At 30.1% G+C, this 72,089-nt stretch overlaps 1 protein-coding gene across 1 annotated transcript; it reads right to left on the bottom strand.

The window, feature by feature from the left end:
* Positions 1-15,614: 15,614 nt before the first annotated feature.
* Positions 15,615-63,181, bottom strand: LOC121128173 (glutamate-gated chloride channel). Its single transcript, XM_040723739.2, has 9 exons — positions 63,077-63,181; positions 50,277-50,360; positions 29,001-29,089; positions 28,872-28,936; positions 27,900-28,239; positions 26,257-26,397; positions 20,883-21,235; positions 20,655-20,822; positions 15,615-16,070 (listed from the first exon to the last, which is right to left on the bottom strand). Exons 1-9 carry the CDS (start codon positions 63,166-63,168, stop codon positions 15,804-15,806), a joined length of 1,599 nt encoding a protein of 532 aa, XP_040579673.1. The 5' UTR covers positions 63,169-63,181; the 3' UTR covers positions 15,615-15,803.
* Positions 63,182-72,089: the final 8,908 nt, after the last annotated feature.

Below are 72,089 nucleotides of genomic sequence, written 5' to 3'. Positions count from 1 at the left end.
TTATAACTAATTTAGCCATAAATTATAATTATCATGACGAAAATTCAAACACAAGTACAATGAAATAAAACTAATATAGAACAATAAAACTGATTAGCAGAGTCAAAAGAAATAATGTTGAAAAAAAAACTTATCATTTTTGTCTGCATTATTCGTATGACTGATTTTTAAGTAATGAAAACTTTTGACCATCATTTTTTTGAAGAAAAATAATTAATCAAACAATATCAGATCTACCAATTAAATACTTATTTTACAATCAGCATAAAAATTACTTACACACATATTTTTTGTATGTCGTGCAAATGTTAAAAAATTAAAAGGAGATTAATAATTTAGAGTATTTTTGACGAGCATAATGCATTACTTGAATATTCCTTCAATGGTTGCAGATCAATACGATTACATTAATGGGGTAATAATTGACTTTTGTATAGAGAATAAGTAATCAAAAAATATTATGTAGCATATAAGATAATCCAAAGGTCTAGAGTTCCATCATATGTAAATAAGTAATAAATCCATAATTTTAATAGAATTATTAACATCAAATAATAATTGTCAGTAATTAAAATAACTGATGTTTATTAGTGATACACTTGTAAAATATACTTACATATTTGTATTAAGAAATTTCCAAGGACAGCTTCAACAAGCAAGAAGGTATAAACATATGTATTTCTCTAAACATTTGTTTACGCCACTGCAATCACCGTTAAATTTTCATTAAATTTGGGTGTCAGTTCATTCCATATGGCTACCATTTATGGAAACTACAGCTCTCAGATGCTCCAACCCAGCACCCAGTTGTTGTGGCTTTTGTAAGTCAGCTCCACAGTTGATTGATTGAATTGAAACGTACGTACAAGAATTGGGGAATTTCAAAAAGAAACTTCCCCCATGTCAACCTCTTGGTCATTGCGGACTCCATGAGAAGCTACCACTTTAGTATAGGGTACGGCATCCTCTTCAGGTCCTCATTTTCCACACTACACATGGTTTCTCGAGACATATCATCCTCATGAGCCATCTTTCTTATGGAGCGCTTCTTTTTGCGGTTGATCTTCGACCTCGTTTCTTAGGTGAACCTAAGTTTCTTCATGGACCTCGGGCGACCGCTCCTAGGCTTGTTATCGACACTTCTGGTTTTTTTTGTACTGCTTGATCGTGTAGTGAACAGAAGAATTGAACACATTGAAGTATTTTAACAATGGCAATGGCCAATGACCATACACCTTTTCCCTTCCAAATGAAGCGAAATGCTGGCACGCTTCGGGTTCAACTACATGATGTTGTAGTTAGTAGTTGTAGTTAGAGACTTAAGAACAAGGTTTAGAAAAAAAAAAAGATCAACAACAAGCAACGATGGAGGTCGCATCAATCATATACTACAAACACACTTAAAAAATTATACGTTCTTAAGAAATAGGAAAAATATTAAGTTTAAGTTCCTGTTCCTGTTAAATATGCCATATTTTCTAAATTTGACATTAGTTTCACTTTTTGAAATTTATTGTGCAAATGTATTTTGCATTTTGCAAAGAAATATCCATTTCTTAAAATATATAAAACCTTTTATAAAAAGTAAAACAAATAAAGTTGACAATGTCATTTACATAAAATATTTCAAATTTTAATAACCAAATTTGATGTAAATCGTTTGTACTTTTTAGCTGGCCGTTTTAAAGAATGCATTTTCTATTCCGTAGATATTTTATTATTTTTTAAATCCTGAGTCACAGGAAAACTGAAATGAATATGGAACGATATCTTCTTTTGGCGTCCGCTTTTTTTTCCTAATGTGCAAAAGGATTTATATATGAACCCTTTACGTCCTCAATTAGGGTTTAAATGGAATTAAAATGAAAAATACTTAAACATGAATATTAGGGTGTGGATAGTTAATATTTGTAAGAAAATATTTTGTAGATGAAATTGTTAATCAATCTTAAATAATTTATAGTAGAAATGTAATACATACATATATCATATATTTTATAGTTAATTAAGGTCTCTAGAATGACACACTATATGTATATAATGATTTATAATTACAAAATAAAAGTAAATATATAACAGTTGCTGAAAACAAAAATACGTTAATAACTTTAGCCACGAAGTATCTAAGAACACAAAAAATTATAATTATAATTTTGAATGAATATATAAAAAATGAATTTTTCATTTCTTCATTGCACTCTTGTAAAACACAAAAAAAGAGGGCGATCCATATTCATTTCATTGTTCCCTGCCTAAGTAGTGACCGTCTTTTTTTTTTATTCATTCAATTATATTAAAAACCTGATAGCAAATTTCGTGTGTGCTAATAAAAGACGGAGAGTAACTAGCTCGATGTGGATGCGTAACTGTTCAAGCTTACAAGTAAACACTATCTTACTTCTGAAGTTGTAATGGCCTCCGTAATTGGGCTGAGATTATTATTAATTATTGATAATTCTTCATAAATAAATTCATAAATTCTTTTGTTTTAGAAACCCATGGAGTTTGTTCATTAAGGCTGTTTTAATATTCCTTGATTCTTTCGAAGTTATTGAAATAGTTATTAACTTCTTTTAGACAAGTTTTCTACCATGTGACGATAGGTACTAGAGGTCTGAGAATTTGTTAAGAGCAGTTAAACTCAATTTTTTTGGCCGGTATTAAAAAACGGAGGAATATAAAGGCATGTATAACGACATAATCGACAAAATATTTTGTAGTCATCAGGAAGGTATTTCTAAATTTCCTGGCCTCCATTTATCGCAATTTAGGAATAGGACGAAATTTTTTTTGGCATTTCACTAAAAATAATATATTGCATATAGGTAGGCGCCAATCTATTTAATATTCTTTAATCGAGGGAGATGTTATCAAAACAAATTGGCAAAGAATGAAAATAAATTTAAAAAAGGACAAATGTACAACATTTTTCCCCTTTTCCAATCTCAAAACTTTTATTTTTCTCAACATTTCACTCATCGATAGTTATGTCATATGGATTAACATTCAACATTAGTAGCGGGAAAAAGTCTCACTACGACTACTAGCTTGTACAAATATTGATAGTGTAGTCTTTTTTCGTCATTTTTTTTTTTTTTTCGGGTGCAAAAAAAATAACTTTTCTTGAAATATCGGATTCGTAAATAAAAAATAATTTGTAGAAATTAGTCTGGAAATTTGTTTTTACATAAATTTGACATATAAATAATGATGTTTAATGGAAATTTCTGAACATTTTTTTTTCTTCAATTTTTGTCTCTTTTTTTCATTAAACGTCATTTTTTTTTTTTTGAAGAAATGCCACAAAATGATGCATTTTGTACAGAAAACTGATTTTCTAATTGAATAGTGACGTATTTTTAATTTCCAGAACATTTAATCCAATAAATTTTGAAAAATTTACAAAATTGAACCCGGGTTATTTTTTCGAGAACATTATTCTCCCAAATTTTTTTGCTTTCGTAAGTACGGAAAAATATTGCTAGTTTTATGTTTCTCTTTACAATACCAATAAATTCTATTAGCTATTTTTTTTTTTTTTTTTTGCAAAATTAGTACAAAAATGTTTTTGCGAATTCTGTTTTGGAAATTATTTGACAAAACTAAAAAATTGACTTCTCATCTAAACATTTTTGTTATGTTGGTATGTTATTTAAAGTTTATAATACAATATTTAGGTATGTTACAAAGTCTGAAAAGAGTCAAAATATGAATTTGAAAATGGGGTCTGACGTTATGTTTAGAGGACTGGTTCTTAATTTTGTTAGAGGTAATGAACTCCACCAGTTTCATTTGACTATTCACCGAACCCTTAATCTTGATTGATCAAGTGGATCATATCATCACAATTCTCATAATTAATTATTTAGCATCTTCAAAATAGATTCTCTTCATATTCCATAAATAATTACTCATGCTAAATAGTAAATAATAAATGTAATAATAATCAAGATATAATTAATTAAAGATCCATTAGATCCAATATTTAGAGTTGCATTAGAGTCCACCTTTTCAGTGTTCAGGTCACGTCCGAGTCCTAATGCTCTCGGTCTTTCTGGTCCCGAGTCCTCATGCTCCGGGTTTTTCTGGTTTCAAGTACAAGTCCTCATGCTCCGGATCTATGGAAAAATAAATAATGTCCGGATCTGCATTTAGTCTTGTCCAAGGCAAGATATCCTTGCCTGCAAGTTCTTCCTTAATCTGTGGGAACATTACTATACTTCGGGACTCCATTTACTTTGTGATGGCGTAGTGAAAATATAAAAGATTAAAAGAATAATGATAACAGCTTTGGTAAGTAAAATCATATATTCAGGCAGGGAGTACTCTCCCTGATCCAGGTAACAACTGCAAAACGCGAGGCCCTCTTCTATAATAGCATTTTTTCATCTCTGTTGATGAATTGACAAGAGTTGGAGTAATATTGTTTGTGATGAAAATCGTTAGTCTTATGAATATGTTGAAAAAAAGAAACCTTGAATCAACATAGTGACCTTAGTAATTAGAAGAATATTTTTAAGTAAAGCAGCTTAGCTGTCATGACGTTTCATTGATCAGCTACAATCAGCTGTGAAAAGGGAGTAATGTGAGAAGGAAATAAAGCAAAACATAGACTTAAAAATTACTCTGATGTCGTTCTCAATTCTACTTAATCTTTAAGTTTACTCTCCGTCTTTTATGTGCACACACAACTTTTCAATTATGTTTTGAATATAGTTGAATGTATTAGAAAAGGAAGTTCATGACTCAGTCGTAAATAATATTGACAACTGTTCAGGAAACGGAAATTCATTCTTTAGAATGCCAGTTCCAAAAAAACGGACCATCTAAAAAATACACACGATTTACATCACTAGATACTGTATATATAAACAATTCATTAAAACAGGAAGAAATGTGGACCTACGACTCTACTAGCAACCAAGTCCATATTTTGAAGACTTGTGACTTGACTTTTTCCCACAATAAAGGACTCCATACTTGGTATGATTATTTTTCTAACGCTGAAACACCAATTAAATCCTGTAAATCGAATGGACTCACATACAATACATCAAAGTTGCTTTTTGATAAACATTAAGAGTATGTATTTTGATTAGTAAAATAACTTGGTTGGAGCTACATATGGACATATATAGAAGTTTGTTTATTGTATATACTTTTATATGAAATAGACATGGGTACATACTAGACTAGACAGAAGCAGACTTCAAAATATTTTAAAATCCCATATTTTACAAAATATTAGACTTAACTGCATCCCTGAAATGTTTTTTTCTCACAATTGGTTTGTTTCATTAGCCAATATCCTAAGAATACAATATCTAAAAAAAATCAAAAATAAATATTTATAATCAGCTTGTCAAGATATCTGTAGCTGAGGGGATATAAATATTCAGCCTTGAGAATATGTAATATATTAATTAATTCATTTATCGTGAACCATCTGACCGAATTTCCAGTTTGATAACTCAAAAATATTTTTGAGCTATTTTTCCACAGATTTCAATGTGAAGAGTTCAAGAATTCAACTTGAATTGAACTTCTCCCCTCGTCTTTCATAATACAAAATTTATAATTAAATAACATGACTGACAAAAGACACAATATTTAATAAATGTATTTCAAATTATTAACCTTTTATTGGAGTACCAAATTTATAACTAAACTAATAAAAACCACAGCATAATATAATTAAAAAAATCTAAATTAAGAATATACAAAAATCATTGAATGGGTAAAGTATATTTAATTATATTTTAAATTATATAAAAAGAGAAATTTTCAACAAATTCTCAAATTTTAACAAACTCAAGTTATGAGCCAAATACATTAGTATTTCACCATTTTGAGGTTTGAGTCTATTACGTTTTCCAGTTAATATATTTCCTCTCATACTGAAAAAAAACCGCTCTGAGTTGACTGTTGATTGTAAAGAAGGGATCTGTGTAAAGAAAAAAACTAAGTATAGAGATTAGAAAAGAAAAAACGGTCTATGTGTGTGCTCTTTCTTCTCTTTATTTCACCATTTTATAGGTCGCGTGGGTGTTAACAACTTCCTCTAAAAGAAGAGTTCTCGCCTCTCTTTGGTGCAAAATTAATTTTTAAAATGTATATTTAATGTAAATATATATTACTTTCAATATAATTATGATATTTTCACTGTACTAATGCTATTTTAAATGTAGAAGGTTATCTTTTTTATAGTATTAATTCATTTTATCCCTTCGAAATCATATAACATGCAGCTGATATTTACAAAAGTATTTAGTCGAATGTATATCTATAACTAAAAAAGAGGCCTGTGATAGGCTTGATATTGGAATAAAATAACTCCATAAAAAAGTAATATATGAATTTCACATGTCTGATTTTTTTAATATGTATAGATTTGAAATCTTATAAATACTTTTTTCCCATAAAAATACCACAAATACTTAACAAATTGCCTTTTTTGATCGACATCGGAGTTATTTTAGCAAGTGTTGTTATTTATTTTCATCTTTTCCTCCTAATTGTAGCTGATATCCTCCAAAATATTCCTCAAATTGTCAGGTTTACCATGTCGATTTTCGGGTATTTTTTTAAAATGCCAATTATATACAGATTTTCATCACTAATTATATGGCTCAGTAATACTATGTATCTCGCTCCCGCCTTCTCCTCGTAGTCTTACATAAATCACATCTCTATAGTGTTGAAAGAGAATAATTTAGATTATTATTAGCCAATATTATTGGTTTCTAGTATTTTACTTTGTTATTTCCGTCCATTCAAATGGACATATGGAAGTACCTGGTCCAGATTCCAGAAAAGTTTTTACTTGGAACCCAATTTTTTCATTAGTTTCTTTCATAACCAATGTTCATGGATCTGTTTGTGCTGGTGCAATGAGATATAAAATATCCGCCAACTTATCCACACTAGGTGTTTTTTTGGCCTGAATTAGTAGCAGCCAGTTTCTTTAATTTCATTATTATTTCCTTTGTAAATTTGACAATGAATCTGCACGCGGGATTCGTTGTTTTGTAATCTATAAATGTTTCTGATAAATATGTGCAGATTGGAGAAAAGGAAAAATCATATATGCACTTTTTTGGCACTCTTATTATTGATGTCTCAATGTTCATTTCTACTGAAAGATTTTTGTAGAGTTGTCTCCGTTTTGCATGATTTTGAATTTGTTTTTTATCCTGTAGCTTTTTAGAATACTGAGCATTTATGTCATCCTTCAGTTTTTTATTATAGTCATCTTGATATTGTATGGTTTGATAAAGCTAATAATGCTTCCAAACATTTATAGTATTGAAGTTGCAACGATACTTTTATTTTCATCTTCACATAATTTATACATAGCAATTAATCTTCCGTTGGATCAAAAAGGCCGACTCGAGAGATCCAGATTTATTTGAATAAAAAATATTTGAGTTATAAAGTGCTGATTTATCAATTTGATCCTGACTTAGTAATCCTAGCAATATGACCCTTTGAAAAAAAAAATAGAGCATTTTTATGAAAGACAAACATGACAGGCCTTGCTAATGAATAACAAAAGGAAACAATCAGAGGATCAAAATTTGTTCAAATGAATTGAAGCCAATGATGAAATTTATCTTTAATCGCAAAATCCAAAATTGACCTCAGTTTTTCTCTTAGTGATCGGAATTCTGAAATATCTGGGATTATCGTAATTCGGGACTATTGTTGTTAAGAGTCATTTTTTAGCCTTAAGGAAATCACTAAATTAAAAGTACAGCCAATAAATGTATGAAAAAGTGTTTATATTGATTTTGTATCTTGTTCTGAACTTGGTATATTTCCTTTTTTAGGATGAAAATTTTTATTTCTATTCAAATTTTTTATTGATGAAAAAAGACACTCTTCTTTAGACTTTCATTACTGATTCATCATGCATTATTATAAAGAATATCATAACCTACGAGTATATTATAGAAAAAGATTTATTCTTTAATTTAAAAAAAAACTATAAAAAAAATATGGATCTTAAAGAATTTTTGCTCCAATTTTTAAGTGATCCCATTTTATATGGGGGTATAATAATAAAAAAACATTCTACAGATAAATTAATTGCTATATCAATTATGTGAAGATGATAATAAAAGACTCGTTCATTGTGGATAATATTTTGTAACCGCTAATATTAGAAATCTTGATATTTAAAAAGCCATAAAACGTGGTAGTTTTTCTGCTCCGATAGGAAAATAATCCCATTTTAAATAGTGATTGATTAGAAAATCACTTAGGGACAGAGGCAAAAGACTAAAAAAAATAGCCGAGGTTTTGTGATACATATCATACCGACTCAATAAAAATATGAAGGCGACTGGGGTTTTTTTCAATTATGAAAATCGACTCATCATTTGATTGGAGGAGTCGAAAAATTATCAACTCAAAACAAGTGGATAATTCTTTGATTTAAATTTCCACGACATCCAGTTAATTTATTGACTATTGAGGGATAAAATCAGATATTTAGGGATTTTCTGTTCTGTTATGTAAGTAAATATTTATAATGTTCTTATTCTCTTTGATAATCAAGCATAACAATACTTGGATGATGCATGAATAGAAAGGAATTAATATTTCCATAAATAATAATACATATGTATTCAAAAAACGTCACTCTGTATTTAAAGTTTTAAAGAGAATACAAATTGTTCTTTAGAAGTTCATGTTGGTAAATTGAAAAAAAAAGAAGTTTTTTTTCTAAATACATATATATGTATATTTTACCAGAGAAAAACAATATTATAATAATAGTTTTCATAATTTAGTATCTATGTACATGAGTTATGGCTGTTTTTTAAGAAGGATATTCAGCCCTGTAACTCAAGATCTAAATACAATCAACATAGACCCATGATATAACACAAGATTTTAATGGCATATTTAGTTATAAAAGTAAATGATATAAATAATGAACCATGGACATGCGTAATATTATGTCGGTCATTATTTAGGTCCTTTATCAGTCTTGGTCCGGTTAAATAAGAACTAACACAAGACTATCGTCGAGTAGACGGGTTGCAGTAACTTAGAAATACACTCAAAGACATAATTAATTTATTAATCATGTCTTTAGGCATTACCAAAGGTGGAAAAAAGTTATCATACTACAAGTTCAAGTTGAGTCTCAAGTCTTTGTCCACAAGTCCAAGTCCTTAAATATTTTCATCAAGTCCAGTTCAAGTCTTCATAAAATCAAAGAGATTTTTAAGATTGTTTAATATCCAGTGAAAAAATTTAAATGAATTTCACAAATCGAGTCGTGAGTCTTTGATTGTGTGATCAAATCAATTCCAACCTCTGGAGATTAATCACATTAAATAATTATATTTCTAAATATAATCTTCATACCTATCTCAAGATTTTTACTTCAGCTTTAATTATTCCCAATGTATAAATCCTCATTTAAGGATCCTGGATTCACATTCAATTATTAGAGCCTTTTTGACGTAGACAACTCGGAATTCATTCAAGGTTATGAAGTAAAAACGGTATAAATATTGCAGTTTCTTGGAACAAGAAAAATCCGTTTTATATGAAATTTACGTCGAACGAGGACTTTATTAGTTCGTAAAATGGGAGAAATTATTTTTCAAAGTCCACTTTTACTATTTTTCCTTTTTTTAAAAGTATGATTATGGTAATAAAAGCATATCGCGTGTACGACGGATGTTTGACTTCCACCACCTTTTTAATATTAACGTCATAGTAGATGAGTGGTTGCGTGTTTTGTCAAAATCTGTTTTTCTTTCCCAGCAGTCGGTGCAATACATCAGATTGAAAATTCTAGCAAGCCCGATTACAGGATGGTCTAACCTTGTAGTTCAATTAATGTTGATAAATCTATTGTTATTTTCAAAAATCCATAAATATTCAATGAAAATTAAATTTTTTGGATAAAAATTTGAAAAATTTGGTGAAATTTCAAAAATTACATTTTTTGAAAAGAAAATTCAAATATTACATTTGCTAGTTTTTAGAGTAGTTAGAATTTATTCATATTTTAACAAATACAAATCTTACATTACCGAATAGCCAAAATTTGTTCGTAGTTATCTAGTTTTGTCATTTTTAAACAAGATTTAGTACTAATATGTGACAAGATTAAAAGAAAAATATAAGGGTAGCAAAAAATACTTTGTAAATTTTCATGTTAATGGAATAATATAGTGTGAGTGAATACGTTGTTTTCTATAAGTTAGGGGTGACCAGAGTCAGTTGTAACAATTTTTGCTTTTGCAGGGACGTCTTCAGGGCGAGGGATATAGGGGATGCAGCCCCTCCCCCCCAAATTAAGGAATTTTTAATTCTTACTAGAAAATTGAATATTTAAAAAAAAATTCAAAAAATTTAATTTTTTGAGAATAGGTTAGGATTTTTAAATTTTTCTCCAAAAAATTTAATATTGGAAATTTTTTATAAAAAATTGAATTTTTTGAAAATAGCTCTGAATTTTTGAACTTTTTTTTCAAAATTTTAATTTTTTAAGAATACCTATGGATTTTTGAAAATTTATTTCATCTGTTTACAAAAAGGATTGTATTATCAGGAAGGACAAGGTCAGTTGTTGATTCTTGAAAAAACCTTTTTATCCTCATTGCTTTATCACTGATGGATCCATAATCTGAGTGAATTGATTCATTATTATTGTATTTTCATCATCATCGTCTCTATGTGTCTCCTCAGCAATGGATACTACTTTGGTCCCATAGAATGTCTATGGAAAAATAAGTATTTGTTTGAATTATGGAGAACCATGGATGATGAAGTTGTCATTCACTTGATGCCATGGGTTATTCTCACTCAATCCAAAATAATTATTTGTGAATTCATTATTCAGTGACAAATAGGTATTAGTATTTCAACGTGTCCCTCAATTCATCATGTAATGGAATTGTGTCAGAGAATGAGAACTTGGAATTATATTGAATTTGGTGACGACTTGGCTCAACGGCATCATTACCTGGACTCATCTCGGACTCGGAGTGCACTGAGAAAAAATATGTGCTATGGCCATGTACGACTGCGATGGCAAGAATGATGTGATGTATTAATGGGTGCAAAGCGATAGATTTTGTCTTAATGTATTACTATAGAGTTGGATACTGCCAGAGCTGTGCCATTCGAGTTATTTTATCACAGTCTGATGGATCAGGCTCAACTCGGACAAGATAGGATGAGGATAAGGAGGCATGGATACTTTTAATTTAGGATTGTTAAAAAAAAACTTGATCCCGGAAAAGGTTGACTCGACTAAAGATTTATGTGTATTAAGTCTAGCTATCATTGTCGTCTCCACTCTTGGTCTACTTTAACAAAAACTTTAAGATTTATCTTAATAAAAAACACGAGCTTGAGTAATGAAGGTGATGGATTAAATAAAATAGAACTGAAACAATGCAGCAAATTACTGTAATGAAACATGTAGTCGTTATATTTTTTTACATTAAAAATGTAATATTTTAAAGGTAACAGACACCAACTATTTATTTAAGAGTTTATTTCTTGGCGGCTGGATTGTTGTTTGATCCCTATTTTTTTACAATATGCATTTTCATTCTCAGGAGATTCAAAGTTTTGACCATGTAATCAAAAGATTTTTTTTTTCTCTATAACATATATTTGATTTTATAATAAAGGGAAAATATTTTCTATCAAAATCTTCTTTTATAAAAATAACTATTTATAAAATTAAATTTCAAACTATTTCTATCAGTGATTTAGTTATTCACAGAGCTGTAGCTTTGTAATTTGGGAGTTAATTTTGTATTTCAGAGGTTTTAATTCAGACAGAGGAACTGTGAACGAGATATTCGAGGAATTAATAGCACTAATTACATTTAAGGAGTTGAAAGCAAGAACAGATACGTAGAAGGGAAGCCAGTCACATTATTAACCCGTAAATAATAGAAGTTTTTTTTCCTTTTAGGATATTGTTTTGACCAATCATTTAATCAATTTCATTATTCAGGTGATATAAAAAAAAAATCATCAAACCATAGTCATTCCTACCCATTCGATTTTTATAGGTGCTGTACTCTCTTCCACCCAAACTGTAAATCCAAAAAGACTATTGCCACACAATGCCTAGCTGTCATCAATAATTTATTGTTGTCTCTATAAACAGGGTGAAGAAATAAAAATTAGAAAAATTTTAAAGTCCATTTTCACTTTTGCATATATTTTATGGCAAACTTTTGAATCAAAAGTTGGTAATTCAACAATTTTCTACACTTTTTATTCAATATGTCCTTCTCCATTCTGAATGATGGCTTCAATACGGGAAGGAATAGAAGCACAGCTGGGCTTGATGAAATCTGAGGACAAGTTGTTCCACTCCTCCGTGATCACAGCCTTCAGGGGATTGCCATTAGGGCCAGAAGACTTGTTTGTTCTTGCCTTCCAATACGCACCAAACAGCTAAGTGCAGGGGGTTCAAGTCGGGTGAAGACGAAGGTCAGAATTCAGCCATGTTCTCCCTGCAGAAATACTGCACCTTCTTGGACGTGTGTACAGGGGGCCGTCTTGGGTAAACACATAGTTGTCCCTGTGGAACGTGCTCTTCAACCATGGCAAGACATGCTACCTGAGGACCTTGTAGTAGACTTCTTTATCGACTTTCTTGTTGGTCTTGAAGAAGTAGGGAGGCATCTGATTGCTTTCGGGCGGGACGACGCCGAGGACCCTGAACTGAGCTGGATGTTTGGTTTTGAAGGTTCCCTCGAACTGAGTTCTTGATTATGCCAAGAAGCGATCATTTCTCCTCTTAGAACAGTGCCCAATGTTCAGATCTTCTTGTCGAAGATCAACTTGTTTGCAGAGGAGACTGCACGCCCTCTGACGTTTTCCTTGTTTCTTGGATATTTTTAGTTGCTCAAAAATAAAACATAGATCAAATTGTAGCTCTATGTCAGTTCTTTTGAATGGCGTTAAAATTGTCAGACTTTTAGAGCTGAGGCTAGATGGCCTCGAGGACGATTATGATTTTTGTTTCATATATTTATTTCTCTATTTTTATAGCCATCAATACTTCTTCAACAAATAGCATTAGAATACGACTCGACAAATGTTACAACTATCATTGTGGTTAGAGACAGTTACAAATGTTTACAAATATTAAATTTGAGTTTAAAAAAAATAAAAATGACAAAATAAATTTTATAATGAACAAATAACTAGAGCTTTTAAGATGTTGAAATATGAAACTACAATGTATAATGGTAGATTAAAATATAATCAGATTATATTATAGATGGACAATAGAACAAATTGATTTATTCAATTTAAAAAGGAAAAAAAAAACTAGAAAAAAAATAGGTTCAATCTATTTGTTTCGTGAGGAAATTTGAGTTGTATACTCGTATGTACATACAAATGAGGAATGATATGTATACCATTATATTCTTCTTTATCCGCTTCATCAAACTCAAGAAATTTTTAAGTATATTTCCCTGAAAAGATGACTAATTCTACTACAATAGACACACAGCTGTTTTAGCGTGAGTAGGTCCTGGGGCGACCATAAATTTTTCGTTACTTTTTCTTTCAAACGACCTTCTTCTTTTTTTTTTTTTTTTTTTTGAAGAAAAAAGTATTTACGAGCAGTCTTTTTATAATATTTTGTTTAACATTTATCGCATGACGTTTTTTTGGAAACGGTATAACCTTTTTATGGCCTTATTAAATAAGTTTTGGCAATTTTTATTTTAATACCTTTTTGGAAAGAAATATTTCTTTCTATTTTAAAAATGACATTTGTATTTATTCCATATACATATGGCTTGCGTCAACATTAAAATAATCTTATTATATATTTTAAAAAAAAATACAACAAAGATAGGCGAGTTATTTGAAGGAAATGTTCTTGCTAAAACAATTTAACATAGAATGAATCGACTGGTTTTCCTTTCTGAACCATAAAACCGTCTTTTTTCTCTTCAAAAGTCGCATTCTTATTACAACTATAGTAAGTTAACAATAGCTGATGCTTAACCTAAATTCATAAATTCCTCCACTTACTACTACAGGGAGTTTGAGTGCCATAATTTGAGACCACTGTTTTAAGGGGAAAGTTTTTCCAAAGCAGTTTAATTCATCAGTCAATGCAATAAACAATTTTTATTAATGATTGGTTAATTCATTTTTGGAAGATTTTGCTCAAAAGTTATAAATCATGTATTTATCAATTTTTATTTGTTGAAGATATCATTTTCTTTAGCTATGATTATCAATGATAATTTTTGATAATATTTGTCAAGAAAGTATTATTTTTTTTTCCTCAAAAAAAAAATATATATAGGATGGGAATAAAGTAATTTTTTATTTTTCGCTTTAATTCAATGCTTCATAATAAGTGATACAATCATCCAATTTAAACCATATATGCCTTGTTCTGTTTGATAACTTGTTGCCAACGAGAATCCAACTTCATAATGCCCTTATCGTAGAAGCTCTTGTCCTTATTTGCAAAAAACTCGAATAACCAATTTTTACATGCTTCTATTGTGACAAAATTTATAGCAACAAGTGCGCGTTGGCCATAGACAAGAACAATTGCTAGTCACTTGGTGCCTGGTTCGGACTGTAGGTTGGATACATAATAACTTTCCATCCAAGCGCGCGGAGCTTCTGGCTCGTCATCAAAGATATGTGCGGCCTGGTATTGTCTGGATTATATCTTTGTGTTCCTATTCAACATCGCTGGCCTACTCTGCTCAATCGCCAGTTTCAAAGGGTCGAATTGTTCACAGTAGAGGACCAAATTGAGTGAAGAAAAACAGTTGTTGTGTGATACGAACTGACAGAGTATTGGCTTCGTCAGCGTTGCAAATTTTCTTGGTCTCTTTCGACAGGTTTTTCCCTTTCAGGTAGTAAAAATGTAAAATATGGCGAATTTCTTCTTTTGAGACCTCCATACTCGACGCAAGATAATCCACGACTGAACCGAACAAGGACAATATAGTCCAAAAAGCGTTTTTTTGTATACACTCACACCTTTATACTGCTTTATCCGATATGACCAATAATGAAAAATATATACTTTGTTAAAAAAAGAAGGGATATACAAAATTACTTTTTCTGCAATCTAATATTTAAAATTTTACTACTCAGTTGTATGTCGTAGAGTAACTTAAAACAAATCTAGATACAAATATCGAGAAAAGGAGAAATTTTTAATTATTCATTTATGCATATATCAATATTTTTTCAATGTTTCATAAACATATTTGAGTGTATTAAAGGCATTGTATTCAAAGTTGTGGGACAAATTAAGATGCTTAAGAGTCTTAGCTATAGTTTATAACCTTCATTTGAATAAAAAACCTTAATTTGTCCCCGATATGGCCTTTCAACCATAAAATATATCCATTTTTCTTTCTTTTGTTATGAAGATCATTTTGATTACTTTCAGTGCAATTTGTGACGCACTCAATGTGTTAATAGTTTGTTTGATAGAAATGAACGATAATTCGTTGAAGAATACAAATGTTTGGGAAAAAACATTTCTTTGTATGGTTGTAAATTGGCTGACCATTCAGACGGAGATCTCTAATTTGAGAATAGATCAACAAATATATTAAATGTAATTAGATTTTGACATTGTTTATTTATGTTTTGTTTAGAGAACAACAGCCACTAGCACACGAAAAATATTTCTGCATAGACTCTGTATTTGCTACATTAGATAACATATACAATTACAATATACATTTTTAATGATAAGCAACACAAAATTGTAGAATAATTGGATGCAAAACCCATGTTTTGTATTAGCATTAGTTATAGAGATATTTGAAGAAATAAATGGAAATTAATAAAGCGTAGAGCGTAGGAAATATCATTCTAGAGATTCGATCAAGTTTTCTTGCTTGTATATAATTGAATTTACTGCCTGATGAGGAGGAATTGATGATGGGAAGGTTCTGCGAGGCAGATGTTTGCACATGATGAAAGGAGGTGGTGGAAGTACCTTGTTGGTGATGGCTGTGGGAGTGATGATTATGAGAATGGATCCGTTGAAAGGGCTCTTCAGGTCCAGCACACTAATAAATAAATAATTGTTAATAATGAATATGTAATAATGTCTCTAAATATAACAGATAATAATAATAGGAATGATATTAACATAATAATAAGATGAGAGATAGATTAAATAATATCGAGTATGTGTACTCAGTCCATCCAATTCCTGATTTGTATGAGATGCAAATGTCTTGTGTACACATCAAACAATCATTACTATTGTACGAGTATGTAAGTATTGTACACATATCCCTTATTTGCTTCCTTTCCTCGAAATAATAAATGATTTTTTGTTTTTTTGTACATAGATATAATTATTATATGAATCTATTTACAAGACACTTCTATTGTCTATATATTTTTCATTTGATACATTGTAACTTATAGCCAAAGGTTTTTTCTTCTTTTCCTTCTATTTTTTTTTCAATGGCATCAAAATTGTAAACTAAAATGGATGTATACGTAGATTGAAAAAGTCATAGCATGTTTTCAAGTGACATTGTTGTATTGTTGATGTCGGCCGGTTTGGGGGCCTAAACAACCAAGTTGTATAGCAATGAAAACCACCATTGCTTAATACTACAATTTATTTTTAAAAACGACAAATTATGTAGCAGAGCAAAAACTATAATATTTGAGATTTTTTCCCCAAAAAATTATTTAATAAGCCATTGACATTTGTGGCACTACTTCAAGAGTTCTTGTCATTAAAAATTGATATGTCAGAGTCAGAGCACAAAATTAAGGAAATTAAAGCCAAAATTTTATTGGGTGTTCCATCGGAAAAATCATCCCAAGAAAGTCAAGCAATGCATTTTGCTCTGTTAAGTGCCAAAGATCTCATTGCTTCAAAGCCAGCTGATGGTGAAATATTTTGCAGGCACGATTTCAGGGATATTTTTGCGAGATATTCCACTTATTCTCTACAAATTCCAAAATGTGCAGGTAACTCCTTGGACTATGACTTGATGGTATATCTAATAAGTTATCAATCTACAATCATTAACAGTTAATCATCAACAATATGAATGCCTTGAATAAAATTTAATGGGATTGTCAGTACCTATTATTTTATTTTATTCAAATATCTGCGCTTATCATTCACATCAAGTAATATTCAATGTAGATATTAAGTCTTCTTTTATTTATAAAGTATTTTAACTTATACCATAAACTTAAATACAATGCCTGTCTCAAATATGTCTATGAAATATTATTTATGTATGAAGTCAAAAAATAAATTGGGATTTCCACAATTTCTTAAATTTTGTTCAAGATTGTTTTTATGCTGATGCAAAATATATTTTAAGTTATTTGGATTCAATTATTATTCCATGAAATTATATGTAACTTATCCAAAGCTCAACGGTGATTATCTCCAAGATACATAATTAATAAGTAGTAAGTTTAAACGATCAAAACATTGACAATGATAACACCAATTATAGTTGATAATTATTAAAATTATAATAATTTAAAAATTTGACGTAATGAGACGTACAAATTGTAACTTGTACAAAATCCAAAAATAATAATACTTATTCTTAGTCTTCACCTATGAATTTGTTTTTCTTGTCTTCTGAATTACCACTTTAAAATAAATTATATTCTACAATATTTAAATCTAAATATTTTTTTCGTTTCCCTTATTCTTTATTTTAAATAATTGTACAATGTACTTAATATTGATGACCAATATCGAACAATCGGAAAGAAACAATTTATAAAGACAATCATTTGAACTTCAGACAAATAATATACTGAAACAACGTATATTAAAAAAAAAAAGGGTTCTTTGCTAGATCTTTTTTCCAATCTCCGCGTAAAATAATTTTTTAATTAGTAAATAGCCAAGTATTTAGTAGTTACATGCCATGCTATCCTTATTCTTTTGCATTTTGATACTAGTTAGTATAAGATAAACTCTTATCTTTCCCTCAAAAACATAACTAATTCGTTCGTGCCAACATCACATTAAGGGAGTTACTTGTGCTAGTTCACCTTGACAGGTGTCCGGGGTGTCATCATTCATCGTTATGGGTTGTTTGATAATAATGCAATTATAATGTATATGGATAGGCCTTCTTTAGAGCAGGTTTGGGGTAGAATGTCCATATTTTTTGTCTTAGTTCAATGATTTCCTACATATCATACATATGTAGGAAATTATTCATACCTTGGAATTTAGAAGTAGATTTTGTCAGTAGTCTTTGCTTGTAATAGTCTATTCTCTATCACAACACCTTCCCATCAATCCACAATAATCCATTTTGTTATCTCCTTTTCTCTTCCTTTCTTTTTTTCGCAATTCAAAACTATGTAAACATAAGCAAATTGCACAGCCCCTCACTCCCTTCTCCAGGATCACTTATTCTACCCTGCATCAAATTCAGCTCTATATTGAATTCAACAAAAATGGAGAGGAGGGTCATCATCTTTCATATGATTATGCTGGGCCACGTAATATATTTTAGAATACATCATTTATTTTATCCCAATCACAATTGTTCAAACTTTAATACGTAAGTTTCAAAGTATTTGGAAGGAATCGCGGAATACTACTGCTACGGTTCGTTGCAGGGAAAAAATTGGCATTCATATGCAGTCCATTGCTTCACTTGTACTTGCCTCCCTGTCCATTGGGAGGAAATTATCTTGCATCTTGAGCGTTTATATATTATTCATATTTGAGCCAATTATAGGGCTTGTATTAAAATATATGGGATGATTTATCCTTCTTAACTAGAAAATTTAACCTTTGATTTTTTCTTTCAAAAAAATTAAAATAAATTTTAATTTTTCAATTTTTTTTCCCCAATAAATTTAATTTTCTCTGAAAAGCTTTGGATTTTTGAAATTTTTCTCCAAAAAAAATTGATATTTGAAAAAAAATTTCAAAAAATTTAATTTTTTCTTAACATCTGTGGATTTTTGAAGTTTTAGCGTGAATTTTTGAAATTTTTTCAGAATAGCTATGGATTTCTGAATATTTTTTTCAAAATATTTAATTTTGAAATTTTTTCCTAAAAATTGTCCTTTTAAATTTAATTTTGATTTTTTTTTTTTCAATTCCAAAAACCAAGCTCCCCCCCCCTGCAAATATAATCCTGCTGACACCCCTGGAAACTTGCATATTTATATTTTAAAAAATTACAACATCAATATGATTTAGTGTGATTTTCACCCTTGAACGTCTAAATAAAATAAGAAAAACATAAAATTTACTAGGTAAATGTGAACAAAAAAATATTTTAATTATTTCTTTATTTTTGTCTGACTCGGAGAAAATGTCTTGTAATTACAAAAAGAATGGACAAAAATGCACATTTTCTTTGAAAGTCATACTAATTCCTCATTTTATATGAGAATGGTAAAAATAATAGTATGCCATAAAATATTGGCAAAAATGTAGCGACGTAGCTCAATTGACAATGCGCTTGGGCGAAATTATTCTCTTGAACTCATACGTACGTTCACGTCTCAGTCCTTCCTACACACAGAAATATCCATTATGTACTCGTACATGAACTTCAAAGTCAATTCCTACGTTAGATAGAGTAATTGTAATACTATAATGTTTACTTATACTTAAATTAACTTCATCTGACCGATTAAAGGAACATTAGAAAAATAGGGCTCATAATAAAAAATAGCTTCTTAATGTTAAATTATTTTAAAAAATTTTGTTTCAAAAAGTATTTATATATTTTTTTTTCAAGATAATTCAAGTCTTATTAATGGTCTATGAAATGTTGCTCTTCTGTAGGCCACAAAATAAGAAATTTTTCATGTTGCTCGAGATAAAAACATTCAGGATCACACCATTTGAACCATAGGGAAAATTTGAATTCATTAGCATTGTTGTTAATATTTTTGCACATCTTTGACGTTGTTTTACACATTCTTTATGGGTTACTTTCTGTAAGTCTATTACACTAATAAAATTACTACTAGAGCGGAGGAAGAGTTTGAAATTTGTAATAAGGGAGGCCAGTTTATTTTTATTTACATATTTGTTATATAATATAGATATGTTTACAACACAAATTTTGAGGATCAGGGGGTCTGGACATCTTGCAAACTCGACCTATGGTCTTAATCTACTACACAGGTATGCGGGTTATTTGTTTCCCAGGATGACGTGAAATTTTAAGGTGCTTCTAAAAATGTAAGAAGCTCCATTTTTCAACCAACTCCTATTTTTGGACTCTGGAGTTGCAAGGATGATCTGTAATTTTCTTGGAATTTTTAATTCATTATACTTATTGTCTTTCCGTATATGTAACTCTCTACTTCCGTATCTTTGACAAACGGTTGAATAGAGAACTTTTTGAATAATATTATACAAAAAAAAAAAAAAAAAAGATTTAGAGATTTAAGGCTCTTTTGTTGGGGAAGCACAAAATAGGTCTTTTTGTATACATTTCTATTATTCTCATACAGAAAATACATTTAAGAAAGACTTTCTTTCAATATCTATCTGTGAGAAAAATAGCACAACATCAATATTCACATTTAGAATCTTAAATTGCCTAAATAGCCAGAGTACTCTTCAAAAAAACAATAAAATGCAAGGAATACATAAGGACAAAGTAAAGTCTTACCTGAGATATTTGATCTATATTGCAACTATTAATGGAGGATTGATCTGCCTCCTCCAAATGTTCGGGATCAATGGTAAGAACTCCACTCCCAATGGCAGTATTTCCTCCATAACGTCGTTTGCGACAATGGTAGTGATGGTTGGGCAGATGTGAGAAGTAGCTATGGGCCTGAAAGTAGAAGAAGTCATATTTAGTGTTTATAATCGTACTTGACACTAAATGTCGTACCCTGTAAGAGTCACTCCTTTTACTCCCAATGTATCCTGCTAGTACAAATTCAACGACTGACCCATAAATAAATAAAACAGAGATGGCTTGCCACAAATAAATAGCAGGTGTGGGCCTATCTCCGTCCTCTAATTTTGATAATGAACTGGAGGTGGCAGGCATACGAGCAATAAAGTAATTGAGGGTTACTGTTACAAGGAGTACAATCCTTGCATTTAAGCAACGTCTCCAATCCAGCCAAAAAGTGAGAAAGGAAGAAGATACGAGGATCATGTCCGGAACAAATAAATTAGACCAAAAGTAATTAAGATCTCTTCCCATTGCAAATTTCATCTCTAAGCAACTATCATTTCCTATAATTAATCAATCATATATTAATAAAGAGGTACTTATCAATAATTATTATGTATAATAATTAATGAATCTCACATTTCGTATAAAATACCATTTTGAACCACATAAATTAGGAAATTGAATCAAGGTCTAATATATATCTAATAAATTTAATGTTTATGCAATAATCGAGTACAATCTACGTATAATATTACAAGTTAATAAAAAATATTTAAATATTAAATATCTAATTCTAGTACTTCAATATTCGACATTCTAATTATGAATCAGTAATTAAAAGGGTTGACCTTTGGCCACTGTTATTAGAGGGTCTCCTACATTTCAATTAGGAATTGCCCTTGATTGAAATGGGAAAATAAATTTGGAATTTATTACCAAAAAAGAACATTTGTGAAGAAAAGTAAATTAAATTATAATTTTAATATTATCTTTATTCCGACTCAGATTGTAACTTTTTCCTCGTGCATTCTATTCCACATAAAACATTGCCATTTCTGCCATTTTCTGAATTATTTTTTGATTTTTTCTCTCTTTCTTTTCATTTTTTCATCAAACGTCACTTTTCAGTTTTTTAAGAAAAAATATCACAAAACGATGCTTATTATACAAAAAAATGCTGTTTTAACTACATTATTACAGTATTTTCAATTTCCGGAACATTTTATTGCATAATTTTTGCAATATTTGAAAAAATATAGTTATCGAGTGTTATTTTTTTAACAACATTATTCTTGATAACTTTTTTGCTTTTTGCAAGTACACCAAAAAATATGGGTAGGTTTGTGTTTCTTTTACAATTTCAATAAATGCTATAAACTATTTTTTTTTTGTAAAATTAGTCCAAAAAGGTTTTTTGCAAATTTCGATTTGGGAATTTTTTGGAATAAATAAAAAATGGACTTCTCATCTAGATAATTTTATGGACGCATATATATTGGTATGTTATTTGAAGTAGGCAATAATAAGAGTATTGGAGGGGGAGGAGAGTTGCTATGATGAGACTTTGTAGATTACCTTACTTAACCAGATTGATATAGTGTGAAGAAACCAAAAGAATAAGAATTAGAATTATCAGGATCTTTTTAGACAACAACGAAACATTCATACATATTATAATTATTAGTATATAGAAGTATTTTCCGAATATTTTTTTAATTTCCTCAATTAGTTTGACTATTTTCAATGTGATTTCCATCTCCCTTCTTAGCCTGAGCAACGCAAGGTAGCCTTTAATTAGTAATATATATATTCAAATATAATTTTAATATTTCTCCATCACTAATACTATTTTAAATGTAGAACGTTCTCCTTTTTATAGCCGTAATTCATTTTTATCGGCCCAAAATAAAATAACAAGCAGCTGATGTTAACAAAGTTCTTAAGGGAGTAATTCCCTAAGTCTTGCTCCAGCTTTCTCTTTGCAAGATATCTATAAACCATCCCTATTTGTATGATCTATTTTTTTAGCTTTATTAATTGGACTTACATTAGCTTGATGGAAAAAATTACTCCAATTCGAGGAAAACATTATTTGGATATTCTACTAGTTCTTTGAAGACAACAATTTCATTAATAACTTTTCCCTAAAGTTCCATGAAAAAGATATGTAGTATGAGTATATAGCCCTATTAACGGCATAGCTCTGCATGTAGTAAATATATAGCACATACTTGTCCAGTTGGTGCTAAAACCGTGAGGTTTTGTCATGTATAAGGATTATAGCACAATATTATGTCAATTTATCAAATATCCATAAGTATAATACACTTGTTTGAAGTTTAGAAATACACAAACACACATGAACGAGTTATAAGTGTAGAATATGCGTAATCATAGATGTTGAGAGATGTAACTATGTATGTTCCAATGTTACATGGTAGAAGTGGGGGGGGGGCGAGTAGGAAACCAAAAACCATAATTTCAGTTCTTCTTCATTTACTACTAAACTAAATGAATGTATTTACATAAATAATGCTTGGCTGTAACTTTTCTGGGAGGAAAAGTTCAAGTCTTTTTCCTATTGAGGTTAGACTAAAAGTTGTTTCAGGAAGGATAGGAGTGAAAAACCACAGAAAAAATCCTACATGAAAGAAAGACATGAAGATGAATACTAGTCTTAGTTACCCAGTCATGATTGGTTTTTTTAATACAACAAACAAAATGTACATATTTTTTTATGACGTGGATTTGATTAAGGGAGAACGCACTTCAAAGCTCATGTTGTATACTTTTTGTACAACTCGTTCACAAACACTGAACAAAATACATTTAAATATTTAGAATAAAAACTAGCCGTTTTGACAAACGTTTGTTCAAAAATATAATAATTTATTTGGATTAAAATAAACCCTTCTTCCTCCCTTTTTTACCATTAAATTAATTTTTTTACAAAGTGATAATTTTTATTGATCAAGACAAAATTTCCTCGATTGGGAGGGGAGGGGGGGATGTATATATTGTTTTAAAATTTTCCTTTAATTGGTTTGATAGAGTTGCACTGATATAGCATATCGAAACATTATAGTATTCCATTTACTCTGTCTAACCTAGGAATATTTTAGTGAAACCATATACATAAAGTTTTTTCTTTAGGAATTACGTGGGATTGAACGTACACACATTAAGTTCAAGAGAATAACTTCTCCTGAGCGCGTTGTCCATGAGCTACGGCGATTCTTTTATTAAAAAAATTATATGCTTTTTTTTTTTTTTTTTAATTTCTCATTTTGCAATAAGAAATCCTCCCCCCCCCACTTCCCCTCATCCGTGTACTACTGCTCTAAGAATATTAGTATTTCTAAAAATTCTTCAGATATTTGTGTTGCGTCCCCAGAAAAGCAAACAAGAACAAAAATAAAAAAAAGAGAATTTTGCAGTTTATTTTTATATTATCAGTGCCTCAACATTTAATATATAAATTTGTATATTTCAATAAATTTTGGGATGGTTTGATATACTCAGGAATGTTAGAGGTGTTCCCCAACCACTGGGTCTCAACACTATTCATAATAGCTCGCGAAGGAAGTTTGAACTTTTGTTTTTATTTTTAGTCGAAAGATATTTTATTCTTAAAGGGAATTTTGTGCAGATTTTCTAAATATTAATGAAGACTCCTGTAGTTATTTCATAAAATAGAATAAGGTTGGAATCATATTTTGTTGGAAATGATAAATTTATTTATTTATAGTTAAGTATTATATAATGAAACTGGTGGTCCTTGGCGCAAATAAAGGTTGTGAATCCATAATCTCCACCAGAAATTGGTGTCTTTGGGTATCAAAAGACCATATTACCCCGTTGTAGTTTTACAAGAACAGCCATGTTATTATCTATATTAACAAAACAAAGTTTGTGTGGGGATTTGTCCTTTTTAATAAAAAAATGTGTGTAGTTGTTGCTCTTAGCATCATATTTAAAAGAAAAGGAAAGGGGATGGTAATCCGTTTTATTTTGCAAAATATACCTCGGCCTACATTGATTGCAGGAGGAAAACTGGTGCCTAAGGGAGATTAAATCCTATCGCTACTACTATCTTGAGTATCATGGACCCCTTCTAGTATACACCAGTCCATGGGTTATGCAAGTGAACCACTTGTCAACAAGGTGGGGCATTAACCATCGCCACCCCTTCCTTGTGTTTTTATATGTTTTATTGGATATGTGTGGAAATATAGGGCAGCAAAAAAACTAAAGTGGAGAGCTTAGAGAGAACACTGTAATCACCGTGGAATAAAAGATCCCCACAACATCTTGTCTGTTGTGATCCATATAGAAGAGAGTGGATATTATTGATTAGGGACAAAAAATGGTGTATTAAAACATCTCCATGTAAGAAATCCGTTTTAGGCTTGCTAGGGATCATTCCAAAAGATTTTTTGAAATTACTACATTTGATTTTAAAGAATATAACATAAAAGGAGTTTTTGTTTTGGTCTATTTTTAAGAAACTAATAGAATTTATATGAAATACACAACCATGTAGTAAAACACCTGAACCCTTTAATTACGGAGGAGCCACATGAGGATCATAAACCAGCACCAAAGTTCCACATAGCTTTACAGAGCCCTCTAACAATGATACCAGAAATAGTTCATGTCCTTAAGTTGTGTAGAATAACGAGGGTCCATGATGCCCTAGTTGAATCAGTAGTTCACTTGCAGAACTAGTGGGTCGAGGTGTATTACAAAATTAGAAGGGGTCCTTAATACTGAAGGAAGCAGTGGGGTGGGTAATGAGCCGCCTTGGGGACGAGCGGTTCAATTGTATGACCCATGGGCTGGGGTGTATTACATTTAGTATAATAGAATGGATCCTTGATACTCTAGATAGTAGGGGGATAGGTTTTGATCCCCCTTAGGGACCAGCTGTTCACCTGCACAACCTGTTGGCAGATATATATTTTGCAAAATAAAACGGGGTCTCTCATGACAATTTCTTATCATACAATAGTTTGATACACTATAAAAATTTCAATTAAAGTGCAAACGATTGTAAAAATTCTTGCGATAAAATTGTATCATAATCGAATATTTAATGTTCAAATTGCTGGCAATGAATTGTTTAACAATCAAATTACCCATAATCATTTTACCTGATAATGTAGATGAACGTAAAATGACCACTCAATTAGAAATTTTAAAGATTGTTCAGGCATTTTACACATTGGCCGTAACATATTCATAATTAATGTGCATATATCTTAATATTTGAATAAAATATATGCGCTGGTATGTTAAAACGAATTGTGATTGTTTCTATTAGTCATTAATTTTATTTCCACTAATTATTATTATTTTTCTTTCAAGAAAAATTGGTCTTTTAGCCGGTGCCTTATGACTCCAGCCAATGTCGGGTACTACCGCTTGTAATTTATATATTTTTTAAATACATAGCTTAAAACATAATATTCTCCTTCCTAGAACCATAATTGATAGAATACTAGAATTTTCCTTTAAATTTAGAATAAAGCGGAATTGGCCATTTTAGGACTGTCACATCTAAAAATAAAATCTTACTTACCATTCCAACGCATTCTTTCTGAACATTCCGTCGTGAGCATTTTTCTAAGAATGGATGAGGGTAAAAGAGCGTTGCTCGAAAGGATCATGGGGCTTTCGAGACTCCATACGAGGCTTAAATCGTCCTCCCTTGTAGATGTTTCTATGGGAAGAACAATGGAGATTGATATGCCGAATATGTAATTTGGCAAACTTTAAAAAGTTGGGTTGGTTTGTGTTCCTTTTTGTTTGTTAACGGACCCCAAAAAACATTTAAAAAAGATCAAAAAGCATTGATTAACTCTTGCATGACGTAGTTTTTAAATGTGTTCATATATACATCTGTCATTTTGTGTTTATTTATTTATGTTTTGTTCCTTCAAATAATATGAATGGAATAAATAGTGACATAGCTTTGAGCTAATCGGATTTATTTTAAATTTTGAGTCTCTAAAAAAGAAAGAAGTGAATTGTGTACATCTCTCTATCTCAATTCAATATTTGATTCCTTTTTTGTTCAATAAATGATTTTTTTTTAAATATATGTTGATATTGATAGAAAAATTAATTGGAAATAAAAGTTCCAGAAGTTATTGAGTCGTCAAGCTGAAAATTGTGCATGGCTTTTGATTTTTTTTTAAATTTAAACCACAAGAATTATATAAATATTTGTTGCTCAAAAAGGAACATAATAGTTTTTGATTTAATTATATTAAAAATGTACTCTAAGCTATACAATTCTTATTGTACAATATACATCTTTTTAAACTTATGTAGTAATTTATCAGTAGTTTTCGCCTTCCCACATAAAGCTTTTATATGTAGGGATGTGAAAATATTCGAAATCCTTATGAGGAGGGATTTAAAAAAAATAGTCTAGATATTTGTACTCTTTTTAATTATTTCTTCCTATTTTGAAAATTCAAAAAGTATTAGCCAGTACGGAGCACTATAGTTTTTATAGTGATTTCTGTCAGCAGACATGTAGTTTATCAATGTTGATAAAATGTATTTTTCTTTTTGATTTGTACTTACGAGGGGTTATACAATTTTCTCAATCCTAATTATATGTCTAACCAGGAGCTGGGTCTAAGGCAAAAATAAATGTGTGGGCAAGTTTTTTTTTTTTTTTTTTTTTTTTTTTTGTATTTCAGAAATTTTGAACACTCTTTTTTTCTTTAAAGTGCAGGACTTATACAAAAGCAGTTTTAAAATATACTGGGTAATTTTTTTTATTGTTCGAGGTGACATTTATATGATTAATGTCATTTGTTTTAAATTTGAATGACTTTATTAATGACGGTTTTTTTACAAGTACAAGCAAATGCTCCCCTCTCTTATAAACACAGCACTGACCAAGAGACTTAATTTTAGTAAAATGATCTATTTTGTCTGTTGTTTTTAAATAATATTTCATAGTACATATTGGTGGAATCTTGTTGATTGAATATTTTTTCATAAGGTAATTAAATTTACTTCAAGTAATGGTAAATGAAATAAACTTTTTGACTATGGAAAATAAGTAACACACAGAGCTGTTCTATCTATACAATTAACAAACTTCTCATTAAATTCATTTTTGAATTTAATAGAATTCCATCAAATACGAATTGCTCAATCTTTCTCCTGAACACATAGCAACCGTGCATTGAGTAAATGACTTACCAATAGTACTGGAGCAAACTGGTTCATCAAACGGATATAAAGATGCTTGACCCCGACAATTGAGTCCTTTTTTCCGCCTGATTAGCCAATGAACAGTTCCATTTCCATAGATACGGAGTGCAATGGAGGAGTCTCCTTCATCAAGGCGTATCCCAGGAGCCCAAATTTCCTTGGAGTGATAAATACCGTTGAGATGTAGACGAGCAAGGGGATCCTTTTTATTGTAGGAGGGAGAGGATAGAGAAGAAGAAGTGGGTTTGGAGTCTTCAAAAGTTGCATGCATAAGTCGCAGATCTTTCCAGGATAGGGAAAGAAGGTACTCCACGTCTCTACCATTTGTCTAGGAAAATGATATTGTAACAGACGGAATGCTGATAATGAGCGTGCATAAATATAAAGAAAATTGTAAATTCATTCTATTTTTTTTGGGGGGGGGGCCGACTTGTTTTTTCCTCAAACATCAACAAAACTATATTATTGTGAGACAAAATTAATAAACTTTGTCAACATTAGGTTTAAATGCAAACGAATTTTTATGAGTAATTTTTAGGAGGAATAATATTTTGTAATGTTGCAGTCCGTTTTTCATGAAAGCTTTTACCATTTGAACTATTGATTATTATGTATTTAGTTGATAAAATTTAATCAAAGTTCAAAGCTCACTCATTTGAGATACTGTAATTCTCAGTACAAAGAAGTTAGTTGTATCAGGTGTTGCAATTTTTTTAATAAATTTACTTATAGAAACGAGGATTTAAAGTTTGCGAATAGTAGAATTAGAAAATATAAGAAAAGAGATGTAAATATATTACTAATTCACTTCAAAATGATGGTGTCATATGGCAAATTATATAATGATTTAATTACATTTTAAATTAGAAAAAAAACCTTCCTCAAATTACAATATTAAATTTATGTAATATAATCAAATTTATTCAGTAAACAACATGTTTAACTCATCTCTCAACTTACCAGCGTTGCATCCTTTGATCCCTCAATAGACAAAATGATAACACTGGCATTGACAATTAGGATACCTAATGGGGATGAAAAAAGAACTGATCAAGTCATGGGCGTACATAAATGAACAGATCATTGCACCTTCAGATGCTTGTGGCTTTTCGCGCTTATCATAGTGAGATCGTTGTAAAAGATGATCCAAAATCTCCTTTTCAGCAGCTTCACGGAACCTGGAAAAAACAAAAATGACGCATCATAAACATCCTTAAAAAAAACCGGGGTTTGGTAATTTAAATCATATTTAAAAAAATTATAAATACACAAAAGAAATGGTTTTAAGAAGTGACATATTTCTAGGGTTGTATAAAATGCGACCTAAAACACTTATAAGACTTTTTGTGGTTGTAACTTGATCAGGATTTTTGTATTTTTTTAAGGCTGTCTAAATCCTTATTATTTAATTATTGAGAAAGAAACATCACAATATAAAGTATAACTAGTGGGTTTGAGTTTGAGAGACGGAGAGTAACGATGATGGTTTGCTCTGTAGTTAAAAGTCCGCAGGATTATATTTTCTTTTTAGTGGTGGTGTTGGGGGGGGGGGGTGGAAAATAATCCAAAAATTCAAAGCTATTCATTAAAAATAAATAAAAAATTCAAAAATCCACAGCTGTTCACAAAAAATTTAATTTTTTAGAAAAAAAATTCAATAATTAGATTTCAATTTTTTTGGAAAAAGACTTCAAAAATCCACAGTTATACACAAAAATCATTTTTTTTTAAATCCATAGCTTTTCACAGGAACTTTATTTTTTTTGGAAAAATACTTAAAACATTAATAACGTTTCTATGTTTTTAACTGAAAATAAAAGTAGCATTTAGAATATTATCTTGAGGCACATGCACAATGCTTTGTTAATGTTGAACTTATGTCCAAATTCAGTCTACTTTTTGTGTTAGTTATGCCTTTGGCTGAAATGTAGTTCCTTTAATATGTTAGAAAGCAAAAATTTAGCTGAACATTGCAACAGTTTTTGTTTCATTCGGCCAATGGATATGACCACCAGCTCCATTTAAGTCAGAAAATTCAAGTTTCGAGTTCTTGAGTCCATATTTTTATTATTTTACAAAAACAAGTTTGGTCATCTTAATTTCAACTTTTAGAATAGGTAACGAACTTGATTTTTTTTTATATATATTTTATTGATATCTAGCTTCAGTCTAGAGATACGTCCGTACTGATTCCCAAAAGGTCTCAAAATCAACACAGATGAGTATTTGAAGGCCATGAACGAGGTCGTAAAGCCTTGGCTTTAACCTATCCTCAGGGAGGTTATGTTTGGCAACAAGATTCAGCATCACCCCGCAAGGCTGTTAAAACTCAAAAGTGGTGTTAATTTAGACGATTTTTGGCCCTGGTCAATGTGGCTGCCTTCTTCTTCAGATTGTTCGCCTTTGGACTATAGGATCTAGGGCAATGGGGAGAGAAAGGCTTGCCGCACTCATCACAAGTGTTGAAGTTCAAAAGGCCTCAGTTGAAGTTGTGTGGGCTAACATGTCGAAAGAGTATGTGGCCAGGGTATGTTCCAGCTTCAGACGTGGGGCGAACCCCATGGTTGCAGTCAACGGGAGCCATTTTGAAATTTGATTGTAAAAGTTATATAATTAATTGGAAAAAAAAATTTCAACCTTCTACTCGTTACGGTTCATGCATAAAACGTTCATATCAGTCACGTATGTATTTGTACACGATTAGTTCGACCGCACTGTATTAAATTTTCTAGAAAAAAGCAAATATTCATTAATTTAAGAGGAACTGCAGCTCCTCTATCCTAACCCCTGTAGACACCCCTAAAAGTTTAAATCCTTGTTGGACACAGAGTAGAATTTACCTATTTGAGCATACCAATGTGTTATTACCGTGTACAACCCCTCTACTATGGGGTTTCTGACGTCAAATATTCTTGTTTGTGGTAAATAGTTATTAATATATAAAAATAAATGAAACAATAAATACAGTATTTACTAATTACTATGCGATAAAATTTAAGATCACAGCATCACCTCAATAGACAAAAATTTACAATAGTATTTTGTTGTCAAGTATCGATGTATTTGCTTCCCCCTCCCTTATCAGTGTCCTTTAGAAAAATTGGTTGAATTTTTTCATGCAAAAAAAAAAAAAAAAAAAATCCAATTAATATTGGATTCGTAGATAAAATAAAGTTAGTAGAACTTTATTGAAAATTCATTTGCAAAAAAAATATGACAAATAAATTGATGTTTGAATGAAATATCTGTCATTTTCTGCCCTTTTTTCATCAAACGTCAATTTTTAAGATGAAATGCCGAAAACGATGGATTTTGGAAATAAAAATTATAAACCTTAAAATTGAAATATATTATTTTCGGATCATGTAATTCCATAACTTTTTCCATTTTTCCAAAAATTGACCAGTTTTTTTATATATATATAGTTTAATCTACATATCTTATGCTTCCTAAAATTTATTAAGGTTGGATTAGAGTATAATTCAATCTCAATACAAGCTCGACTTTACCAAACTCAAAAATATCTAGAAAATAACTCTAACTCACCTGAAATATTATTTGTAATATTTTTCTAATATACAAGTAAATATTTACTAAAACTACCCTCATTATTCAATTAATAATTGACGGCCTTATTGAAGTAGTCAAAATGACTTAATTGTTGAACTTATTTCTTTTTATTTGTAAAAAATCCTTTACTCGAACTCGATTTGACTCAATACTCAATTACTCAAATTCAACAAAAACTCGATAGTTATAACTAGAATCTGACTACTAATTACCCAATTTAAGAATAATCATAGGACCATTCCGGCTTCTTACTTCCAATTATGAACAATAGTTTGTTGGGAACTGAAAATATTTATTTTTTTCCTTCCATAAAAATTGTAATGTTTGATTGCCAATTGATGACTCAACGCTGATAAATTAAAATTCGTCTCAATGATAAATTAATTCAACTCGATAGTAATGATTAAAATCCAACTGTTCTATCTAGAATAACAAAATAATCAGTGCACCCTGATGCTATGTTTGCTTTTCTTAAGAGTTCCGCGGTTAAGGATATTATAAATTAGTGTTCTCTCAATATATGTACAACATCCATACTACATTGCTACGAATGAAAAGTTGAGAGTATTTTATAGTTCAACCATTTTTTTTAGAATTGGTAATCTGAAGAAGGAGTTTATTCTTCCTCAGCTGTTGTAATTATTTTTGACTCCCGAGTAGTGAACTTCCTTCTTTACTACATTCAATTATATTCCTAACCTGATTGAACATTCGTGTGCTCTCATTCAAGACTTTGAGGATTTGTTGCATAGTTATAAATGTAAATTCTTGCTGGACTCAAAAGAGAATTAAGGATCAACATCAGAGTAATTCTTACCAATTTTCTTTGTTTATTTCCTTTTCTCACTCCTCCCTCGTCACAGCTGATTGTATCTGATCTAATATAAACGTCCTGACAGCCAAGCCGCTCTCCTCAAAAATGTTCTTCAAATTATCATAATGTTCGCATATAGGTATATAATACTACTTTATGTTATTAAAGTGATATAATCAGGATTTTTAGCAATGCTTTCATGCATATGCCTTTATTTTTTGTATTTAATTTAACGGAAGAAAACCAACAACCCTGCAAAAACTAAATGAAAAAAAATATTGAATGCAGGATAATAGGCAAATAGGACTCAATTATGTGCCAAATATTATATGTACATACCAATATCAAAAAGATTTATTTTTTTGGTACATATATTACTATAAAATTTATATGTTAGTGTTGGGATTCAGTTTGAGACCGTTATCATGTTAAGTAAGTTCGGTCGAGACAGGTATCAAAGAAAATTTCAGTCTAGAGAAATACTATAGATGTTTTTAGATGACGTCAATTGTGTTTCAAAATTGTGTGAATCATCGCATTAATTCATTTGAAATTTAAATTGTCTCTCTCATAAATCAGGCAGATATGGGAGTTTATCGGTCCATGGATTACTAGGAAGCCAATTGGTCTACGTTATGGAACGATTAAATTTTGTCTTATAGTCTAAGATCGCGTTCTGCACTGAAATTTTGTTATAAATTGATTTAGAAAAAGTTTAAAAAAGACCAAACCGAATAAAAATGATATCTCAACACTAGTGTGTATGTATTTACCTATAAGAGCAAAATCAATCAACTGTTTGAGTCCCTCGTGAGCAAATATGTTTATATGCTCAAACATTGCTAAATTATGCATATTATAGTAGTATGTAAATACAATATTGAAAGTCTCAAATTTAACAACTTAAATACTTAGGTAGGAACGTACATACATAGTGCAGAGGATATTTATATACTACTACGAGACATATATGCCTTCCATTATATGTATATACATAAGTTAAGCATCCATATATGTATATTGTATATGTTAGGTAAATAAAAAAATATCTTCTTTTTCCTGGTGTGTTTCATTTCTTTTTATAGCTTCTTGAATAATGATAAATTGAAGGACCATATATACGAAAATATTCTACTGTGTTACACATAGAAATTTATTTATTTACTAAAAAAAATTCCTTCCCACCAATAATATGTCTACCCCACATCACTATGTAAAGTACTACCTACAACAACAAAAAATCAATGCCCTTTCCAAAAACATACAAATCTCTCTCTATATAAAAGAGAGATAGTGTGTGTGTGTTTAGATGTCCTTCCTACATTCCCACAGCATTGAACCTAGGAGGCAGAAATTTTGCATGGGTTCCTCTTTTGAGCAAAGACAGGCTACAACAGGGGTGTCAATTTTTAGGGAGGTTATATAACGGGAAATTATGCTATACCCAAAACCCAAAAAACGTTTTTTGCAGCTCAAGGAGACTAGATCGGTAGTTGAGTTATTTATCAATCAGTGATTGGCAGTTCAAAAAAAGTTATACGAATTTATACAGTTTCTAAATTTATTCAAAAACAAAAAAGTTATGGACTAAAAAAGAAATGGGTGAAAATAGCAATTTCGTTTATTTCAGAAAAAAAAAATTAACTTCCAATGGTATTAGTAAATGGAATAAAATTTGTGCAAATTTCTCTGAAGATTCGTTTACATATAAATTTGCTAAATAAAAATTGAAGTTTAACTGAAATTTCTGCCATTTTCTGAATTATTTTTTGATTTTTTCCCCTTTTTTTTTTCATTTTTTCATCAAGCGTCACTTTTCAGTTTTTTAAGAAAAAATACCAAAAGACGATGCTTTTTATACAAAAAAATGCTGTTTTAACTACATTTTCACATTATTATCAATTTCCAGAACATTTTATTACATAATTTTTGCAATATTTGCAAAAAATATAGTTATCAAGTGTTATTTTTAAAAATATTTTTCATAACTTTTTTGCTTTTTGCAAGTACGCAAAAAATATGGGTAGGTTTGTGTTTCTTTTAAAATTTCAATAAATGCTTTGAACTATTTTTTTTTTTGTAAAATTAGTCCAAAAATGTTTTTGCGAATTTCGATTTGGGAATTTGTTGGAGTAAATAAAAAATGGACTTCTCATCTAGATAATTTTATGGACGCATATATATTGGTATGTTATTTGAAGTTTGTAACACATTATATTTTTTTATATTCATAATAATACTACTCAGATTACATGAGGCAATAATAAGAGTATTGGAGGGGGGGGGGAGAGGAGAGTTGCTATGATGAGACTTTGCAGGTTACCTTACTTAACCAGATTGATATAGTGTGAAGAAACCAAAAGAATAAGAATTAGAATTATCAGGATCTTTTTAGACAACAACGAAACATTCATACATATTATAATTATTAGTATATAGAAGTATTTTCCGAATATTTTTTAAATTTCCTCAATTAGTTTGACTATTTTCAATGTGATTTCCATCTCCCTTCTTAGCCCGAGCAACGCAAGGTAGCCTTTTACTAGTAATATATATATTCAAATGTAATTTTAATATTTTTCTATCACTAATACAAAATTAAATGTAGAACGTTCTCCTTTTTATAGCCGTAATTCATTTTTATCGGCCCAAAATAAAATAACAATTTTCACAATTAAATAATAGTAATAATATATGAATAATAATAATTAAATAAAATAATAATTTTCTCAATTAATTTGATCATTTTCACTGTGATTTCTCTCTCCATCCTTAGCCCGAGCAATGCCGGGTAATCCTTAGCTAGTAGATTCTAAAGAAGAATCTCTACAAATAGACACGAAGCACAAATGTTAGAAAACATCAAAAGTGAGTGTGGGTTACCAACATATTTTGTAATCTTCAAACTAGTATGAGCCTGTGTGTTCCACTGATACATGGGGGAGGGACGCATTTGAATACAAAATGCTGGTGGTGTATAGTCCATGTTTTTGTCTGTCAAATAATTTAAAAATTCAGATAAATAATGTTATTTATAATTCATCTAATTTATTCCAGAACAACAATTAAAGAATCCTAATATACTTATTTCTCAATAAAAGAAGTTAAATTTTATGCCTGGTATCCTCCTTGGTTTGATAAAAAAAAGTTTAAGTTCGTCAGAGTAACTCCTGAACGGGTATTGTGTTCGGCGATACTACCACAGTTACGCCTGCTTTGAAGATAATCGAACAAATTTCCACTCACACGTGAACCACTTTAAAAATGCCAGGATACAAATTACTAAAGTTCGTTAGATCAAATAGTCAGTTACAGTAAATAATCAACAGATTGCTATGTAGCAATCCTTTCAGTGTGTTGCCAAACCAAATTTATGATTAACAATTTTTTTTTTTTATATTTTTTTTTTTTAAATTATAAATAAAAAGTTTATTTTATTACAATATATTATAATACCTATGTTCACTAATGTTATGTAAATTACAGCCTATTCAATCCAGTGGCACTAAGCTAACCTACTCCTAACTTGCCCTGTTACAAATTTAGACCAAATTGAAGATCGCTTAATACATGCATCAACAACATATTCTCCTTTGTCTTTTTGTATTTACCACTGTAAGTTAACAAATATATACCTATCAAAATAAAAGTTACAAATATTAAATATAAATTTACATTGCTTGTTTCTTTGTAACTATGACAGTACTCTTTTGAAATCCTTAATGCATTCGAGGGCTGCAATGTGTTCGGTAGAACTTGATTTTGACACTCTTTTGATTACAGCTTAGGTCAATCTCTCAATCCAACCCAGAGGTTTGAACAACTTCATTTTTGAGGGAGATTGTTTTTATATTCGGGCTACAAGAACATTTATTCCCTCTTTCAAAATAAGTACATGGATACAAGATCTTTTAATCGCAAGTAACGACTAATTTCTAAAGGAAGATGGGAATAAAACAATATGGTGCGTGGTGTTTTTGTGCAATTGCTATACATATCTTTTGTGTTATTCAAATGAATAGCAATATTATGTACATTCATACATATATCCATATGTAGTATTTCTGCTGGGACGTGTCTATTAGAGATATTATGTATTCACATGTTGAATTTTGATTAAAAACTTTCGACGAGGCTTGTTGTGTACAAGTTGTGATGGCTATATTTAGAAGTTGCAACTATGTAGTATTATAACATTGTACAAGTGGATTGTTTTTTTGTTTTTTTAATTCTTACAAGAAAATTAAAATTCAATATAAGCTCAGAGTAAATGAAATTCCTTTAGGCTCAATAACAACATCAATAAATGACCGGGATCTAGAGGGCATATTACATTTCTAATGAATATTACCTGCCGGTATCTAAACAAAAAATAAACTGAAAACTAACATGGTTTGAAGTACCTATATTATGTGGGATATCGGCTTAACTCTCATGACGTTGTATTTAATCAGCTGCAATCACCCATGAGAGAAAAAAAGCAAACACCAACCCCAATCTGTATCTAGCAAGGACATAGACTGGAATTACACAGATGCCGATCATCAATTCTAATTTTAGTTAGTCAAACAAGGACTCCCCAACAGTTTAACTCTTTGTCTTTCATTCACTTGTGATTTCTTTATATTTAAAGGTTTTCCCTCCAAGAATGATTATAACAGTTTTAGAAAATATTAAACTCTGTTCAGTTTGCGACCGTAATTGTCCGTAATGTTGCAAATGAAAAATTAAATGTAATATATCTAGATTGTAAGGGTAATTTGTAACAACAGAGCAAAAATGTATTTTTTAAATAATATATAAATTGTAATTTTATCATCATTCCTTCAACAAGCAATTTAGTACAAATAAAAGTTTGATTTTTTAGGAGAGAAGGGAACCTCTTATTTCAGATCAGCTTATTATTTAAGATCAAAATAAAACTTCAAAAATTATAAAATAAAGTGGTTTTTTTTTACAAATGGAACTTGAATCATACGGATTCAATTCCAGCAAAATTTAAAACAATTTATATTAGAAAGAGTGAAATAAATTAGACTATTCAAAAAGTCCACGAGAAGTGTTCTGGAAGACAAATATATATCATTAACAAAAAATAAACCTTCTCAGGCAGAAATAAATAATTGTAAACCTTTCATTCAAGTGCAAAAACGTCTGTACAACAAAATCGTGAAGGAGCTCGAAATTAATTGGTAGTTAGCCAATGCCATGAGTTATTCCAACTGTTGGACTATTCCTTATTAACTAACACATTGGAATTGCTCAAATCTTAATCAAATATAATTAGAGTTAATTATGTACATCAACATTCAAGACACTAATTCTGAAAAGAGGTCAAATCCATATCTCACAAAAATAAAAACGAAACGTTCTTACAATAGTTATAACTTTTTAAGTGGGTATTTTTTGGGACACACTGTACAGTATACATACATACTCGTCGAATGCATTCATTAAGTGGAGTTAAATCATGAATAATAACTTTTGTTCTTTTTCGATTTCAGTCCATGAATGTTTGATTAGAACAACACTTCAATTATGGAGTAGTCTCTTTGGGATTTAAAAAACTGTAGGTTTAAAAAGTTGTGTAATTTTTCGCATTTCATATTGTTGTTGTTTGCTCTCTGTGTTCTGTCAACAGAAAAACAAACTAGAATGATTTTTCTCAAGATTGAATGCGGAGAGCAACTATAAATTTTTAGTCAATTTCAATCTCAAAATATTCTATTACCCCTTTGAGTCTGATGCAAATTGCACTTCAAGTAGAAAAAATTCACTTTTACAATTAAATTGTGAAAAATGGATTGATTTGAAATGAAAAGGCAAATTGGTTTAATAAACAGTGTTGAGATTGTAAACTTCTTAAACCGGGACATATCCTTTTTTCTGAAGAGTCAGTAAGTTTCTGGAAAAGTCTGGAGGTGATTATGAATCAACAGTAATGGATGCTGATCACAAGATGTTGTCTGACTGCCAGAGGGATCATGCTCATCTCAACTGTTCTGAAAGGCTAATCAGGAAGTTTATGTGGGAGATGATTTGGCATTCAAATCATATATAATGCAAAAAGCTCAACTTCTGTCAGGAAAGACAAATGTTGATCTGGTTGTCGTAATTTTTTTTGACTTTGTTGTACCAAAGTGTTTGCCCTCAAAGCTCAGCGGACCTCAACCTCATAGACTTTTTTGTGGGTGATGCAGTTGAAAGACACACCAACATAAATATTTGAATATCATAAAATGTAGCTCTCAAATAATGCAAAATTTATTACTCTACCCCAACTAGTTTGTTCGTTATCAACCTTTAAAGATTTTCTTCAATTTATCTGGACCACCCCGTACAATTTTTAACAAATACTCTCCTTTTTGTTAATATGGCGCACATGCTCGATTGCATTGTTATTTCTTAGATCAAGTATTTTGTATATACACTCAAAAAGGACTTACTTTCAACTAAGACACAGAAAAAGCTATATGTATTTCCTATTTTATCTACTCCTAGCTTTAGGACTCAATCCTAGGACTTGACTTGAACTTGGAAAAAGGGGACTTAAATAGAGCTCTCCATACTACAGTTCCCAGCTCTGATTCACTCACCCTCAATATTATACATACATATCTATTGTAGTCATTTAAAGAAAAAACCCTTAAATAATAATAATTTAAAAATGTTAGCCCCTACAAGGGATAGTTTACAAAAATGAAACCATATATGATGACTAGAAAATAATAATTTAAAATAGACTATAGAAATAGACCTTTTCTAAAAAAAACGCAAATCCATAATATATATATATACACTAGGGAACCAAAACTTTCAGTGGCATTTAATTTCAATGTCCTTTATTTAGAATTACGAGGTTTCATTATGTAACCAAGCGACAGTTCAAAGAAAAATAAACACGTTTTGTTTTTATCCCATGTTTCTAAATGTAAAATTATCGAAGTAACAACAAAAATGCAACGCTTGTGCGATTTCGTGGATATCAATGCCGAGAAGTCTACAGAGATAGTTGACATCTCCATCCAGACTGCTTATAATATCAAGAAGTCCATTAAGAATAGGAACGGACTCAAACAAAAACCAAAAAAAATATGTTTGAATAATATGGCTGTCTTCTGCCCTACCTCCATGTTGCCATTCTCCAGCCCTCATCTCAACCCCCTACACTTTGCAATTTAGGGTGGTGAGGTGCGGAAGAATGTCTGCCGTACCTCTTATCTAAATTTGGATTCCCTCCAACTTTTTTATGTTGGGTGCAGTTGAGTGACACACCAAAATATACTCCTACAACTCAAAATCCGAGCTGAGGTCCAGGATCCGGGAGGGATACTACTAAAATCATACTAAAGGAGTCTATCTTCAAGACCTTCTCCCGTTTCTGAGGTCGAGTCGAGGCTATTTTTGACGAGAAAGGCGTTTATTATTATTGAATAATAATAATTTTGTATTAATATTAGTTTTTATTAATATCGGATGACTAGTTTAGGAGGTAATCTTCTTTTTTTTATCATGTTTGCTGCTAAATAGAGCTCACAGCCTGTAAGTCTCCGATATCAAATTAAAGTTTGCAACAATATCCATATTTATTGAGTATCTTAAATGATCCTACAAATTTTGAATATAATTATCAAAAAGATAAAATAACATATATTACTTATTAAAGTAAGATTAGAAGTATTAAAAAGGCCGTATAAACCACATTACATAATTTACTGAAATTCCCCAAAACTCAGACTAGGAAAATTGATAAATTGTCCTAACACAAACTTGACTCAACATAATATTAAAAAGGAAATTTTGACTCGAATCCAACACTAAATATATGTATCTTTACAGAAATATGTAAATAAAAAATAATAGTATTTATTATCCTTTTGAGTAAAATCCCTAACAAAATTGGTTCATTATTTCAAATTCAAGTAATATTGATTTTTCCAAAAAGTACAAATTTCAGGCGAGTTCCAGTGATTTTCAGAAAATTTTCGGCTCTAGTAAAGTGAAGCTTTTTTCAAGCTCGAGTAATCCACGAATCCAACAAAATAATGACGCCTATTATTGTTGGGTTTCGATCTGAAAATCCTAACCAGGTCTGAGACCGAAATGATTTTTAGCGCGCAGAACTAATTCCATCCTTTTAAAGAAGTTCGACCCAGATCCACCCCTCAGAAAAATATAGGTTAGTTCCAAAGAAATTTTTTCTTTCTGGATCCGTTTTTTTATTTATTCGCTCTAGACAAATTCTATAAATGAATTTTTGATGACTTAAGCTGTGTTTCAAAAATTTGACCATTGGTACATAAAATGACGCCATATAAAGCTAAATATTTTCCGTAAATCATATTTGTACAGGTCATAAATTACTGGGAGAAGGAAGAAAATTGTTCCATAGATTGAGACTGAAAAAATCAGTCAAGTATTTAAAAACAATTAAACTTCGGTATACTGTCTGAAATCGGGTGTTGTAAAAAAATATCGATCCAAATTGTCGAAAACAAATAATTTAAGACTGAACCGGGGGGGATCGACTTGTATACACAATGTATAAAATATCCAATAAAAAGAATCTGACTTACCTAAAAATACTTTTGAAAGTGTAAGCAAAACTAAGCTTTACTCTAACCACTTTCAATATTCCATAAGCATTAGTTTTGACATTCACGATTGCAATAATAATTTACAGAGAAATCAAGTAATTATATGTACTTATTAATTCATAATAATTGATTCTTAGTATAAGATATTAACAAAAATAGATTACGTCCATTAAATGTCTCAATACACTAAAAAACCTATACAAAATAAATTCAATTTAAGTGTCAATCTAATTCCACTCATTCTAGAAAATTAATGCGTTTGACCATTCTAGTGTTTATGTATACAGTATTTTTTAATTTTTTAAATGTATTAACTGTAATAATATAAATTATAACTCCCCAAGGTATCCGCAGTGTTACTCTCCGGTTTTCATGAGCACAGTCACACGCAAGGTTAATGGAAATACAATGTTATATCATAACCAGTGTAGAATGGGCATGCTAAAAAAAAAGAAACCGAAAATCATCATGTTAACTCTGACAATTTGAAGAATGTTTTGGAAAAAAGAAGAATAATGTTAATAAAGTTTCATTAGATCAGCTACAATCAGCTGTGATAAGGGAACAGGGGGGAGAAGGAAATAAAGAAGGACATTGGCAAGCATGACTCTGATGTTGATTCCCAATTTTGTTTTTAGTTCAACAAGGATTTACAATTATAAGTCCGCAACAAATCCTCAGGGTTACACACAAATTTTCAATCTGGTTTTGAATATAATTGAATCTATTTAGGAAAGGATGTTCACTACTCAGGAATTAAATAATAATGACAACTGTTAATGGGAAAAAAAATACGCACATAAAAAATGTTTATTTAAAAAATATCTGGAGTATTCGAAGAAAATACGCAGAGATTCACACTTTTTGGAAAAGACTGTGTCTAGAATTGAAAAAAGAAGAATAAACTACTATAACACCCCACCTATAAAAATTGATTTTGATGATGCCGAAAAAGTTTATCAGCAAAGCAAACAGGAAAGGAACAATAGTGTTTTTAGCTGTTGTGATTTTAATGTTTATATTCAGAAAAAACTGAAAGAGGGCAAGTACCCAGGGATTAGTGGAATTACGGCTGCATTCTTCAAGGTTTTCTGTGATGAAACAGCTGAAATAGCATATCTTTCTATACTCGTGATTTTCTTGGAATAGGACATGGGGATAAAAAAATCTCATGTGAATTTTATGCTGACGACTACTACATTTTTATAGAGGTTCCAAATGAGGAAGAACTTAAGAAAAAAGTTAAGTTTTGCATAAGGATGTACGATCGCTTCAAAGAGAAGTCGTCTGGTTTGGGAATTAATAAAGAAAAAAACAATTATCCTAAGTATGGGACAGAAGGATATAACTTGTAAATCTATACCCGGATGTAATGTTGTTAACTCAATTAAACATTTGGGAATAACATGGAAAAAGTGGGGTACCGACACAATGTACATGATGTATAAAATAAAGAAAATTGAAGAAGGGGCAAAATTAGTTAAAAACAACGAACTTGAGTTTTGTAAAAGGAGTATGCTGGTGGAACTTTTATGTGAATTCAAAACTTATATATTACTTGCCTGGAGATTGGAAGGGGATGTCTAATATTGCTTAAGAGGTTGCAAACTATAGGAAGAGTACTTTTTCTAAAATACAATATAGAAAAAGTGAAAGTGCCCAAAAGAATGGGAGGATTTGGATTGAACTCTATAAAAACAATAATTTCCAAGATCTTTGGGAAATGCTTTTTAGAATTTTAAACAAAATGTTTTAATGTTTTAAAAGCTTTAGTACTCAATCCTAGGACTTGACTTGAACTTAATAAAAGTGGACTTAAATAGAGCTCTCCATAATATAGTTTCCAATTTCTAATTCAGTCACCCTCAATATTATTCTAATGTAGTCATTTAAAAAAAAAAAACCTTAAATAATAATAATTTAAAAATGTTAGCCCTTACAATGGATAGTTTACAAAAATGTAACTATATATGATGACTAGAAAATAATAATTTAAAAATTAAAAATAGACTATAGAAATAGACCTTTTCTAAAAAAAAACACGCAAATCCATAATATATATATGCACTAGGGAACCAAAACTTTCTTAATTTCAATATCCTTTAGTAAGAATTACGAGGTTTCATTATGCAACCAAGCGACAGCTCAAAGAAAAATAAACACGTTTTGTTTTTATCCCATGTCTCTAAGTACAAAAACATCGAAGTAACAGCAAAAAATGCAACACGTGTACGATCTCCTCCACGCCGGTGTCAGTGCCGGGAAGACTACAGAGATAGTTTACATCTCCATCCAGACTGCTTAAAGCATCAAGAAGTCCATCAACCCTCTGGACTTTGGGGTGTTTTGGAAAAACCTATCTTCCATACTTCTCGTCTAAATTAAGATTCCTTCTGAGTTGTCATCGCGATAGCGTGGTACGCCATGGGCAGTCCCTTCATAACCAAGAGCTGCCAATCTGTTTGTCAGTGTATCGAGGCTGTGTTTTTTAATATAAAATATAGGTAAATATATTATTTAAACATATCACAAATTGGTTTGGAGTTGGTTTTCTCTGATACCATAAAAATCATGATTGTAATATATTCATTATACTGCAAGTTTTGTGTCCCCACTCTGTATACCCCATAGAAAAAGGCCCTTGCATATTTTCTGGAAAAATAAATGCACTTTATAAAAAAAGATTTCAGTTTAAAGAAAATCAAATAAAAAAGACATTTATTTTTGCCCCAGTCTCCACTAAAACTCGCTCTTCTCTCAATGTACTTGTAATATTCTTATTTAAGTTTGAATCCTTTAGCTTTGAGTCTTAGTCAGGTCGCAAATCTCAGCTCTGGACTATGTATATAAATATAAAGATGTAATGTGATACTTGGTAATTGGTATATTCGGATCCATTAATGAACTATATGTAGATCAAATTTGATCCGTAATAATTTAGAGACATCAAAGTAACACATGGATTGTACAGATTATGCAGCAGGGAAGAAGTCATTTATCAAATTCTTTCTCTCACTTTCATTAGAGCATTCCTAATATTTTTATATTATACAATAAGAAGTAATAGATGGGGTAATAAAATAAACTGCATTCTTAATGCAATCCCAAGGATCAGAGGCTCAATTTAGTAACCCTTAATTTTTTGGAGAAGAAAGACCAATATATGCATGTACATTGTACATACAATAATCAACTTGCAAAGGATTCAAAGAAATTGAAATATACGAATATAACATAAATATATGACAAAGGGATCTTAATTACATATTTCCATGCTTTCGTATGCGTTCCACACTTCTAGGATGATGCATTCCCAACTTAGTCATAGTATAGAAGTTTAAGCAATACGTAGAATTATAAACAAAAACAAAAAACAAAAATATGTATGATTTAAATGCATTTCTTTAAAATCTTTATGATCAGTTACACGTCATAATTAATAACCCAAGTCATGAACTAATTTTTTTTCCTTTATTTCACCTCGTGGTTGTTCCCAAGAAGGCCGATTTTTATTTTAATATTTATGTTAGGAAATAGGAAATTAAACTCATACAATGGTGTAATGAATATCTTAAGGAATTCAAATATGTTTGAACTTATTTTACGTCATCAGAATAATAATGTTTTATAATATTTAAAACAAAGTTAGTGTGGATGTATGTCGAGAACTCCTTTTTGAGTGTGTGCTTCACATCTTAGACACTGCGTGATATAAGAAATAAATATGTAACAACGCCCAGTGTGTTTTATTAAAAAAAGAGACAAAAAGCGGAGTAGATATATATGTATATTGTTGAAGCAAAGTTCACCGAAACCTGACCTATAATGCCTGCTAGTAAATAAATAAAGTTGAATTAATTTCCGAGGACATTTATTACACATTTGTTTAAATTAAATTATCTCTTTCAATTATCTATTATTTTATTAATAAATAAGGTCGAAAAATCACGCGAGTGGTCATTCCACTTTCTACTGTTTTGTCATTCGAGGATTTTTTCAAATTTCAAAATTTTCAAAATTGGACTCTCTTTGAAATCACCTTCCTCGTAATATTTAAAAAGAGCACAATCTTGGAGACTATAAAAATATAGATTTACATTTATTTCAAAAGGTAGCACCACTGGCCGTTGCCTCGTCGTGTCACCAGTCTATGAAGCCGATAACACTAGACAACCAATAATTGCAAAGCTAATAGGAAGAAACAAACTTAAAAGTTATGAACTAAAATAGTAAAATATAGTTAAGGTTTAACAGACATATCAGTGTATCTTTACTAAGACTTGGTTCCTTTGTTACGAGTAGGAAATATAATCAGTTGTCTGGTAATGATTTTTTTTAGGAAGAAAAATATTTTTTCGTTTCTTATAAGGTCAAATTTGAATTCAGTCTCCTAATTTTTATTTGGAGGAATGTTTTTAACTTTCAACAAACCTGTTGTTTACAACTGTAATATCTCGTGATAACACGAGTCGACTGCACTTCATTTTTTCAAGGCTAGAATATTATATCTTATGCATTTGTAACATCCAGGAAAAGGCTGTTAGTTTATAGATTGAACCCTTCCTAGAGTTCTAAGAACACAAGTTTTTGGGAACATATATTTTTAACCCCCCTGTTAAAAAATATACCCCTTCCCTACAAAAAAAAATAATACTTCCTTAGTATAAACAAATGACTCATGTGCCCCTGAGTGGTAAGGTCCATGCAGTTACGCCCTTGTACCCACTACATAATATTTTGCACTGTTTCATCCATGTTTAATAATTGCAGACATTGCAGCAATGAACTCAAAGAGTTGCAAAAAAGGAAAAAAAAAATTAAATGTGACTGTACTTGAGAGAAGCCTGAGGATGATAAGCTCTTTGAAAGTAAGGCTATTAATTAGTGACTTATTAATTAATATATAAATTTACAATATAGTAATATAAAAAAGTACAAATCTAGCCATTTTTAGGGATTTTCAGAACATACTATTTTGATTTCATTCAAATATTTCTGTTTATAATTTGCATCAAGTTGTATTCAATCGAGTTGTTTAGTCAGTTTTATTTATAAAACCATTTGATAGAGTTTCATGAAGATTTATTTGAAATTTGTCCATTTGATGTTTAACAAATAAATATCAACTATGGGTCCTCAAGAGTGGATTTACTTAAATTAGGATACAATTTATAACGCGAATAAAAATGCTTTATATTGTCGAACTATGAAATATTAGTATTCAAGGAAGCTGGATACTAATCAAGTGGGATCTTTAGAGAAGATTACTTACAGCCAACCTATGTACGTACAAATGAGAAATGCGTGTATAGAAACATAAAATTAGATTATGCATTATTTTATAAGGATGGATCTTATACATAAATAATAATGATGCCATAGATTTCCTATTCTAAGACGAAGGAAGGATTCACTCCATTGCTCAATAAATCATAGAAATACTAGCATAAGTATGTATAAACAGAATTATTGAAAAGATTTGTATATTATTTACAGGAGAAGGAATAGCGAAAATAAATTGGTTCCTAAGACAAAAAACAAATTTGATTTTTTTTATATCTATATCAATATTTTAGTATCACTTTGTTAAATAAACCTATGGAAAAAAAATTACATTTTTTTTTCTATTCATAAAGCAAATATTTCCGACTACCGTCTCCAAATAAATAAAACCTTGCAAACTTGCATTTTCTTTAACTTATTCATTTCGCATATTTATATCAAAATATGAGATTTCGCTACTTTTGTACATTGATATAATATGCATTATTGACTCGTAAAAACTCAGTAAAAAATGGGTTTGTAGATGGAATTAACCTCTTAAGGGTTTTTATTCTTGTATGAATATCGTTATTCTATTGACTTCTTCCTCAAGGAATTTATCCCTTTTTTGGTTTGTTTTGTTTTGTTGTGCTTCTTAATTCCTTTTGTTTCCAACTTTTATATTTTTGTTGTGGTCTTTAACAAAGGTTACAAATCCATTATTACATTATCTTTTATTTGATTGTGTATTTATTAGTTGGAAAAAAAAAATCACTGATGAGGGATTAAAATGTACTTTCATATATTTTAGTATCTTTTTAGGAACTCCTTCTCAAATATAACTATAAGAAAATACTTCATTACCACTTTAAGTTATATATATGTATATACAAATATAAACTAACGGGAGTACCCGGCATTATTACAGGTATCGATCAACAGCAAACAGACAGACCAATAATATAGATGTAAACTCCCCTAACCTTTTTTATTATGAGGCACTCAGCTTTAGATATACACGTTCGCTGCTACATCGTTATTTCTTAGAAGAGGTAGTCACACCGTTTCTAAGATATGAAGGGCAGAATCAAAAATGAGTCATCCACAGGCAGATAAACTTTGTCTAATTAATAAAAAAGATTTCTTCTCCTCTTTTTTCATTTTTAATATGACACGCTAAACTGTAGCAACACATACCCAGTTACTAAACATAATCTAATGCCACATTCATTAATTTTTTGATACACTCCCTATTCTTTTGTTTTTTAATATGACACAACTGAACTGTAGCCACTCACGCTGATTTCAAAAAATGTGTCCTTCACAGACAAACAGACAAGCTTTGTTTTATTAATCTGTATTAGAGTGTTCCGTTTTTAGGGGTAACATACATATACATACAACTAATTATTCAGTTAAAACTTTTCTTGATAAATAAATTCAAATAATACCATTTATAGAAATGAACATTAAACGGTGAATAAGTTTCAAATCACAAGATTAGCATTTTGTCCCTTAAAACTCTTAAATCGGAAATTAGATAATATAGTTATATTTGTACGAACTAATTAAACCTCTTATATCTCCCAATCCCAAAATATTTTTTTTTTCAAAAGTGAGTTAATTATTTGATCTTGTTTTGATTTATATTGTTATAAAAATCAAAAGATATTATGTTCAAAAATATGGTCAAAGTCAACCATACTTTTTTATAACAGAATAAAATATTGTGTTAATATTTTTTTTGCATATATCAAACAGCTATCAAATGATTTATCATACAATATTTCCATTATTATTTATTTATTTCCAAAAATATTTATAGTTTTGTTGTTTGTTTTTTTCAAGAAAAAAAAAATCCCCTTTAGGGATGGGACATAAAGCAAAGAAAAATAACAGTTTGAAGATTAAAAGGAAAAACGGAGGGTGAAACCGTTCTTTTGCTTTTTGTTCATTATTTAATAGAAAAATGGGTGTCACAATGAGCTGGAGTAGCATAGTTTTGCAAGAAAAACATACCTCAAAATGACATTCCAAACTCAAAAACTGTGACATCTGGCTTTCAGAATCTGTGGAGAATCAAATAATCCAGGCAAGGTCATCTTTGCTATTTATAAATGTGGAAAAAACATTCTTTTAAATCACCTACATAATGGCTTTTCCAATTTTTTTGAAGCTTCTGGTCGCCATATGATTAAATATTTCATCGTATAATAAGAATCTTATCTTGTAGATATCACTCTCAGATCTCTGAATTGATATAATAACCCGAATTTACTATCCTTCTCAGAATTTTTTTTTATTTCAGGTATATAGATCAATAAACTATTTCTTGCACTTTTATGCTGAGTACTCTATTTTATTCTTGTTTGTATTATCATTATTAACACAGACCTAACTACCAGATGGAGGCACGTTCAAAATCACTAAAAAAAATTCGGAAGTACAAACATTAGAAAGGTTACTTTTAAAATTTCATGACGTTTGGTTTATTATTTATCAAGTTACAGTGGTTTAAGTGACGCTGCTTTTGTAATTCTGAAAAACGATGGATTCAAATCAATTTCGAGTGTTGATTTATCATTACTTTTTGATGGAAAAAAACACCGTTCAACCCCAAGCTTGGCTTGTAAAATTCTATCTGGACTCTGCCCCATCGAAAACAACCATCAAACGATGGTTTGCCGATTTCAATCAATTTCAAACGGACACCGATGACGCTGTACGCATTGGTCAGCCAGATGAGGCGATTATTACAAATTAAACAAAGGCCGAAATTACCCAGAAAATACCTCATATGAAGAAGAAAAAGGTGTTATTTCACCAAGACAATGCAACTTGTCTCAAGTCAATAAAAACAGGTGCAAAATTGGGGGAATCGGGTTTCGAAATGCTACTGTGTATTCTCCGTGTTGCCTCCCAGCGACTACTGGTTATTCGCAGAACTCAAAAAGATACTCCGTGGAATGAGATTTGGCTGAGATGAGGAAGTTATTGTAGAAATTGAAGCACATTTTGAATGTCTCGATAAATCGTTCCACGCCCGTAGTATCGAAAAGCTAGAGAAGTGTTGGAATGATTGTATCTTTCTAAAAGGAAATTATATTGATGAATAAAAATCAATTTTGGTAAAAAAAAAAAATTTCTTATCTAGGTCTGGAACTTATTGACCGATGTATTAAGCTAGCTTTTTTTCAACATGCCAGACAAACTTTGGCGAAATTTGCCTTGAAATCTCCTCTTTGAGGCATCTTGATCTTTAGTGGTCACTACATTCCGCGAAAAACAATCAAATAACAAGGCGTGTAATACCTCTATTTACTAATTTAAAATCAAACTTGCACGTTCTTGCCCTTCCAGTGTGCATCAACTAGACAATAAGATGGATAGAGATGACATTGTTCATTGATAATGCAATCACATAGGAACTAAAGATACTTAATCTGCACCATTGTTATGTTTTGTTTTGAATTAGTATAAGCCCTACATGTGAGATGTTATAGCACTTTTGAGAGCTGATAGTGATATCTACAAGATAATATCATAATATGCATAAAAATATTTAACTATAATATGGCGACCAGAAGCTTCAGCAAATTGGAAAAAACACTTTGTAGTTGGATTAAAATCATGTTTTGACCACATTTAGAAATTGCAAAGATGACCTTGCCTGGAATATTTTATTCTCAACAGATTCTCAAAGCCAGATGTCACAGCTTTTGAGTTTGGATGTCAATTTGATAGCGTATTTTTTGTAAAACTATGCTGCTCCAGCTCACTGTTTTGTTAACATCTCTCTCTCTCTGAATGATGAGCTCCCGCTACTTTTACACTTTTTTTATACATAGAAAAAATATTAGTAATATTATTTAACAACATTACAATATATTTCCTTCAGTAATGCTAGGTATTTGGAATGTTCAAGTTTTTCCTTTCTATAGAAGTAATACGTTTTCTTACTCCAAAATTATATAACCAACAGCTAAAATTAACAAAGTTTTATTTTAGTAGTAGCATTTATCTCGCTCCCGCCATCTCCTCTTGCTCTATGAAATATCTACGTATTTAACGCCTATTCTTTACATAATTCTATGAAGGATTTGCGCACGAACATAATCTTACCTCCACCATTTCCATCCTGGAGGGCGACCATCTCCTGGAGAACCATGACCTCCCAGTGCACTTAAATATCCTCTTTCTACATCCCTAGAAGAAAAAAATAAAAACATTTGTACTTGGTTACTTGCTTCTCTAAAGGAGATTATTGAACCCAGTGCTTATAGTACCCTTTCTCAGAGGATATTGTAAATCTAAGGGATATGATTTAGGGTCTCAAAGAAACTAAGTTGCCTAAAGGGTAGAGGTGGAGTAATGATTACTGTGCAGTTTGTTTGTATATATTTATTTAAAAAGAAATGTTTTGATTAAACCCATAATAAGACAAAGGGGAACAAAAAAGACATCAAGAATTTGCTTTCTTGTATAGCTTGGGGGATTTAGGATCTCCTTATAGGGGATTTATTATATCTTCCATATTTAAGCAATTAATATTTGTAGATCATGAAAGTCAACCCCATTGGAGTTTCCACAACTTGTTTGTTAGCTTTTAAAAACATGAAGGAAGAGATTCTGAAAGATTGCTAACTTTAGAATTTGACTCCAAAATGATTAACAGCTTGTACATTGAAATCTGAACACTTACTAATTCAATAATTAATGAAGATTGAGTGATTGAAATTAATTCATATTCCAATATATAAACGATTATTTACAAAATAAAATAAATCTATACTTTTTAGCATACGTACAAGTCGAGAAAATGAAGCTGAACCTTTCCATTCACGCACTTCCGCCGTTAAGCGTCTCCAAGAACACAGTTTACGCCATCATCAAGTCTGAAACGTTGGAAAGGAAGAAGGGCTTTGTCAAAAGGGAAAACATGACCCAAACGAGTTAAAGAAAGCAGTCCAGGAAAATGCCCTCAAGTCCATGTGGGCCCAGGCAAGAGAACTCGGGTTTCACACTAGACTGTCCAGAGAGCAATAAAAAAGTGGGTGGAAAGAGCCTTGTGATGGAGGAGAGGCCCCTTTTGACACCAACAATGGAAAGAACCCCATCTCCTCCGTTGCAAGAACCTTAGAGCTCTTCTGTCTCACTTTTGGTCCTCCTACAGCCCTAATACTGACCCCCTCATATACACTGTTTGGATACCAAATGTCTTACAAACACCAAGGCCATCGAAGCCACTGTCAGCCAGTACTGGAACGCAATGACAGAGGACTACATCCACAGTGGGTGCTAGAACTTCTATCGCCCCCTTGAAGCCATCACTGTCACTAAGGACGGCTACATCAATGACTAAGAGAGCTCAGACACACATCTATTTATTTTAATAATTAGATTCAAATTTCAGACTTGTTTGAGTTTAAATTCAAAGTTTTCAGATTTTAATTGACCACTCGGTATTAGCAAAATGAGTGTTAATTTTGTCAGTCAGGACTAGACAAAATGTATTTACTAACAAAAAAAATGCAGGATGTGAGAAAACAACAAAAAAACATTCCTTTTCTCCACAATACAAACGATACAAATGGAAAAACTGCTTACAAAATTAACACATAAAGGAATTTGGTTTTGAAAAGCTTTTTTGTTATGACTTGATATTACTTCTACATCTACTGTTGGATTCCAGTTAAAATTTGACCAGAATTAAATTATAAACCAACAATATCAAAACCATATCCCCTTTCAAATGGTACCTAACTTTTGTATGTATAATAAACGTATAGTATGCATACTTCCTGTATAGGCCTACCTCTAATGTTTATCCCGATAACCTTTTCTTATAGAGCTATTCATTCATAGACCTATGAATGACGTGTATTGATATATTGTTTGTTGAAATAGCAGGTATTAATGAATATTTATGCCCGGAGCTTGGTGAATAAAGTTTAATATATATTTATCCCTTTTGAGCGCAGATTGATCCCTTTAGGCCTAAACCTCGTCATCAACACTACTATGATTGCCATTAAATGCTGTTATACAAATATGTTAATACAATTTATAAATGTATGTTTACTAAAAAGAGGGCTTTCATTATTGTTAAAACTCAAACGTTTGGATATTTATAATTATATTTTTCATTCAAGAGATATTTTTGTTATACATAAAAAAAGGGTTTATTTATGAATATGAAGAAAGGGACTTTTTTGTGAATTCCTAGAGGCAATAACGTATGTGGTACACATAATACATATGACTAACTCAACGTACTCCATTCTCTAAAATGTATTCATTATGTCTCAACTTTATGTATGTAGAGTCTGGTTAGGCATTTGTTCAATGTACATACATAAATAAATAAATCATAAGTATATTGTAACATGTACGAGTATGTATGCGAGTGACGCATTCCAATGGAAATGTAAAGGAAGAAAAAGAATGCTAATTTGTTCATCCTTTGCCGATCATTACGTTCCCTAATCTGCATAATAAGCTAATAATGAATACAATAATTCGTACAGGGTGGTCTAGATAATTGTAGAAATCTATAAAATGCTTATAACGAAAACACATGGTTCTAACCCATCTAGTTAGTCCTTAAACATTTTCTTAATTATCTGGAACACCCTGTTTACTATAATATCAATGATAATGTTGTGTGTCTCATTTCATTGTGGGTCCTGCATTACAATTGTGATATAATGACTTTCTCTTACATTTCAGGTGTATATATAGGTATAACATGCAATATGCCTTTAGTGATGTGTATCTTTCTTTGCAATTGATTTACATTAGATGCTGTTAGAAGGATAAGAGTTTATAATTTAAAAAAAAAACATATTTTACAGTTTAGTGATTGTTTGAGCACACATCAAAGATGGAGAACAGCATATAAAATATACTCCATATTATAGACGTTTTCTTCGATAAAGGGAAAAATGCAAGCCAGCCAACCGAAATTGTGAATAATTTTATTTTCCTCATACTTTCATCAAATATTTTCTATGGAACGTGACGGGTATCAGGGGTGTCCGCAGGATTATATATATAGTATTTCCAACTTTGAAATCTTTGCTAAAGGTCCTCATGTTGGTTAAGGGCGAGTTCGTGATGCCCATGGATATATCAGCCAGGAAGTCTGCAGTCTTTTGCTGGTTTAGCCCACAACTTCCAAGATTCATCTCAAAGGTGTTTTTGTTTCTTTATATTTTTTTTACCCTGAAAGCAGGAGACGATGCGGGAAATCTCGTCATAAGAAGTGCTGACACCCAGTATATTTTTGGCCACCATCTCATTTGTCCTTGGTCTGATGAAGAATTGTTTGTTTTTATTGCTATACCAGTTGATATTTCAGGAAAAAATCGGCAACAATTTAATAAGCTAATGAAACATTTCCAAAGTTTCATTCACTATTCGCTGGGACACGCTGCAGTCACCTTACCCTGTTCAAATTTTGTTATTTTCATGCAATGGCTTTATTCACGACTTAATAATTAACCTGGCCAATGAAGGTAAAAGAAATGGAGACCCTATTGAAATAATTTTACGGTAACATATCTCTCTTCATTTGCCAGAAAATCCAGATCATGGCCAAGGAGAGGGAAGGAACAAACACCAAACAGTCGTGGATTATTAAAACAGTAAGAGCAACTTACTTGTTTAAGGCTTAATTTTTTGATAAATGTACATTCAAATATATAAAATATACAAGTACATGATATAATGGACGGTTCTATACTTGGAGATAAGACATACAAACTAGGAATAAACCCAAGAAACTCACACATTATTTAGTGCCAAGTAATTGAGTTGTAAACTGTTGCATATCCGCAAAAAAAAGTTCCGTATTTTGACTATATTATATATATATGTATATTTGAAAGAGTAGGGAATATGACATTTGATGCGTCTATTTTTCATTTTTTTTAAACCAGAGTTTGATGATTAACTTTTAGCTTGGGAATTGGGTTATGTATTTCGCAATTATACAAATCCCAGCTCTACCTTAAATTTAGCTTGTTCATCAATTATTTTTAAAGTTTTTTGTTTGAAGTCGGATCATTTCACAGAAATGCAGAATAATTTAAAAAACAACCCGCACAGAATTGGTGATAATGATAAAAAGGGAATTAATACTACATATATTAATAAGACTATTTTAAAATGTAGTATTTCTTCTTATGTTAAATGTAAAAAGAAATCATAAAGTATTAATTATTATATAACAAGAATCCAATATTGTAATATCAGGGGCGTCCGCATGATTATATTTAGGGGGGAGGGGCTATCCTTGGTTTTCGAATTTTTTCGAAATAAAACTAATATTTGTATAAAAAAATTGAAAAATGTAATTTAAAAAATTAAATTCACAGCTATTCACAAATATTTCGTTTTTTGAAAAAAAAAGTCAAATATCTAAAGCTATTTTCAAACAACTTAAATTTTTTGCAAATAAAATTAAAAAATCCACAGCTGTTCGCAAAAAAAATTAAGTTTTTTGTAAAAGAAATTAAAAAAAAAATAGCTGTTCCCAAAAAATTAAAGAATCCAAGTCTATTCAGAAAAAATTAAATCTTGAAGAAAAAAATTCAAAAATTTACAGCTGCTCGGAAAAAATTTAGTTTTTTGAAAAAAAAATCGAAAATAAACAGCTATTCTCAAAAACTTTATTTTGTTGAAAAAAAACTCAATAGTTTAAAGCTATTTAGACAAAAATTAGTAAATTTTTTCGAAAAAAAAAAAAAACTCCAGTTATTCATAATTATTACGTTTTTTGGAAAAATATGTCAAAAATCCAGAGCTGTTTGCAAAAAGTTAATTTTTTTGTTAAAATTTCAAATTTTTCATGGATAATTAATTTTTTTGAGGAAATAATTTGATAATTTAAACCATTTTTTGTTTAAATTTCAACTGTTAAATTTTCTAGTCAAGAAGAAAAATTCCTTTATTAGTAGCTACAGCTACTATAACCCACCTCTTGCAGAAGCACCTGAAAATTGATCCTGTAATTTAAAAAGGTGTTTCCCAAGAAATGAGAAAATCTAAATACTATTTCATATCTCTCTACTTTAAAAAAAACTCAATTATAATTATTTTAATTTCAATATGATGTATGAAATAAAATTAAATTTGTCAAAGTTAATAACATACATATATTCACTTATTAGGTATATTTAATGTTTAAATTAAATTAAATTAATATTTTTTTCATATTTAGTCATAAATATACATGTATAATTGCTTTCAACATAATATTATGTGCATATATTACTTTGTAATCTTTCTGTAAAATATTTGTCCACTATTCATAGGTTGTCTAATAATGTCTTATTTAATTACAACATCAATTTTTTTACCAAATATATATTTCATTTTAATCTGTTAAAATTATTTATTTATTTACGAGTAATATAATTATGTAAATTTGAACATTATAATGTTTCACAGAATACTACTAATCAGTAAGCCATTAGTAAATCGACAATCTATATTCATATTCAATTATTTCTTCATCATCAGCACGTACAAGTACTGTCAATTCTTAATTAAAAATTATTATTTATCTCAGTTTTTTTTGTTTTGTTTTGTTTCAACTTGTACAATCTGCTTACAAAAGATCACACACCATATACTTACAAATATAAATGAGGTATGTTCGCAAGTTTGAGTCAAGTCACAAGTATTTCTACCTTCAGTCCAAATCAAGTCTCAGATCTTTTCATTTTGAGTCCAAATCGATCATGAAGCATCATTTTAATTATAGATTAGATGAACTCGAGTCCCCAGTCATCTCTGATACAGTCTTCCTCAACAAATTAAAGTGCAATCATATAAACAGTTGTATGGTTTTGAAATAAAATTTGTTTTTGTATTGATGAAGGCGAATATTTTTCCTTTAGTACAAGTTGAGACTAAATTGCAGTTTGATCTGACTAAAGCTTAGGGTCAATACTAGTGAGACGAATACAACAGGGAACCTTAATTGAGAAACAAATGTTTGTATAGAATATGTTAAATTATCAAAACCCACTTCTTCACGACACATATTCGCAGTTTAATGAGATTAAGTGAGAATGAAGTATAAGTCTACAAATCTACCATACAGTGTACATCTATTTATGGATATACACTATACCTTCGTAAACCAAACCTCATGGTTCGACCATACTTTGTCGACCCCTGGTCTATAATTGGAATCATTATTGACTAGACAAACACAAAAGTAAGTTACGAAATTAGAGCCAATTTGGACAAGAATTTTTAAGGTCATACGTCCAATTGTGAAAAGTATTAGGTGTATTTAGATATTACAGCACATGTTTACTAGGGATTATATTTATAAACCGACTTCATCTGAAAAGTGTTGGGGATCATAATTCCCAAGCTATACTGTTGAAATGGTTAACTGACCGAAAATAAGTTTAAGGAGACAACATGGAGACTAATCTTTTTATTATATTGAATCAGACTTGTTTTGGATTGCGACAGAATAATATTTTTTTATTTTCTGGGATAGACAACAGCTCTACCTAATATTGTATTTACCTAGTATAGGGTATATTTTGAAAGTCGTCAAAATTCATTTTATTCGACAAAGATACATAGTTCCCTAGTAAGTATAAATACCTATATAAAGGATTTGGAAAGTGTTTAAAAATAAATGAAAGATAGTTTGTAGTTCTAAAAGTCCTTTAGACATCAAAATATTGCTGGAAAATTATTTAGATAAGAACTGTTATTGAATTTTCTTACACTTATTAACTTGAAATGTTTTTGACAGCTTACACAGTGATTCTCACTTTGATATGGTTATTTTTTAAAATGTTACAATTGTAATTTTTTCTGAGATTGTTCGATATTAAACTATGCTTATATCAAAGTTAAAATTTTGAAAAATATGATTATGTTACTACTTTGGAGGTTTTGTTTTGTTTTTTATATCCCTGTCTACCGATGTAACTTGTATATAGTTATAATTGTATTATGTCATGATGTATTTTGAAATTAAATGAATGCCACAAATAAAGGCCACGGAAAATAGAATTGGAACGCAACAAATCAAAAAATTAAAATATTATTAGCTACAATTTTTCAGAATCAGTTTTTTACTTTTTTAAGTAGAGCAAACTATAGTATGGAGTCAAAAAATTACAACAAAACAAAAGTAAATAAAATATTATATCAAACCAACAAAACGAAAGCTGATAAGTACCTGATACAACATGGATACGTAAATGGTATATATTATGTTATTTTTTCAATCAATAATCAATTCCTAAGACATATCTATAAATTACCTTTCATCCTGTGATACAATCAACTAACAATATCCTCCGCAGAAATTGAGGTCAGACTCTACTGAAACAAAACATTACTATAGATAGGTACATAGTACATATGTGACTCGTCACCTCAAAATCATTCTAAAATGATTCCTCTCAAAAATTGAGTTTGAGTTACATTTGTAACACGAATTGAAAGAATTATCATCAATTTCTAAAAAAAAAATAGTCATGACTATCCCTTTAGAGGCGCTGCAAATTACATTTAAAGCAGCAAAAATTGATATATTTTATTTGAAATGGGTCATATCGGGGTCAAATAAAGTTTTTTCAATCAAATAAAAGTTTTAAACTGCATTTAATACTCTTAAGTATCTTCTTAATTCATCACGTAAATTGGAATATGAAGTCAATAGTGCACTCTAATATGTCTATGACATATTGGTCTGAAATATCCCGGGCTTAAAAAAGAAAACACCTTTTTTTCTTCCAAAATTGGCATTTTTTTATTCATTAATATTATTTAATATTCGCTTTATCGAGAGATAATTCAAAACTCATTTCTAACCATCGCTTAGATTGGAAAGTTTTTTCTTCTATCAAGAAGCAGCAGTGTTTGTTTTTGTTCCATTGTTTTGGGAATAACAATAGTAGTGTCCACTTTGCATAATAACTCAAAAACAAAAGAGAAAGAGCTCGAGAGAAATTCTTCTCACGCGTAGGTCCGCGCCCTGGTCGTTCCTAGAGAAGGAAATATATATTATGTAAATGGACTTCAAAGACTTCAAAAAAGATTCCTAGGTCAGGTGGAGTAGTTATAATACTATAATGTTTACTTGTATGTCAACCCTCTGTTAGTAAACACCCTGATATACATAAAAAGACTTGTTATTCCTTTGAATCTACATTTTATCCCCAATGCTTTTCAGAATGCTCCTGAAATATTAAATCTGATCATAAACCTTTTTTTATTATATTGTTAATGTTATGCTTCTAATTTCTTTGTATATTTAGCAATTTTTAACCAGGGTTGAGTAAATTCAATTCACTGTTTTGCTTAAAAGTTGTTTAGAAAAAAATTTGAAAATTAAATTTTCTGGAAAAAAACTAAAAAATCCACATCGAATCACAAAATTTTTCAAAAATTCAATACTATTCTCAAAAAATTAAATTTTTTGAAATTTTTTTTTAAATCCAGAGCTGTTCACAAAAAATTTCAAATATAATATTTTTTTTAAAAAATTTCGAAAATCTAAAGCTATTCTCAAAAAATTTCAGTAATAAAACAACAAATATTAACTTTTTTAGAAAAAAAATGAAAGATTAAATTTTTTTTTCCAAAAAATTTCAAAATTTCATAGTCATTCACAGAAAATTAAATTTTTTAGAAAAAAAATTCAAAAATTAAATTAAATCTAATAAATATTTTTGAAAAAAAATTCAAATATTTAATTTTCTAATAAAAAGCAAAACTTTCTTAATTTGTTAGGGTGGCTACAGCCTTATTACTATAGGAATAACAAATTATATCTTGTTGAGATCCCCAAACTCAGTTTGTTTTTAAAATAAGTATTTTTACTGGAATAGTTAAAAACTTATTTACACAACATGTAAATGACGTATTTATTCTGATCGTTCAACTGTTTATCATGTAATTAAATACAATTTGTTTTATTTAGGGAGGCGGATTCTTTTTACACAGTTCACCAATCGCGTTGTAAAAAGGATGTTCAGGAACGGAGTGTTAAAATATGTATCTAATAAGATTCAAATACGTATGTTTACATAATTATGGAGAGATGGATGAACATTATATATACCTTTTGTTATTGTATATATATATATATATTTATACATGACTTAGATAAGTCAAAGGATTAAGTATTAATTAATGCATCTACATCTTTTACATACTTAATTAATACGTACATTGGATCATGAACTCTGAACAAAATATATTTGAGACCCATGGTTGATCATATCTAGTGGTACACGAGAGGTTTTCTGAGGTCAACAAAATAATCTGAACAAAATACTTTGCACCCTTTTATTCAATATTGGATCCCTAATCTTTAATAAAACTATGAAATCAGACTCGAGCTTGGTCCACTCATTCTTGATGAAAGCCTCTACAGACAGGGGCACTCCTTTGAGGAGTAGCACACACCTTCTTCTCCAGACATACCTAGATAGAGTAGTCCAAGGGATGCGCGTCTGGAGAGGAGGGAGGACACATGTTGAGGTCCAAATGTCCAGAAAGTAGTCTCTCAGGAAGGCCTGGGTCTTTGCGGTGCAATGACACAGAGCTCCGTCTGGGGTGAAAACAAAGTTGTTCCTGAACCTTTTTCTTATCCAGAAGATCAATGTAAACATCTGCATTGAGCCACTCTATCCTTTCTACAAAAATGGAGGTCAGACTTTGCCAGTGCTAGCCACTGAAGTTGAGACACTGTTTGGATGTTTGGTTGTGATAAAGGGGATGTTCTGCTTATACAAAGTGGCATCAACGATGAAATTTTTTTCAAGAGAAAAGAGTAAAACTTTGCTCAATTTTGTTTGCCCTTGATAAAACTTAGAGTCTTCTTTACTTTTTCAACCTTTCTTAGTTTGCCCTGTTCAAAGATAAAATGTCTTGTTGTCATCCTCTGTGATTTTACACCAGTATCATACCGGATTGAAAATAATAAAATGTGTACCACTAGATAAGATCAACACTGTTTAATACATGAGCTGAAAAGTGCCTGGATTCATACATAGATGGTACAATTATCTTTGTTAATTTACATCATTTTCAATTAGTACCTACCTTCAAAAGACAGAATTCAAAATTTGGTTTGTGAGTTATTGTGCTAAGTGTGATTGTACTTTTGAATTTCCAAACTAATGGATCAAAAACAATTTTGTGCTTTATTTCTACACTGCTTTTTGATGGAAAAAACTACGGGGTTTAAGCTAAGCACTGTCTTGAAAAGTATTATGGGGACTCTGCCTCATAAAGCAAGTAAATATAAAAATAATAAATAAATAATAATTATTATTAAAAAAAACAATTTTGAACGGGAAAAAATTGTATTCTTTTTTAACCTGAGACTTTTCAGCTCATGGGTTATACAAATATTTGCCTCAATATGATGTAATTGCAGAACTAGAATTACATTATAATCGAGCAAATTAACTATATAACTTTATAGTTAATTTTGAACACATAAGGGTCGGGCAACAAAACGTGGACTGTGAATTAGTTTTTATTTTTTGGTACTGTGAAAGAGTTTAGTGATTATTTTTTGATATTCTGTTTCCACTGTCTTTTTTACACAAACAAACTATACTAATCATTCAGTTATTTCATCATCATGAGCGAGCAGCAAGCAAAAAGACATTGTATCTCAAATCTCCTAAACAAATATAAGTAAACAGCCTTCTCTCTTTTTGTTTCCCTTGGATGGCTTTAGAATTTGAAAAATTTAATATTTTCTATAGGTTAGACAAAGTCCGACCCAAATGAGCTTATGCAAAATAAAGACTAATGCTTTATTTTAATTTGTATTGACAAAATAAAGAATTTTTGTATATTTCAAACTTTGAAGGAGATATGTAACCTATAGGTGAAAATTTGCTACAATGAAATTTTATAAGTGTTATTTCCTTAGCACATGACAACTTTTCAAAATTCGAAAAAAGTTGAAAAAATAACTCTTTCTAAAGTAAATTAGGGTAGGTAAATTTTAGACTATTACCCATGACAGGATTGTGGGGGAGAGCTACGCCCTCCCCTTTTTTTATGTAAGATATCATCTTGTCAAAAAAAAAAAATTACTCACAAAATGTTTCAAACTATACATTTTTTTTTTAATTTGTATTTTCTTTAAAAAAACGTGTAATCGATCAAATTTCGTCTTTTCCAATAAATGTAACTCTAAAATGTTGTAAAAAAAGTTTGTAATAAATTAAAAGGTTTTGCTTTTTTGTCCCTTTTCTGAAATTTTATTTGACAAATTTGGGATTTATATAATTTTTAAAGAAAAAAAACCTAGTCACGGTTCTTGTGTACCAAAATGTACCTACATATGTAGAATATTGCTAAAATACCTAAAATTGATGAACTTTTAATGGTGGGGGAAATTAATGCATATAATTAGATCGATCGTCGTCTATTGATGATCATTAAATGTATGTACATAAATTAACATCTCCTGTTTATACAATACATATGTATATGTACATTCTCCAATCCAGCTGGAGAAAAGGACAAAGAACAGAATTTCCTTTGCAGCTTCTGTTAATTTAATTATGTACCTTTCTAGTAGAGGTTATAAAATACACTTGTTACTGAAAGGACTCAGACGATGACTGAAAAATCACGATTCCTTTTCTATCACAATAGAAATTGATTCAGTCTCGATTTCAGATTTGACTATTATTATACTTGAAAATAAATATGAGCACAGGTGCCAACTAGGGTATATATACCAGAATGTCCCTGAGGTTTATAATAGACCTAAGAATTCTCCTGTTAAATGAATTTATAATATATTGAAGCTTCATTTTATGTGATTTATTAATTGAAAAGTCGAGTAAATATATATTGAAGATTCACTTGCCTTAATGTTTTTAATGATATATGCAACACTGTTAATGATGTGCTTTGTGTACTTACAAAAAAGGATGCCCAACTAAGGGTGGTCCATTGAAATCTGAACACTTCCTAATTCAATAATAAATGAAGGTTGAGTGATTGAAATGAATTCATATTTCGATATATTAAAGCATTAACAATTAGTAAAAAAAAACAACACACTTGAGCTTACATACAAGTCGAGAAAATAACTCTTGAACGTGATCGACGACTTTTCATTCGTACACACCAAGCAGTTAATCTTATCCAGTCTGAAACGTTGGAGAGACTCTGTCAAAAAAGCCAAACTGGACCCAGAAGATTTAAATAAAACATCCCAGGCCAATTTCCTCAGGTCCATGATGGCCCTTGCAAGAGATCTTATGGTATCATACCATACTGTCCAGAATGCTAAAAAAATGGATGGAAAGAGCCTTGTGAGGTGGGAGAGGCCACTTTTGACATCAGTAGTAATGAAATAAATAAATCTCCTCCGTTGAAAGGACTCTTTTGAATGAATCTTTTAAGTTATTTTGAATACTTTTTCGACACTTCCCTCCCCCCCTACATCTGCAGTGGGTGCCAGACCTTCCACTGCCCTCTGGAAGGCATCATTGCCGCAAAGGGCGGCTATATTAATTGTTAAGAGAGCTTAGGCACACATATATTTATACTAGTATTTTTTTTTAAAAAAAAATCATATTATTAATTAATAAATTATATCTTGTTAAATTTATAAATTCAATGTTTTTAATTGACCACTCGGTATAACAGACCAACAAATGAATGTTAAATATATGTCTATTTCAACAAAACTAACCTTCTCATTTAAATTACTTAAATTGCATAGTATTGCAGTTCCCTAAATTTAGAAATGAGTTTTTGGAGATCTCGCTGATGGATAGTATCCTATGAATTTATTAATTTACTGACCTATCTATGAACATTGAACATACATATCTAAGTTGCTTGAAAGGCTAAGAAAAGGTTCTATATATACATTAGAATGGATTACTCACGAAGAAATGGCGACACAGGGTTGTAGTTGAAGAAGAATAATTAGGATGGTTACAAAGCGATCCTTCCTTTCGTTATACTCCTTTATTCCCATCACTGTTCCTTCGAGAACTAAATTTTATTTTATGCTTTTATATAAATATATTTTTTTTTTGTTCGAGAAAAAAAGCTTTTTTTTTCTCTCCAAAAAAGAGCGTCATTACTGTAGATGATATTTGTACATTTTCAACATACTACTGTATGTTGAATTACGATATATGGATACATGACTTCTACAAATGTGTATACATGTGTCTTTTTCTATTTTTATTTTTTCTTGTTATTCAAATGATGATGGTTCTTAATTTCAAAATTGTTAAAAGTTTACAAGATTTTTATTTTTTGTATCCATATTAGTGTAATTAATTCCTTCTGATACATACATATAGCTAAATGTGTACAGGGTGAGGTCTCAAAAATTAGAAAATCTTAAAACCTGTTTTCATTTCTACATATTTTTATTTACTGTCATTTTTATGGCAAATTTTTGAACCAAAAGTTGATAATTCAACATTTTCCCACACTTTTTATTCAATATTTTCCCCTCCATTCTGAATGATGGATTCAATACGGGGATGAACAGAAGCACAACTGGCCTTGATAAAGTCCGAGGACAAGTTGTTCCACTCCTCTGTGATCACAGCCTTCAGGGTATCGACATTCGGGTGAGAAGTATTGTTCGTCTTGCCCTCCAAGAAACACCAAACAGCTAACTCCAGGGTGGTAAAGTCGGTTGAGGATGGGTCGGTTCAAAACAGGGTCCATTATGAAGGTCTTCTTATTAGAAACAGACTTGTGCACGGAGGAGATCACACACCCTCTGGCTTTTTAATTGTTGCTCAGATATTTTTGATTGAAAAAAAAATAATCAACATTAAGTTGTAGCTTTTTGTCAGTTCTTTCAAATGGCGCCAAGTACAAAAATTTTAGTCTTTTAGAACTGAGGCTAAACAGCCTGGAAGAAAATTCTAATTTTTGAGTCCTCACCCTGTACAGTGTACATATAGTTTTCTCAAGTATTTATTAAATAAAATGAAGGATCTTGGAAATGGTTCTCTCGATTTATGTATATTGTATATATTTAATTGTATTTTTCATCCAAAACTCCAGAAAATTTGCAGTCTTTTTAGATATGACCATTTTTAATACATTTGCTACAAAGGTTTTACACTCAAAAGGTTATGAAAATATAAATATATATATTTACTATAAAAAATCGTAGCTAAAGCTCAGAGCGTCATGTTAAAAAAAGGGCATCAGCGGTACCTGAATGTATTTGCCTTGTCATAGTTAAGTTGGAAACCCTGGCTTAAGAAATATTATATGGCTTAGTAGCGGACCTAGACTTTATCTATTTCTTTTTGGAGGAACGGTTGCGTGGCACAATAAAAGTAACGATGTGTTTCATTTACATGAAATTATGCAGATGGAATATTAAAAAGTTATAAATATACCAAAAAATATAAGAAACGAAAATAAGCACATGAACAGAGACGGAGACTGCAATACATATATTTCAGTCTCGGTTCTACTTTGTCGGTTCCAGCTCTAGCGGTTCAAGAACCTGAACTGCTGGAATCCCTAGACGGATAAGGTCACAACCTCGGTAATTGATGTTCCCTTTGACGTTTTTAATAAAAATATGTAATGTGTATTACTATAAAACGTGTTATTACGTGACTAATGATTGAATCTTGCTTTTTCCTCGTATTAGGCTTGTTCTTCAATCTGTAAGTATTTTCTAACATGAATAGTCCATCATGTCTAGTAATAGTTAATAACGGAGTAGGGATTAGTACATCGTCAGTTAGAATCATTGTCCTGTTTGTTATTTTAATTTATCCTATTGTACTAATTTTATTAAATATTTTGTCTCTGGTCGTCATTCGACGGATATATTTTTTATATGCATTGTATTCCTCTAAACAAGAAAAAAACATCAAATGTCAAAAAAAATTGTCCTTCATGGACATGTTTTGATTTGAAAATCTGTGAAAGGTCGAAAAAAATGAAATTTCGATAATGTTTTTTTTAAATTATCGATTTTAATCCAGTTCAGGATTTTTATTTAATTTATTATAATAGATGAAACACATATTTAGGAACAATATTTTAACAATCTTTCTATGGTATTAGTGTCTTAGTTCCAAACATGCTACCGATAAATAAATATTCTCCTTTTGTACCACGTATAATGCCCATTTATTCAGAAATTTTCATAATAAATGGAAATATCAAACTTATAGAATATAAAAATTAAAAAGGGTTTAAATAACAACAAATCAACCCTAGAAATTAAGGAATAATATATAAAAGATTATATTTTTAGGAATTTAATAGACAGTTTTTGTACTCCAAAAGCATACATTGATAGAATAGGTTGTTTTATTTCGCATAAATGAATAACAAAGTATATATGATAATAATATATTTGACACTTGGTATAAAAAAACGAGATTTGAGTAGTAAAAATATAGAGAAACGTCAAATACGCGTTATACGACATATATATTGTTGTGAGCATGAAGAGGTTGTCAGTCATTCGACTGGGACTGGTTAACCTCATAAGGATGTCCACTGTCTTAGAGTCTCAGTGTCCAATGATGTATATTATCAGAAAAGGAAGAAAAATTGAATTTTCAAGGACATTAATTTCACAAAAGATCAAGGAGCTTGGTTTGAGGTAATATGGAATATCCTAAAAAACTGATGGATACCATAAATTTTTATAAATAAGCGTTTAATTTAAACTTTAAAAAGTGACAATCAAAATGTGCCTCCCTGTATATGGCAACAGAATAAATAAATAATTATTGAATTTATAACTCCAAAGGCTGTGTAAAACTTCTAAACATTCATTTATATGACTCAAACTTTAAATGTATTTCGTCATTTTTTGCCCAAATGAACATTTTTAGACTATCTCATCCCAGTTTAATTAATAATGTAACATTTTTACAAGTACATGTATACATATATATTTGTATATGCAGTATACCCGTATGTAAAACATGATTTAATTGTTGAAATCGTTCTCAAAACTTTTGATAGCTGTTTAATATTCATATTTAACGCTTTTGAGAGTTTAAAGAAAATGTAACGATTCTGTTTAATAAAAAAATTAAAAATTAAAAGAATTTTTCATAGTAAAAAAGTGCAATTTCCCAAAAATCATATTTTTATTCAAATAAATAGTCGTATTTCTTCTGATGACTTAAAAACATGAAGGATATAAGGTGAAAATAGGGTTTTTTTAGTAACATCTTTGATTTTATTGGGTAGTACTCCTCAAGAAGAACAATTTCTTAAGCTTATAAATCAATAAAATTGTTTATTCATCTATGTAATGTAGTTATTTATAACAAATTGCTCTATTTAGAGTTATGTGGACTAGTGTTGTGACGGTTAACTTCAGTCCAGTCATATCGGTTCTTAGGACCAGACCTTGGAATTTTTCCAAAAACTGTGGATGGTTTATTAAGCCAAATAAGATATGTTAGCATTGCACCTAGTTTCATTAAAGTACAATACAAAACGAACCTAACAAGAGTAGTAAGAAGAAATCCATTATTTTTAATGGATTTTTTCCATTATCGTTTACCTATCTCCTTGGTAATCCAAACAGAGTTCTTACACAACAGTCGGTCGATGATTTCTATTATTTCAGCCTCATTTTTGACAATTAGCCTTCGAGAGGGTGGTAAACATTTGACATCAAATCCAAAGTTGCACGTGATTGGATGCTACAATATCAGGCCCGTAAACTATAGTGTATTTTAATCATGATCTGCTTGATCTTTTTATCTTTCTTCTTCCTTTTATATTGTCGTGTATATATATATATATATTTATTTATTACACTTTTTTGTCTTTTATCTTAACAGAATAAATAGGCTTACTCCCTTTATAATGTCAGAGTAGTATTTAATATGTATTTGAATATAATGTGTTCCTCGTAATTTCTACATTGTATTATTCCTCCACGTTCCTCCTCATTACCCTTGGTTGTCCTGGATTCCTCTTAAAATAAAGATTGTGTTTAGCAACCTCGTCAAGACATAACATAAACAATTCTCACCTTTTTCAGCCACTTAGCATGCATTTTCGCCTTTATCGAAGAAAAAATACTGTTTACTGGTGTCCATCTTGACGTGTGCTAAAACAACCCTGAGTCAAACAATCACAAAACTGTCGTACAAGTTTTTTTAGTACCAAACTTTATCTTTCTAACACAATCCAGCGTAAATCGATCGCACACCACAGCATCAATATATAATATTTTGGAGTATATGTGAAAGGGTGAGCTCAACCGTTCAGCATAGATCAAAATTTAGATTTTGTTCTTTTTTACTCAAAGAAACATTTTTGAACTACGTCCTCCCAACATTGAGAAAAAAATATTTTAAGCACCAGTCTAGCATTGTATATAGTCTAGTTTATATACTAGAATTATTTAATCAAAAGTCTCCTCAATCAAGTTAAATTCTTAATATTCTTGCTCCCTTATTATTTTTAAGTGTTCCCTTAAGAATATAAATTAAAATTAAGATACAGTTAAAAAGAAAGTACATAATCAAAGACAAGTATAAAAATTCAATTTCATTACTTATTTTTTTAAGAAATCATCCGTTTCATTGTGAAGAGAGCTGTAAAGTCAGCCGGTTTTGTTTGTGCTCTACAAAAAAGAAGATTGAATCGAAATAGCAAAAGCGGGACGAAATATCTAAGTGAAGTTGATTTGATATCTTTGGGCTTTTGTCCCCGAGGGATTTTGTCAAGTAATTGTTTTTTGTCCTAGTACATATTTACTATAGGTAATATGTGTAGCGGAAGCTATTTAATATTCATATTTAATAATTTTTTTTAGTTTAAAGAAAATTTGCCAGTCTGTTTTTGAAATATTATGTTTTGTAGAACTATACACAATCTCTCATGAATATAATGTAGTTTATCCCTCAAAAATTGCACCTTTATATTCAAAAAAAGATAGCAGCTACAAGGACTCTGTATAGCTCGCACCGATCTCAACTCTGCCTTTTTATAGCAAACCAATTTTAAAATCTGTGAAAAAAATAAAAATAGTTATTGTTATAATATAACATTTAAACTCATTTGCGTATAAATATTTATATTTTTAATTATATTTTTTTATCTTCAAAATAACTGTTACGTTTTCTTTATGTTCTTAGGAATGAACGAATTGATTTTACATAGTTTGGTCTAAAACTTTGTTTAAATTATAGGTATTTAATTTCAATTTATTATATTATGTATCAAATCTTGTTTTTTTCTTTTTAAATTCACAAACATTTATTATAATAGGAAGAGTAATATATATTTGCAATTAAATGACCCCGTATAATTCCTTTTTAGGTTTTAATTATGGCAAACTCAATTACATTTTTTTATTTAGATCATTTTCGGAAATTTGGAATTAAATTCAAAAACCGACCCTGTATATTTTTCAATTTTTTTAACTCCTTAACATTATTAAAAATAATATTTAATATTATTTAAAATATAGATAGTATTAAGAAATATTAAACAGTTTTGTGAACGATTTAGCAAATATAAAATCCTTTTTTAAACACGTGTATAAGTGTTGTGTTCAAGTTACAATTTATATAAGCAAACTGGATAAGCTGCAATTATTTGTCTTAAAATACACTATTTAATTACATCATTGATCATTTTAATTACCAACTAGTAATTGAACCTATCTTTTTATCCTCATCCCAAGTACTGTAAGTCCTTCATTCAAAATTATTCATCTCTTAATTTTGGGTTTCCATTTGTACAAAATTGCAACTTGTATACAAAATATATGATATATATATATATAAATTTGTACACATTCATTTATGAGCCAAATTTTAAAACTTAGATTCATATTCAAGAAGAGCCATTTCTATGGGTCTTAATTTTCTAATATATGTACATATATTATAAAAAACACAGCATCAGAAATTGGGAAATTTAATTTAATAAAAAAAGTCAATAAACATTAAAGTTTAAAATTAGCCCCTTAAGATAAGGACTCCTTTTGATTACTAAAGTATCCAAAAATCTCTACAATAAATAATCTTAAAGAAAAAAATACATTGATTAAAAATACAACGAATTTTTAAAAGTGTATCAATCTATAAAATTAATTCAGTCTAAAAAACAAATACAAATAGTTAGAAGGATTACCTTGGAATGACCTATTCTGATGCATATTAAAGACTTTGATAATACAATTTTAAAATGTTTTAGACTTTTGGGTACATTTAATCTTGAAATATAGTTTTTTTAACATAATTGGTTTTCCTTTCACATTATTTGTTTTTAACATAATTGGTTTTCCTTTCACATTATTTTTTTATAAATTAAAGTCAACCAAACGGCCGGGTCTATATATAAACCAACTTTTAAAATATTTAACCAATTCGTTTCGCAATTTTAATGGATTTTCCATATGTTGCTCATTTGAGTATTCTAAGAAAACAATATTAGTAACTTTTTTGGGGGGTTCACTCCATTTTAGGACCTACAATAGCCTGTGTACGAAATCAACACAAAATCTTAATTTTAATTATATATTCTATTCAAAATATACGAACAAAAAAAATAATTCAAGAAGTAGTATGGGTAGGTTATTACTAGTAGTATTAAACAAGTAATAGTCAAAAAAATAAAAGTCAAAGCCCTTCAAACAACTGGCCAAAATTTACACCAGAGAGGATCTAAAACTATAGGCAATCCTTATCATTGCACATGCATCTCACTATCAATCCATTAAAAGAAATAGACGGATTGACAGTTCTATAAACAAGTTTAATCCAGATAATCTTTGAATCAATGGAGGGTAATTATCCATCGGTGTTCGAACTCACCTGGGTTCCCCCATCCCATATATAATATCAGAGGGGTTTGTAGGGTGTGTGCTAGAGGGCTTTAGTCTCCCCCAGGAGGGTTTTTTGTCGTTACCGTAAAAAAATATCATTTTGTAGAAAAAAATCAATCTCAAAACAAATAGAAAATGCTATTTTAAAGCTTTTGCATCTTTAAACAGAAAGGTAATATTGTAAAATTCAGGCTCGAGAGAAATATTTTATCTCAAGAAATTGTCTTAAAAATTTAGCCCCTCCCCCCACAAAAAAAAACCATTGGATACCCTTGAATATAAAGGATTGACCAACAGTAGGGGAGACTAAGGACCCTTACAAGCTATAGTTTAGTTTTAATTAGTGTACACTACTCAGCTACGGATGCACTTAAAGCATCAATCCCACATATGAATTAATTTTTGGTAATTATTCTAAATCCTAATGAACTAGCAGTTTACTTAATTTAATCACTAAATCATAAGCCCCAAATGATTAAGCATTTATTAGCCACTCCAATAATGAGATATAAAAATTCTGTATTTGTTCCAATATATTTAAGAATAACTAAATAGATTAAAATAGTTGAACATAAATACCAACATTTAAATACTTACATATTATTTACTTTTTTATAAAGATATGTAACATATACAAATATTTTATATATATAAAGCTATAAAAAACTTTTAAACGCTTAAATACATATAATAATATGCATTACGGAGGTGCTTCAATGCATCTATTTTAATATAGTTTGTATGTGTAGACATGGTTAACCATTGAGGGGAGCTCTATTTTTTCGGATTCGTTTGAATCCCTTTACTCCTTCTTTGTTTAGTATATTTTAATGGTACTATTTCATATACTTCAAGGGTGACACAAAAACTTTCCAGTTCAAAATTGAAATTGTTATAGATGTAGGATATGTGAAGTAGGCATTCATCCCCAATGCTTTGAAGCTAACCCCACAAAATTATCATAATTTTTTCTAATATTAATAAAATTAGACAACATTTGAAGTATTCATCAAGAAGAATAGTGGTTTTATAACGATATATATTAAAAAGTCAAAATATAGATAATATCCCAAATAACCCAATGCGTACTCATAGGCCCATATGTGAGGATGGAAATAGATTAAAAATTTTGAATAATCTTATTTGAGTCCAAAAAAATGTCATATTGAAATATTGATGATGTCAAATACTTTTTAGGGGGTTAGGCAGTAATGGGTTACTTACTAATTATGTTATTCTATGATAAATTTCTAAAGAAATTAACAATAAATTTAAAAGGGCCATATGAATATCTTACATTTCAGCTACATTCAGATCCAATCATTGAGAACATAATTATGTATAATGCATGTTTTTATCAAATTTGTACGCCTCATATTGGGGGAAATTACAGACAGGAATTGATTAAGATACGAATTCCCCTGCTATAGCATGTTGTTACCTTTAATGTATCAGGTAACCTTTCCTCCAAAAAAAAACAGAAAAAAGAACCAAAATCATTTGGTAGTTAGCCAAATAAGTCAATCATGCCAACTTCTATTTATCTCTTAAGTACTCCTTGACTATCATTGACGGTGTTATCTCGCTAACACAAAAATATCCTATGCATTTTGTTGTTAGCTGTCGATTCCCTCCTCTCGCTTGATACATCAAGGCTATTTCATAGTCTATTCTTTTGGATAAATAAACAAAGTAATAATTTATTCTATACTTCCGTTTCCAAAAGAACAGGAATATAATTTCTTGTTGATCCCTCGTATATATTAGTCATTTTGGCTATCGTATAGAAATACAAATTTATAGTTACTCTTTTAATAGAATATTACAAAACAATATTATAATATACATAGTATAGAATAATAACTATGTATAGTTTAATATTACAAAATATATATATAATTTATATTATAAATTGTGAAGAATTAATATGACGGTGATAGTCTGGGAAATAAGAAATATATAGCAGTTGGTTTATAGTTTTTAGCAAATGATTACGGGCCTTTTTTCTGTTTCTTTTCGGATGAAAGGTAGTATGGTGCAACAAAGATAACGGCGTGAATTGTCATATTATTTATCCACATTTTTTAAAA

This window comes from Lepeophtheirus salmonis, chromosome 1 (assembly GCF_016086655.4).
Source record: "Lepeophtheirus salmonis chromosome 1, UVic_Lsal_1.4, whole genome shotgun sequence".
NCBI lineage: Eukaryota > Metazoa > Arthropoda > Copepoda > Siphonostomatoida > Caligidae > Lepeophtheirus > Lepeophtheirus salmonis.
The sequence above is the reverse complement of the archived record's forward strand: the minus strand, read 5'-3'. Positions and strand labels throughout refer to the sequence as shown.

Excerpts from the sequence above, each read along its gene's own strand:
- LOC121128173 (XM_040723739.2), bottom strand. The coding sequence starts at position 63,168 with ATGGGAATAAAGGAGTATAACGAAAGGAAGGATCGCTTTGTAACCATC. Across the intron at positions 29,090-50,276 it reads CCAGGATGGAAATGGTGGAG|GTTCCGTGAAGCTGCTGAAA; the intron begins GTAAGATTATGT and ends TGTTTTTTCCAG. Across the intron at positions 28,937-29,000 it reads AAAGCCACAAGCATCTGAAG|GTATCCTAATTGTCAATGCC; the intron begins GTGCAATGATCT and ends CATCCCCATTAG.